The sequence below is a fragment of the Phyllobates terribilis genome, unplaced genomic scaffold (assembly GCF_046119375.1).
Source record: "Phyllobates terribilis strain yellow unplaced genomic scaffold, ASM4611937v1 Scaffold_483__1_contigs__length_1377234, whole genome shotgun sequence".
Lineage (NCBI taxonomy): Eukaryota > Metazoa > Chordata > Amphibia > Anura > Dendrobatidae > Phyllobates > Phyllobates terribilis.
Genome location: NW_027363243.1, coordinates 2,107 through 74,195, shown reverse-complemented (window position 1 = coordinate 74,195; position 72,089 = coordinate 2,107).

The window sequence follows — 72,089 nt, the reverse complement described above, 5'->3', positions numbered from 1 at the left end:
GGAAGAAACTGAACATCTCAGCAGTAATAACATGCTGATTGTGATGTCATGAAGATGACTTGAATTTCCACCAATCAGAGATCAGCATGTTTCAGGTCACCCAGATAGAACAGTCCATGAAACATGAGTCACGGCCACTGTGAGGTCATAATGCTGATTAGAATTTCCACCAGTCAGAAAACAGAACCACCCAGAAGAACCACCCAGGAGGTATGAGTCATCGCCACTGTGAGGTCATAATGCTGACCAATTACAGAGCAGCCACACGCACATTTTCCGCCAATCAGAGAACAGCCACATCCAGATTTTCCACCAATCAGAGATCAGCAGTGGGTATAAATAGCCGCTGCCGCCTGCCCGGCTTAGCCTTGCACTGGTTGGGTCTCTCTTTTTTTCTCTCTCTTGGTATCTCCGGGTATCTCTCCCTCCCCTCTCTCTTTTCTCTCTCTCTCTCTTTGACCCAACGGCCCTCTTAAGGGCTACCCCAAATGTGTAAAAGATAGAACCAATATTTGTGTTGTTTGTCCGTTTTATGAGCCTGTGATTAACCCCTTCCCACTCTTTGCCATATATATATATATTATATACGTAGTATGTGCAGGTGGGCCTTAAAGGTAATTTCCAGGACAAACATATTGATGGCCTATCCCCTGGTTAGCTCATTAATATCAGATTTGTGGGGGTCCGGCACGTGAGACCTCCACTACTCAGTTCAAACTATTTACATCTGAGCGTTGCAAACAACTGATGGGTAGAGCTAGTGCTGCGTGTCGGAGCCCACCGATCTGATATTGAAAACCCATCCCCAGGATGGCAGCTCAGTAGATACCATACCAAGATGGGGGACATCAGTGGCGTACCGCCAATGGCGGCAGGCCACGTGACTGCTATGGGGCCCCTGGGCGCCCCATAGCAGTCCAGGGGCGGACATACCGCTGCCGGTGCAGCTGCGCCGGGGGGGCCGCCAGTGCAGCTGCTCCCTGCCAGCGGCGGGCAGGGAGCGATCCCTGCAGCTCCGCTGCTGACAGGAGGAGAATGGCAGCGGCGCTGAAGGGATTCCTCCTCTGCTTCCTCCCTGACCTAGGAGCGCGCAGCTTGATGATGTCATCATACTGCGTGCGCCTGGGTTAGGTAGGAAGCTGCCGGCAACCAAGAGAATGCTGCAGGGGAGCGAGCTGAGGTAAGTTGTTGTTTTTTGGGGTTTTTTTTACCGCTGGGGAGGGGAGGTGGGGAGAGCAATTCTGGGATGGTGGGGCTGAGGAGAGAAATAATGGGTCTGGGGAGAGAAATTATGGGATGGTGGGGCTGGGGAGAGCAATAATGGGTCTGGGGAGAGAAATTATGGGATGGTGGGGCTGGGCAGAGCAATAATGGGGCTTATGGGGTTGGGGAGAGGAATGATGGGGCTGGGGAGAGGAATGATGGGGCTGCGAAGAGCAATAATGGGGCTCATGGGGCTGGGCAGAGCAATGATGGGGTTAAGGAGAGCAAGGATGGGGCTGGGGAGAGCAATGATGGGGCTTATGGGGCTTGGGAGAGCAATGATGGGGCTGGGGAGAGCAATGATAGGGATGGTGGGGCTGGGGAGAGAAATGATGGGGCTGGAGAGAGCAATGATGGGATTGGTGGGGCTGGGGAGAGCAAATATGGTGATGGGGGCTGGGGAGAGCAATGGTGGGGATGGGGGGGCTGGGGAGAGCAATGATGGGGATGGTGGAGATGGGGAGAGCAGTGAACAATGATGGGGATAGTGGGGCTGGGGAGAGCAATGATGGGGATAGTGGGGCTGGGGCGAGCAATGATAGGGATGTGGGGAAGGAGAGAGCAATGATGGGTTGCTGGGAGAGAGCAATGATGGGAGTGCTGGGAGAGAGCAATGATGGGGGTGCTGTGACAGCAATGATGGTGCTGTGAGAGAGCAATGACGGGGTTTGCTGTGAGAGAGCAATGACGGGGTGCTCAGTAAGAGCAATGACGGGGTGCTGGGACAGAGCAATGACGGGGGTGCTAGGAGAGAGCAATGACGGGGGTGCTGGGACAGAGCAATGATGGGGGTGCTGGGAGAGAGTAATGATGGAGGTGCTGGGAGAGATCAATGACGGGGGTGCTGGGAGAGAGCAATGACGGGGGTGCTGGGAGAGAGCAATGACGGGGTGCTGGGAGAGAGCAATGATGGGGGTGCTGGGAGAGAGCAATGATCGGGGTGCTGGGACACAGCAATGATCGGGGTGCTGGGACAGAGCAATGATGGAGGTGCTGGGACAGAGCAATGATGAGGGTGCTGGGAGAGAGCAATGATGAGGGTGCTGGGAGAGAGCAATGATGAGGGTGCTGGGAGAGAGCAATGACGGGGGTGCTGGGAGAGAGCAATGATCGGGGTGCTGGGAGAGAGCAATGATCGGGGTGCTGGGAGAGAGCAATGATGAGGGTGCTGGGAGAGAGCAATGATGAGGGTGCTGGGAGAGAGCAATAATCGGGGTGCTGGGAGAGAGCAATGATCGGGGTGCTGGTAGCGAGCAATGATGAGGGTGCTGGGAGAGAGCAATGATGAGGGTGCTGGGAGAGAGCAATGATGGGGTGCTGGGAGAGAGCAATGATGGGGGTGCTGGGAGAGAGCAATGACAGGGGGGCTGGGACAGACCAATGATAGAGATGCTGGGACAGAGCAATGATGGAGGTGGTGGGAGAGAGCAATTATGGGGGTTTCACTTTGCTTGTACTGTGAAGCCTTGTATGTTTTCCGTGTGCACATAGCCTTACAGTTAATTGGGGAGAGTCACAGAGACTGAATAATTTATATTATTGGCCGGTGCAGATTATAGTTAATGGGGGGCACAGTGCTGCTTATCACTTTATATTTTGATTACTAAGTGGATAATAGTATATTAATGGGGGGGTACATATCTGTAGTCAGTAGCGCAGTGTGGGGGAGATGCATGTACAATATATGTGACCTTGTTATTTTCTAGGCTGGAGATCATCGTGACAAGACGAGTCGTGGCTGGGAGATGTCGACATGAAGGTCTGACCAGATGGAGAAGAAGAAGCAGAAACCGACTCTGATCAGATGACACGTCTGCGGTAAGTGCCTGGATGTAAATATTATTCTGTATCTGCAGTGTGTGACTTGGAGTGATAATGTTATCTGTAAAATCCCTTAGGCCACATTCTCACATTTGTGTGAAATGTCCGTGTGCTGCCAGATTTTTTTATCGGATGGTTCACGGACTCGTAGAGTTTTATAGATCCATTCACACATCCATGAAAATCACGGATCTGAGAATGAGATCTAAGAGGGTCAGAGAATGTCCTGTTCTGATCCAATATTGAGGATTAGAATAGGACATGCTCAATGCGTCAGTAAAACAGGGCAGCACACCGACACTGCACACAGATGCAGGAATGTAGCCTTATTATGTATAGCACAGTCCCTTAGTATATAGTGTACTCACTTATTATGTATAGCGCCATCCTTAGTTATATAGTTTCCTCTTTTATTATGTATAACACTCTCCCTTATTATGTACCATTCTTTCTAGCTCTAGGAGGTCACAGTTGGGGGATCATACTATGTTGGGGTCAGCATACTTTGCCCTGGGAGTTGAGGTGGGGTACAGTAGGGTCATTATACTGCGCATGTGGAGGAATTCACCATGGGGGTATCACACTGTGTTTGGGGGCACTTTTGTTGGCATCACACTTTATGGGGCAATGAAAGAGGAATCTAGGACTTCAGCAGGAGGAAAATTACTAGGATGAAAAGTTGTGAGATCTGATCTTCTGTGACCCCGACAATTATTTACATTTTTTTGTGGGGGGTAGGGGGCCCATTTAGAGCTTCTGCTATGGGGCCCCATGATTCCTATGTACGCCCCTGGGGGACATTATACCAGAATGGGGACATTATATCAGAACTAGGTCATTATGCCAGAATGTGAGACACTGTAACAGAATGGAGTGCATTGCACCAGGATGGGGGACATTAAACCAGGGCGAGGGAGATTAAACCAGTATGATGGTCATTAAACCAGGATGGGGGGCATTATACCAGGATAGGGACATTATACCAGAATGCGGACACTATACTAGTATGGGGAAATTTTACCAAGATGAAGGACACTATATCAGATTGGGGACAATACATCAGAATGGGGACAATATACCAGGAAGGGGGACATTAAATCAGAATGGGGACATTATATCAGAATGGGGAAATTATACCAGAATTGGGGACATTATACCAGAATAAGGGACACTATACCAGAATGGGGTACACCATACCCGGATGGGTGACACTATATCAGAATGGGGACATTATATCACAATGATGATGTTATACCAGGATGGGGGACATTATATCACAATGATGATATTATACCAGTATGGGGTATATTATAGCATCATGGGGGACATTATGCCAGAACTGGAGATACTATACCAGGATGTGGGGCATTATACCAGGTTTGGGGACATTATAGCAGAATTGGGAGCATTACACCAGCATGGGGGATATTACACCAGCTTAGAGACATTATACCAAAATGGGGACATTATATCACAATGGGGACACTATACCAGGATGGGGACATTAAACCAGAATGAAGGAAATGATGCCAGAATGGGGACATTACCAGACAGGGGCATAGGTGGGGGAAAATGTTATAGCATAAGGCCCAGCATGTGGGAGATTATTACAAGAAGGAGCCAGGATGGGGGACATTACTACATAGGGAGAGAACACATATACTGTATCTTTATAGGATCCAGAACGCTACAAGGGCCCATACATCTGACCAAAATGCAGGTGGGGGCCTATCAGACTCTAGTTACTCCACTAGGTGGGACCAGATCATTTCCAGGACTCCTTGTTCTTTACATTGAAGATAATTCTTAATGACATTGGCTGTACGTTTGGGGTTGTTGTTCTGCTGAAGAAACATTTGGATCCAATCAGACACCTCCCTGATGATATTGCATGATGGATAAGTATCTGCCTCTATATCTCAGCATTGAGGGAACCAATAATTCTAACCCAATTCCCACTTCCATTTGCTGAAATGCAGCCCCAAACTTACAGGACCCTCCACCGTGCTTATGCATCACTATTGCCCACAGACACTCATTATTGTACTGCTCTCCAGCCCTTCAGTGAACAAAATCTCTTCTGTAATAACAACATTTTTCATATTTGGACTCAACCGTCCAGAGCACATCCTGCCAATTTTCTACACCCTGGTTCCTCTGTTTTAATGCATAGTTGAGTCACTTGGCCTTGTTTTGATGTGGAAGATATGGCTTTTTCACCACAATTCTGCTATGAAGACCACTTCTGGCCAGTCTTCTCTGAACAGTAGATGAGTGAAGCTGAGTCCCACTGGTTGCTGCCAGTTCTGAGCTGATGGCACTGCTGGACATCTTCCACTTTTGAAGGAAAGTAACCATAATGTGTCATACATCTGCTGCACTAAGTTTCCTTGGCCGACCACTGCATCTACTGACCTCAACGTTGCACAATTTCTTGGGCTTCTTCATAAGTGCTTGAATGACACATCTTGAACCCTCAATCTGCTTTGAAATTTGTGCCTTAGAGACCTTGCTGATGTAGTAAAACTCCCTTGTGTATTCTTGCTCAGTCTTGCCATGGTGTATGACCAGACACCTGACTGTATTATTACAAAATCCCTGACTTTGCGCAGGTGTACCTGGAATAATTGATGCTGTTTTAAAGTGAAAAGTTGGTCACACCAAATATTAATTGGATCTAGATTTTTCGTTTGTTCATTCACTTTGTATTTTGTTAATTGATTAAATAAATCATTAACATTTCTATTTTTGAAGCGTTCTTACTTTACAGCATTTTTTCTACACCTTTCTAAAAATTATTTTTATGTAATAGTGTCTTTTATTTGCTCATTAATAATCTGATATATCTTTTGGTATTTTGCGTATAGTTGTTTTTTTGCTGTTGGGGTAAATTGTAGGATATTGATTTCAGAGTGGTTTCCTGATCCTTTGATTGTAGGAATGAGTGGTATATATGTGCTAATAAATTAGGACAAAACAGGAAATTTAGGAAAAAACTGAACATCTCAGCAGTAATAACATGCTGATTATGATGTCATGAAGATGACTTGAATTTCCACCAATCAGAGATCAGCATGTTTCAGGTCACCCAGATAGAACAGTCCATGAAACATGAGTCACGGCCACTGTGAGGTCATAATGCTGATTAGAATTTCCACCAGTCAGAAAACAGAACCGCCCAGAAGAACCACCCAGGAGGTATGAGTCATCGCCACTGTGAGGTCATAATGCTGACCAATCACAGAGCAGCCACACCCAGACTTTCCACCAATCAGAGAGCAGCCACACCCAGATTTTCCACCAATCAGAGATCAGCAGTGGGTATAAATAGCCGCTACCACCTGCCCGGCTTAGCCTTGCACTGGTTGGGTCTGTCTTTTTTTCTCTCTCTTGGTATCTCCCGATATCTCTCCCTTCCCTCTCTCTTCTCTCTCTCTCTCTCTCTCTTTGACCCAACGGCCCTCTTAAGGGCTACCCCAAATGTGTAAATGATACAACCAATATTTGTGTTGTTTGTCCGTTTTATGAGCCTGTGATTAACCCCTTCCCACTCTTTGCCATATATATATATATTATATATGTAGTATGTGCAGGTGGGCCTTAAACGGAATTTCCAGGACAAACATATTGATGGCCTATCCCCTGGTTAGCTCATTAATATCAGATTTGTGGGGGTCCGGCACGTGGCACCTCAACTACTCAGTTGTTTGAAACTCTGGCAGAGGTCAGATGTAAACATTGTTGTGGAGTTGAACATCACAGCTCTGGTCACTGTGTAGTGGCTGCTACCTGGTGCTGCAGATCAGCTCCTATTACATGAATATTAGCTGACTTGCAGGACCCACAGTACAGTGAATGGAGCAGTGATGTTCAGATCTTCAAACTATTTACATCTGAGCGTTGCAAACAAGTGATGGGTAGAGCCAGTGCCGGGTGTCGGAGCCCACCGATCTGATATTGATAACCCATCCCCAGGATGGCAGCTCAGTAGATACCATACCAGGATGGGGGACATTATGCCAGAATGGGTACATTATACCAGAATGGGGACATTGTATCAGAATTAGGTCATTATGCCAGAATGTGAGACACTGTAACAGAATGGAGTGCATTGTACCAGGATGGGGGACAGTAAACCAGGGCGAGGGACATTAAACCAGTATGATGGTCATTAAACCAGAATGGGGGGCATTATACCAGGATGGGGACATTATACCAGAATGGGGACACTATTCTAGTATGGGGACATTTTACCAAGATGAAGGACACTATATCAGAATGGGGACAATATATCGGAAGGGGGACAACATACCAGGAAGGGGGACATTAAATCAGAATGGGGACATTATATCAGAATGGGGAAATTATACCAGAATTGGGGACATTATACCAGAATAAGGGACACTATACCAGAATGGGGTACACCATACCCGGATGGGTGACACTATATCAGAATGGGGACATTATATTACAGTGATGATGTTATACCAGGATGGGGGACATTATATCACAACGATGATATTATACCAGTATGGGGTATATTATAGCATCATGGGGGACATAATGCCAGAACTGGAGATACTATACCAGGATGTGGGGCATTATACCAGGTTTCGGGACATTATAGCAGAATTGGGAGCATTACACCAGCATGGGGGATATTATACCAGCTTAGAGACATTATACCAAAATGGGGACATTATATCACAATGGGGACACTATACCAGGATGGGGACATTAAACCAGAATGAAGGAAATGATGCCAGAATGGGGACATTACCAGACAGGGGCATAGGTGGGGGAAAATGTTATAGCATAAGGCCCAGCATGTGGGAGATTATTACAAGAAGGAGCCAGGATGGGGGACATTACTACATAGGGAGAGAACACATATACTGTATCTCTATAGGATCCAGAACGCTACAAGGGCCCATACATCTGACCAAAATGCAGGTGGGGGCCTATCAGACTCTAGTTACTCCACTGGGTGGGACCAGATCATTTCCAGGACTCCTTGTTCTTTACATTGAAGATAATTCTTAATGACATTGGCTGTACGTTTGGGGTTGTTGTTCTGCTGAAGAAACATTTGGATCCAATCAGACACCTCCCTGATGATATTGCATGATGGATAAGTATCTGCCTCTATATCTCAGCATTGAGGGAACCAATAATTCTAACCCAATTCCCACTTCCATTTGCTGAAATGCAGCCCCAAACTTACAGGACCCTCCACCGTGCTTATGCATCACTATTGCCCACAGACACTCATTATTGTACTGCTCTCCAGCCCTTCAGTGAACAAAATCTCTTCTGTAATAACAACATTTTTCATATTTGGACTCAACCGTCCAGAGCACATCCTGACAATTTTCTACACCCTGGTTCCTCTGTTTTAATGCATAGTTGAGTCACTTGGCCTTGTTTTGATGTGGAAGATATGGCTTTTTCACCACAATTCTGCTATGAAGAGAACTTCTGGCCAGTCTTCTCTGAACAGTAGATGAGTGAAGCTGAGTCCCACTGGTTGCTGCCAGTTCTGAACTGATGGCACTGCTGGACATCTTCCACTTTTGAAGGAAAGTAACCATAATGTGTCATACATCTGCTGCACTAAGTTTCCTTGGCCGACCACTGCATCTACTGACCTCAACGTTGCACAATTTCTTGTGCTTCTTCATAAGTGCTTGAATGACACATCTTGAACCCTCAATCTGCTTTGAAATTTGTGCCTTAGAGACCTTGCTGATGTAGTATAACTCCCTTGTGTATTCTTGCTCAGTCTTGCCATGGTGTATGACCAGACACCTGACTGTATTATTACAAAATCCCTGACTTTGCGCAGGTGTACCTGGAATAATTGATGCTGTTTTAAAGTGAAAAGTTGGTCACACCAAATATTAATTGGATCTAGATTTTTCGTTTGTTCATTCACTTTGTATTTTGTTAATTGATTAAATAAATCATTAACATTTCTATTTTTGAAGCGTTCTTACTTTACAGCATTTTTTCTACACCTTTCTAAAAATTATTTTTATGTAATAGTGTCTTTTATTTGCTCATTAATAATCTGATATATCTTTTGGTATTTTGCGTATAGTTGTTTTTTTGCTGTTGGGGTAAATTGTAGGATATTGATTTCAGAGTGGTTTCCTGATCCTTTGATTGTAGGAATGAGTGGTATATATGTGCTAATAAATTAGGACAAAACATAGGAAATTTAGGAAAAAACTGAACATCTCAGCAGTAATAACATGCTGATTGTGATGTCATGAAGATGACTTGAATTTCCACCAATCAGAGATTAGCATGTTTCAGGTCACCCAGATAGAATAGTCCATGAAACATGAGTCACGGCCACTGTGAGGTCATAATGCTGATTAGAATTTCCACCAGTCAGAAAACAGAACCGCCCAGAAGAACCACCCAGGAGGTATGAGTCATCGCCACTGTGAGGTCATAATGCTGACCAATCACAGAGCAGCCACACCCAGATTTTCCACCAATCAGAGAGCAGCCACACCCAGATTTTCCATCAATCATAGATCAACAGTGGGTATAAATAGCTGCTGCCGCCTGCCCGGCTTAGCCTTGCACTGGTTGGGTCTCTCTTTTTTTCTCTCTCTTGGTATCTCCCGGTATCTCTCCCTCCCCTCTCTCTTCTCTCTCTCTCTCTCTTTGACCCAACGGCCCTCTTAAGGGCTACCCCAAATGTGTAAAAGATAGAACCAATATTTGTGTTGTTTGACCGTTTTATGAGCCTGTGATTAACCCCTTCCCACTCTTTGCCATATATATATATTATATACGTAGTATGTGCAGTTGGGCCTTAAACGGAATTTCCAGGACAAACATATTGTTGGCCTATCCCCTGGTTAGCTCATTAATATCAGATTTGTGGGGGTCCGGCACGTGGCACCTCAACTACTCAGTTGTTTGAAACTCTGGCAGGGGTCAGATGTAAACATTGTTGTGGAGCTGAACATCACAGCTCTGGTCACTGTGTAGTGGCTGCTACCTGGTGCTGCAGATCAGCTCCTATTACATGAATATTAGCTGACTTGCAGGACCCACAGTACAGTGAATGGAGCAGTGATGTTCAGATCTTCAAACTATTTACATCTGAGCGTTGCAAACAAGTGATGGGTAGAGCCAGGGCCGCATGTCGGAGCACACCGATCTGATATTGATAACCCATCCCCAGGATGGCAGCTCAGTAGATACCATACCAGGATGGGGGACATTATGCCAGAATGGGTACATTATACCAGAATGGGGACACTATTCTAGTATGGGGACATTTTACCAAGATGAAGGACTCTATATCAGAATACGGACAATATATCGGAAGGGGGACAACATACCAGGAAGGGGGACATTAAATCAGAATGGGGACATTATATCAGAATGGGGAAATTATACCAGAATTGGGGACATTATACCAGAATAAGGGACACTATACCAGAATGGGGTACACCATACCCGGATGGGTGACACTATATCAGAATGGGGACATTATATCACAATGATGATGTTATACCAGGATGGGGGACATTATATCACAACGATGATATTATACCAGAATGGGGTATATTATAGCAACATAGGGGACATAATGCCAGAACTGGAGATACTATACCAGGATGTGGGGCATTATACCAGTTTTGGGGACATTATAGCAGAATTGGGAGCATTACACCAGCATGGGGATATTATACCAGGTTAGAGACATTATACCAAAATGGGGACATTATATCAAAATGGGGACACTATACCAGGATGGGGACATTAAACCAGAATGAAGGAAATGATGCCAGAATGGGGACATTACCAGACAGGGGCACAGGTGGGGGAAAATGTTATAGCATAAGGCCCAGCATGTGGGAGATTATTACAAGAAGGAGCCAGGATGGGGGACATTGCTACATAGGGAAAGAACACATATACTGTATCTTTATAGGATCCAGAACGCTACAAGGGCCCATACATCTGACCAACATGCAGGTGGGGGCCTATCAGACTCTATTTACTCCACTGGGTGGGACCATATCATTTCCAGGACTCCTTGTTCTTTAAATTGAAGATAATTCTTAATGACATTTTCTTTACGTTTGGGTTTGTTGTTCTGCTGAAGAAAACATTTGGATCCAATCAGACACCTCCCTGATGATATTGCATGATGGATAAGTATCTGCCTCTATATCTCAGCATTGAGGGAACCAATAATTCTAACCCAATTGCCACTTCCATTTGCTGAAATGCAGCCCCAAACTTACAGGACCCTCCACCGTGCTTATGGATCACTATTGCCCACAGACTCTCATTATTGTAGTGCTCTCCAGCCCTTCAGTGAACAAAATCTCTTCTGTAATAACAACATTTTTCATATTTGGACTCAACCGTCCAGAGCACATCCTGCCAATTTTCTACACCCTGGTTCCTCTGTTTTAATGCATAGTTGAGTCACTTGTCCTTGTTTTGATGTGGAAGATATGGCTTTTTCACCACAATTCTGCTATGAAGAGAACTTCTGGCCAGTCTTCTCTGAACAGTAGATGAGTGAAGCTGAGTCCCACTGGTTGCTGCCAGTTCTGAGCTGATGGCACTGCTGGACATCTTCCGCTTTTGAAGGAAAGTAACCATAATGTGTCATACATCTGCTGCACTAAGTTTCCTTGGCTGACCACTACATCTACTGACCTCAACGTTGCACAATTTCTTGTGCTTCTTCATAAGTGCTTGAATGACACATCTTGAACCCTCAATCCGCTTTGAAATTTGTGCCTTAGTGACCTTGCTGATGTAGTATAACTTCCTTGTGTATTCTTGCTCAGTCTTGCCATGGTGTATGACCAGACACCTGACTGTATTATTACAAAATCCATGACTTTGCGCAGGTGTACCTGGAATAATTGATGCTGTTTTAAAGTGAAAAGTTGGTCACACCAAATATTAATTGGATCTAGATTTTTCGTTTGTTCATTCACTTTGTATTTTGTTAATTGATTAAATAAATCATTAACATTTCTATTTTTGAAGCGTTCTTACTTTACAGCATTTTTTCTACACCTTTCTAAAAATTATTTTTATGTGATAGTGTCTTTTATTTGCTCATTAATAATCTGATATATCTTTTGGTATTTTGTGTATAGTTGTTTTTTTGCTGTTGGGGTAAATTGTAGGATATTGATTTCAGAGTGGTTTCCTGATCCTTTTATTGTAGGAATGAGTGGTATATATGTGCTAATAAATTAGGACAAAACATAGGAAATTTAGGAAAAAACTGAACATCTCAGCAGTAATAACATGCTGATTGTGATGTCATGAAGATGACTTGAATTTCCACCAATCAGAGATCAGCATGTTTCAGGTCACCCAGATAGAACAGTCCATGAAACATGAGTCACGGCCACTTTGAGGTCATAATGCTGATTAGAATTTCCACCAGTCAGAAAACAGAACCGCCCAGAAGAACCACCCAGGAGGTATGAGTCATCGCCACTGAGAGGTCATAATGCTGACCAATCACAGAGCAGCCACACCCAGATTTTCCACCAATCAGAGAGCAGCCACACCCAGATTTTCCATCAATCATAGATCAACAGTGGGTATAAATAGCTGCTGCCGCCTGCCCGGCTTAGCCTTGCACTGGTTGGGTCTCTCTTTTTTTCTCTCTCTTGGTATCTCCCGGTATCTCTCCCTCCCCTCTCTCTTCTCTCTCTCTCTCTCTTTGACCCAACGGCCCTCTTAAGGGCTACCCCAAATGTGTAAAAGATAGAACCAATATTTGTGTTGTTTGTCCGTTTTATGAGCCTGTGATTAACCCCTTCCCACTCTTTGCCATATATATATATTATATACGTAGTATGTGCAGTTGGGCCTTAAACGGAATTGCCAGGACAAACATATTGTTGGCCTATCCCCTGGTTAGCTCATTAATATCAGATTTGTGGGGGTCCGGCACGTGGCACCTCAACTACTCAGTTGTTTGAAACTCTGGCAGAGTTCAGATGTAAACATTGTTGTGGAGCTGAACATCACAGCTCTGGTCACTGTGTAGTGGCTGCTACCTGGTGCTGCAGATCAGCTCCTATTACATGAATATTAGCTGACTTGCAGGACCCACAGTACAGTGAATGGAGCAGTGATGTTCAGATCTTCAAACTATTTACATCTGAGCGTTGCAAACAAGTGATGGGTAGAGCCAGGGCCGCGTGTCGGAGCACACCGATCTGATATTGATAACCCATCCCCAGGATGGCAGCTCAGTAGATACCATACCAGGATGGGGGACATTATGCCAGAATGGGTACATTATACCAGAATGGGGACATTGTATCAGAATTAGGTCATTATGCCAGAATGTGAGACACTGTAACAGAATGGAGTGCATTGTACCAGGATGGGGGACATTAAACCAGGGCGAGGGACATTAAACCAGTATGATGGTCATTAAACCAGGATGGGGGGGCATTATACCAGGATGGGGACATTATACCAGAATGGGGACACTATTCTAGTATGGGGACATTTTACCAAGATGAAGGACACTATATCAGAATACGGACAATATATCGGAAGGGGGACAACATACCAGGAAGGGGGACATTAAATCAGAATGGGGACATTATATCAGAATGGGGAAATTATACCAGAATTGGGGACATTATACCAGAATAAGGGACACTATACCAGAATGGGGTACACCATACCCGGATGGGTGACACTATATCAGAATGGGGACATTATATCACAATGATGATGTTATACCAGGATGGGGGACATTATATCACAACGATGATATTATACCAGTATGGGGTATATTATAGCAACATAGGGGACATAATGCCAGAACTGGAGATACTATACCAGGATGTGGGGCATTATACCAGTTTTGGGAACATAATAGCAGAATTGGGAGCATTACACCAGCATGGGGATATTATACCAGGTTAGAGACATTATACCAAAATGGGGACATTATATCAAAATGGGGACACTATACCAGGATGGGGACATTAAACCAGAATGAAGGAAATGATGCCAGAATGGGGACATTACCAGACAGGGGCACAGGTGGGGGAAAATGTTATAGCATAAGGCCCAGCATGTGGGAGATTATTACAAGAAGGAGCCAGGATGGGGGACATTGCTATATAGGGAAAGAACACATATACTGTATCTTTATAGGATCCAGAACGCTACAAGGGCCCATACATCTGACCAACATGCAGGTGGGGGCCTATCAGACTCTAGTTACTCCACTGGGTGGGACCATATCATTTCCAGGACTCCTTGTTCTTTAAATTGAAGATAATTCTTAATGACATTTTCTGTACGTTTGGGGTTGTTGTTCTGCTGAAGAAAACATTTGGATCCAATCAGACACCTCCTTGATGATATTGCATGATGGATAAGTATCTGCCTCTATATCTCAGCATTGAGGGAACCAATAATTCTAACCCAATTGCCACTTCCATTTGCTGAAATGCAGCCCCAAACTTACAGGACCCTCCACCGTGCTTATGGATCACTATTGCCCACAGACACTCATTATTGTACTGCTCTCCAGCCCTTCAGTGAACAAAATCTCTTCTGTAATAACAACATTTTTCATATTTGGACTCAACCGTCCAGAGCACATCCTGCCAATTTTCTACACCCTGGTTCCTCTGTTTTAATGCATAGTTGAGTCACTTGTCCTTGTTTTGATGTGGAAGATATGGCTTTTTCACCACAATTCTGCTATGAAGAGAACTTCTGGCCAGTCTTCTCTGAACAGTAGATGAGTGAAGCTGAGTCCCACTGGTTGCTGCCAGTTCTGAGCTGATGGCACTGCTGGACATCTTCCGCTTTTGAAGGAAAGTAACCATAATGTGTCATACATCTGCTGCACTAAGTTTCCTTGGCCGACCACTGCATCTACTGACCTCAACATTGCACAATTTCTTGTGCTTCTTCATAAGTGCTTGAATGACACATCTTGAACCCTCAATCTGCTTTGAAATTTGTGCCTTAGAGACCTTGCTGATGTAGTATAACTTCCTTGTGTATTCTTGCTCAGTCTTGCCATGGTGTATGACCAGACACCTGACTGTATTATTACAAAATCCCTGACTTTGCGCAGGTGTACCTGTAATAATTGATGCTGTTTTAAAGTGAAAAGTTGGTCACACCAAATATTAATTGGATCTAGATTTTTCGTTTGTTCATTCACTTGTATTTTGTTAATTGATTAAATAAATCATTAACATTTCTATTTTTGAAGCGTTCTTACTTTACAGCATTTTTTCTACACCTTTCTAAAAATTATTTTTATGTGATAGTGTCTTTTATTTGCTCATTAATAATCTGATATATCTTTTGGTATTTTGTGTATAGTTGTTTTTTTGCTGTTGGGTTAAATTGTAGGATATTGATTCCAGAGTGGGTTCCTGAACCTTTGATTGTAGGAATGAGTGGTATATATGTGCTAATAAATTAGGACAAAACATAGGAAATTTAGGAAAAAACTGAACATCTCAGCAGTAATAACATGCTGATTGTGATGTCATGAAGATGACTTGAATTTCCACCAATCAGAGATCAGCATGTTTCAGGTCACCCAGATAGAACAGTCCATGAAACATGAGTCACGGCCACTGTGAGGTCATAATGCTGATTAGAATTTCCACCAGTCAGAAAACAGAACCGCCCAGAAGAACGACCCAGGAGGTATGAGTCATCGCCACTGTGAGGTCATAATGCTGACCAATCACAGAGCAGCCACACCCAGATTTTCCACCAATCAGAGAGCAGCCACACCCAGATTTTCCACCAATCAGAGATCAGCAGTGGGTATAAATAGCCGCTACCACCTGCCCGGTTTATCCTTGCACTGGTTGGGTCTCTCTTTTTTTCTCTCTCTTGGTATCTCCCGGTATCTCTCCCTCCCCTCTCTCTTCTCTCTCTCTCTTTGACCCAACGGCCCTCTTAAGGGCTACCCCAAATGTGTAAAAGATAGAACCAATATTTGTGTTGTTTGTCCGTTTTATGAGCCTGTGATTAACTCCTTCCCACTCTTTGCCATATATATATATTATATACGTAGTATGTGCAGTTGGGCCTTAAACGGAATTTCCAGGACAAACATATTGATGGCCTATCCCCTGGTTAGCTCATTAATATCAGATTTGTGGGGGTCCGGCACGTGGCACCTCAACTACTCAGTTGTTTGAAACTCTGGCAGAGGTCAGATGTAAACATTGTTGTGGAGCTGAACATCACAGCTCTGGTCACTGTGTAGTGGCTGCCACCTGGTGCTGCAGATCAGCTCCTATTACATGAATATTAGCTGACTTGCAGGACCCACAGTACAGTGAATGGAGCAGTGATGTTCAGATCTTCAAACTATTTACATCTGAGCGTTGCAAACAAGTGATGGGTAGAGCCAGTGCCGCGTGTCGGAGCCCACCGATCTGATATTGATAACCCATCCCCAGGATGGCAGCTCAGTAGATACCATACCAGGATGGGGGACATTATGCCAGAATGGGTACATTATACCAGAATGGGGACATTGTATCAGAATTAGGTCATTATGCCAGAATGTGAGACACTGTAACAGAATGGAGTGCATTGTACCAGGATGGGGGACATTAAACCAGGGCGAGGGACATTAAACCAGTATGATGGTCATTAAACCAGGATGTGGGGCATTATACCAGGATGGGGACATTATACCAGAATGGGGACACTATTCTAGTATGGGGACATTTTACCAAGATGAAGGACACTATATCAGAATGGGGACAATATATCGGAAGGGGGACAACATACCAGGAAGGGGGACATTAAATCAGAATGGGGACATTATATCAGAATGGGGAAATTATACCAGAATTGGGGACATTATACCAGAATAAGGGACACTATACCAGAATGGGGTACACCATTCCCGAATGGGTGACACTATATCAGAATGGGGACATTATATCACAATAATGATGTTATACAAGGATGGGGGACATTATATCACAACGATGATATTATACCAGTATGGGGTATATTATAGCAACATGGGGGACATAATGCCAGAACTGGAGATACTATACCAGGATGTGGGGCATTATACCAGCTTTGGGGACATTATAGCAGAATTGGGAGCATTACACCAGCATGGGGATATTATACCAGGTTAGAGACATTATACCAAAATGGGGACATTATATCAGAATGGGGACACTATACCAGGATGGGAACATTAAACCAGAATGAAGGAAATGATGCCAGAATGGGGACATTACCAGACAGGGGCACAGGTGGGGGAAAATGTTATAGCATAAGGCCCAGCATGTGGGAGATTATTACAAGAAGGAGCCAGGATGGGGGACATTGCTACATAGGGAGAGAACACATATACTGTATCTTTATAGGATCCAGAACGCTACAAGGGCCCATACATCTGACCAACATGCAGGTGGGGGCCTATCAGACTCTAGTTACTCCACTGTGTGGGACCATATCATTTCCAGGACTCCTTGTTCTTTACATTGAAGATAATTCTTAATGACATTGGCTGTACGTTTGGGGTTATTGTTCTGCTGAAGAAAACATTTGGATCCAATCAGACACCTCCCTGATGATATTGCATGATAGATAAGTATCTGCCTCTATATCTCAGCATTGAGGGAACCAATAATTCTAACCCAATTCCCACTTCCATTTGCTGAAATGCAGCCCCAAACTTACAGGACCCTCCACCGTGCTTATGGATCACTATTGCCCACAGACACTCATTATTGTACTGCTCTTCAGCCATTTAGTGAACAAAATCTCTTCTATAATAACAACATTTTTCATATTTTGACTCAACCGTCCAGAGCACATCCTGCCAATTTTTTACACCCTGGTTCCTCTGTTTTAATGCATAGTTGAGTCACTTGGCCTTGTTTTGATGTGGAACATATGGATTTTTCACCACAATTCTGCTATGAAGAGAACTTCTGGCCAGTCTTCTCTGAACAGTAGATGAGTGAAGCTGAGTCCCACTGGTTGCTGCCAGTTCTGAGCTGATGGCACTGCTGGACATCTTCCGCTTTTGAAGGAAATTAACCATAATGTGTCATACATCTGCTGCACTAAGTTTCCTTGGCCGACCACTGCATCTACTGACCTCAACGTTGCACAATTTCTTGTGCTTCTTCATAAGTGCTTGAATGACACATCTTGAACCCTCAATCTGCTTTGAAATTTGTGCCTTAGAGACCTTGCTGATGTAGTATAACTTCCTTGTGTATTCTTGCTCAGTCTTGCCATGGTGTATGACGAGACACCTGACTGTATTATTACAAAATCCCTGACTTTGCGCAGGTGTACCTGGAATAATTGATGCTGTTTTAAAGTGAAAAGTTGGTCACACCAAATATTAATTGGATCTAGATTTTTCGTTTGTTCATTCACTTTGTATTTTGTTAATTGATTAAATAAATCATTAACATTTCTATTTTTGAAGCGCTCTTACTTTACAGCATTTTTTCTACACCTTTCTAAAAATTATTTTTATGTTATTGTGTCTTTTATTTGCTCATTAATAATCTGATATATCTTTTGGTATTTTGTGTATAGTTGTTTTTTTGCTGTTGGGGTAAATTGTAGGATATTGATTTCAGAGTGGTTTCCTGATCCTTTGATTGTAGGAATGAGTGGTATATATGTGATAATAAATTAGGACAAAACATAGGAAATTTAGGAAAAAACTGAACATCTCAGCAGTAATAACATGCTGATTGTGATGTCATGAAGATGACTTGAATTTCCACCAATCAGAGATCAGCATGTTTCAGGTCACCCAGATAGAACAGTCCATGAAACATGAGTCACGGCCACTGTGAGGTCATAATGCTGATTAGAATTTCCACCAGTCAGAAAACAGAACCGCCCAGAAGAACCACCCAGGAGGTATGAGTCATCGCTACTGTGAGGTCATAATGCTGACCAATCACAGAGCAGCTACACCCAGATTTTCCACCAATCAGAGAGCAGCCACACACAGATTTTCCACCAATCAGAGATCAGCAGTGGGTATAAATAGCCGCTACCACCTGCCCGGCTTAGCCTTGCACTGGTTGGGTCTCTCTTTTTTTCTCTCTCTTGGTATCTCCCGGTATCTCTTCCTCCCCTCTCTCTTCTCTCTCTCTTTGACCCAACGGCCCTCTTAAGGGCTACCCCAAATGTGTAAAAGATAGAACCAATATTTGTACTGTTTGTCCGTTTTATGAGCCTGTGATTAACCCCTTCCCACTCTTTGCCATATATATATATTATATACGTAGTATGTGCAGGTGGGCCTTAAACGGAATTTCCAGGACAAACATATTGATGGCCTATCCCCTGGTTAGCTCATTAATAACAGATTTGTGGGGGTCCGGCACGTGGCACCTCAACTACTCAGTTGTTTGAAACTCTGGCAGAGGTCAGATGTAAACATTGTTGTGGAGCTGAACATCACAGCTCTGGTCACTGTGTAGTGGCTGCCACCTGGTGCTGCAGATCAGCTCCTATTACATGAATATTAGCTGACTTGCAGGACCCACAGTACAGTGAATGGAGCAGTGATGTTCAGATCTTCAAACTATTTACATCTGAGCGTTGCAAACAAGTGATGGGTAGAGCCAGTGCCGCGTGTCGGAGCCCACTGATCTGATATTGATAACCCATCCCCAGGATGGCAGCTCAGTAGATACCATACCAGAATGGGGGACATTATGCCAGAATGGGTACATTATACCAGAATGGGGACATTGTATCAGAATTAGGTCATTATGCCAGAATGTGAGACACTGTAACAGAATGGAGTGCATTGTACCAGGATGGGGGACATTAAACCAGGGCGAGGGACATTAAACCAGTATGATGGTCATTAAACCAGGATGGGTGGCATTATACCAGGATGGGGACATTATACCAGAATGGGGACACTATTCTAGTATGGGGACATTTTACCAAGATGAAGGACACTATATCAGAATGGGGACAATATATCGGAAGGGGGACAACATACCAGGAAGGGGGACATTAAATCAGAATGGGGACCTTATAGCAGAATGGGGAAATTATACCAGAATTGGGGACATTATACGAGAATAAGGGACACTATACCAGAATGGGGTACACCATACCCGGATGGGTGACACTATATCAGAATGGGGACATTTTATCACAATGATGATGTTATACCAGGATGGGGGACATTATATCACAATGATGATATTATACCAGTATGGGGTATATTATAGCAACATGGGGGACATAATGCCAGAACTGGAGATACTATACCAGGATGTGGGGCATTATACCAGCTTTGGGGACATTATAGCAGAATTGGGAGCATTACACCAGCATGGGGATATTATACCAGGTTAGAGACATTATCAGATTTGTGGGGGTCCGGCACGTGGCACCTCAACTACTCAGTTGTTTGAAACTCTGGCAGAGGTCAGATGTAAACATTCTTGTGGAGCTGAACATCACAGCTCTGGTCAAAATGGGGACATTATATCAGAATGGGGACACTATAGCAGGATGGGGACATTAAACCAGAATGAAGGAAATGATGCCAGAATGGGGACATTACCAGACTGAGGCACAGGTGGGGTAAAATGTTATAGCATAAGGCCCAGCATGTGGGAGATTATTACAAGAAGGAGCCAGGATGGGGGACATTGCTACATAGGGAGAGAACACATATACTGTATCTTTATAGGATCCAGAACGTTACAAGTGTCCATACATTTGACCAACATGCAGGTGGGGGCCTATCAGACTCTAGTTACTCCACTTGATGGGACCATATCATTTCCAGGACTCCTTGTTCTTTACATTGAAGATAATTCTTAATGACATTGGCTGTACGTTTGGGGTTGTTGTTCTGCTGAAGAAAACATTTGGATCCAATCAGACACCTCCCTGATGATATTGCATGATGGATAAGTATCTGCCTCTATATCTCAGCATTGAGGGAACCAATAATTCTAACCGAATTCCCACTTCCATTTGCTGAAATGCAGCCCCAAACTTACAGGACCCTCCACCGTGCTTATGGATCACTATTGCCCACAGACACTCATTATTGTACTGCTCTTCAGCCCTTTAGTGAACAAAATCTCTTCTGTAATAACAACATTTTTCATATTTGGACTCAACCGTCCAGAGCACATCCTGCCAATTTTCTACACCCTGGTTCCTCTGTTTTAATGCATAGTTGAGTCACTTGGCCTTGTTTTGATGTGGAACATATGGCTTTTTCACCACAATTCTGCTATGAAGAGAACTTCTGGCCAGTCTTCTCTGAACAGTAGATGAGTGAAGCTGAGTCCCACTGGTTGCTGCCAGTTCTGAGCTGATGGCACTGCTGGACATCTTCCGCTTTTGAAGGAAAGTAACCATAATGTGTCATACATCTGCTGCACTAAGTTTCCTTGGCCGACCACTGCATCTACTGACCTCAACGTTGCACAATTTCTTGTGCTTCTTCATAAGTGCTTGAATGACACATCTTGAACCCTCAATCTGCTGTGAAATTTGTGCCTTAGAGACCTTGCTGATGTAGTATAACTTCCTTGTGTATTCTTACTCAGTCTTGCCATGGTGTATGACCAGACACCTGACTGTATTATTACAAAATCCCTGACTTTGCGCAGGTGTACCTGGAATAATTGATGCTGTTTTAAAGTGAAAAGTTGGTCACACCAAATATTAATTGGATCTAGATTTTTCGTTTGTTCATTCACTTTGTATTTTGTTAATTGATTAAATAAATCATTAACATTTCTATTTTTGAAGCGTTCTTACTTTACAGCATTTTTTCTACGCCTTTCTAAAAATTATTTTTATATGATTGTGCCTTTTATTTGGTCATTAATAATCTGATATATCTTTTGGTATTTTGTGTATAGTTGTTTTTTTGCTGTTGGGGTAAATTGTAGGATATTGATTTCAGAGTGGTTTCCTGATCCTTTGATTGTAGGAATGAGTGGTATATATGTGGTAATAAATTAGGACAAAACATAGGAAATTTAGGAAAAAACTGAACATCTCAGCAGTAATAACATGCTGATTGTGATGTCATGAAGATGACTTGAATTTCCACCAATCAGAGATCAGCATGTTTCAGGTCACCCAGATAGAACAGTCCATGAAACATGAGTCACGGCCACTGTGAGGTCATAATGCTGATTAGAATTTCCACCAGTCAGAAAACAGAACCGCCCAGAAGAACCACCCAGGAGGTATGAGTCATCGCCACTGTGAGGTCATAATGCTGACCAATCACAGAGCAGCCACACCCAGATTTTCCACCAATCAGAGAGCAGCCACACCCAGATTTTCCACCAATCAGAGATCAGCAGTGGGTATAAATAGCCGCTACCACCTGCCCGGCTTAGCCTTGCACTGGTTGGGTCTCTCTTTTTTTCTCTCTCTTGGTATCTCCCGGTATCTCTCCCTCCCCTCTCTCTTCTCTCTCTCTCTCTCTCTTTGACCCAACGGCCCTCTTAAGGGCTACCCCATATGTGTAAAAGATAGAACCAATATTTGTGTTGTTTGTCCGTTTTATGAGCCTGTGATTAACCCCTTCCCACTCTTTGCCATATATATATATTATATACGTAGTATGTGCAGGTGGGCCTTAAACGCAATTTCCAGGACAAACATATTGATGGTCTATCCCCTGGTTAGCTCATTAATATCAGATTTGTGGGGGTCCGGCATGTGGCACCTCAACTACTCAGTTGTTTGAAACTCTGGCAGAGGTCAGATGTAAACATTGTTGTGGAGCTGAACATCACAGCTCTGGTCACTGTGTAGTGGTTGCCACCTGGTGCTGCAGATCAGCTCCTATTACATGAATATTAGCTGACTTGCAGGACCCACAGTACAGTGAATGGATCAGTGATGTTCAGATCTTCAAACTATTTACATCTGAGCGTTGCAAACAAGTGATGGGTAGAGCCAGTGCCGTGTGTCGGAGCCCACCGATCTGATATTGATAACGCATCCCCAGGATGGCAGCTCAGTAGATACCATACCAGGATGGGGGACATTATGCCAGAATGGGTACATTATACCAGAATGGGGACATTGTATCAGAATTAGGTCATTATGCCAGAATGTGAGACAGTGTAACAGAATGGAGTGCATTGTACCAGGATGGGGGACATTAAACCAGGGCGAGGGACATTAAACCAGTATGATGGTCATTAAACCAGGATGGGGGGCATTATACCAGGATGGGGACATTATACGAGAATGGGGACACTATTCTAGTATGGTGACATTTTACCAAGATGAAAGACACTATATCAGAATGGGGACAATATATCGGAAGGGGGACAACATACCAGGAAGGGGGACATTAAATCAGAATGGGGACCTTATATCAGAATGGGGAAATTATACCAGAATTGGGGACATTATACCAGAATAAGGGACACTATACCAGAATGGGGTACACCATACCCGGATGGGTGACACTATATCAGAATGGGGACATTTTATCACAATGATGATGTTATACCAGGATGGGGGACATTATATCACAATGATGATATTATACCAGTATGGGGTATATTATAGCAACATGGGGGACATAATGCCAGAACTGGAGATACTATACCAGGATGTGGGGCATTATACCAGCTTTGGGGACATTATAGCAGAATTGGGAGCATTACACCAGCATGGGGATATTATACCAGGTTAGAGACATTATCAGATTTGTGGGGTTCTGGCACGTGGCACCTCAACTACTCAGTTGTTTGAAACTCTGGCAGAGGTCAGATGTAAACATTCTTGTGGAGCTGAACATCACAGCTCTGGTCAAAATGGGGACATTATATCAGAATGGGGACAGCATACCAGGATGGGGACATTATACGAGAATGGGGACACTATTCTAGTATGGTGACATTTTACCAAGATGAAAGACACTATATCAGAATGGGGACAATATATCGGAAGGGGGACAACATACCAGGAAGGGGGACATTAAATCAGAATGGGGACCTTATATCAGAATGGGGAAATTATACCAGAATTGGGGACATTATACCAGAATAAGGGACACTATACCAGAATGGGGTACACCATACCCGGATGGGTGACACTATATCAGAATGGGGACATTTTATCACAATGATGATGTTATACCAGGATGGGGGACATTATATCACAATGATGATATTATACCAGTATGGGGTATATTATAGCAACATGGGGGACATAATGCCAGAACTGGAGATACTATACCAGGATGTGGGGCATTATACCAGCTTTGGGGACATTATAGCAGAATTGGGAGCATTACACCAGCATGGGGATATTATACCAGGTTAGAGACATTATCAGATTTGTGGGGGTCCGGCACGTGGCACCTCAACTACTCAGTTGTTTGAAACTCTGGCAGAGGTCAGATGTAAACATTCTTGTGGAGCTGAACATCACAGCTCTGGTCAAAATGGGGACATTATATCAGAATGGGGACAGTATACCAGGATGGGGACATTAAACCAGAATGAAGGAAATGATGCCAGAATGGGGACATTACCAGACAGGGGCACAGGTGGGGGAAAATGTTATAGCATAAGGCCCAGCATGTGGGAGATTATTACAAGAAGGAGCCAGGATGGGGGACATTGCTACATAGGGAGAGAACACATATACTGTATCTTTATAGGATCCAGAACGCTACAAGGGCCCATACATCTGACCAACATGCAGGTGGGGGCCTATCAGACTCTAGTTACTCCACTGTGTGGGACCAGATCATTTCCAGGACTCCTTGTTCTTTACATTGAAGATAATTCTTAATGACATTGGCTGTACGTTTGGGGTTGTTGTTCTGCTGAAGAAAACATTTGGATCCAATCAGACACCTCCCTGATGATATTGCATGATGGATAAGTATCTGCCTCTATATCTCAGCATTGAGGGAACCAATAATTCTAACCCAATTCCCACTTCCATTTGCTGAAATGCAGCCCCAAACTTACAGGACCCTCCACCGTGCTTATGGATCACTATTGCCCACAGACACTCATTATTGTACTGCTCTCCAGCCCTTTAGTGAACAAAATCTCTTCTGTAATAACAACATTTTTCATATTTTGACTCAACCGTCCAGAGCACATCCTGCCAATTTTCTACACCCTGGTTCCTCTGTTTTAATGCATAGTTGAGTCACTTGGCCTTGTTTTGATGTGGAACATATGGCTTTTTCACCACAATTCTGCTATGAAGAGAACTTCTGGCCAGTCTTCTCTGAACAGTAGATGAGTGAAGCTGAGTCCCAGTGGTTGCTGCCAGTTCTGAGCTGATGGCACTGCTGGACATCTTCCGCTTTTGAAGGAAAGTAACCATAATGTGTCATACATCTGCTGCACTAAGTCTCCTTGGCCGACCACTGCATCTACTGACCTCAACGTTGCACAATTTCTTGTGCTTCTTCTTAAGTGTTTGTGACGCGCCCCTGGGCCTGTGTCGCGCTGCGTTGCGCACGCGGGAGCTTACCCGGAGCCGGATCTGTTGAGGGTTGTAGTCTCGTGGCGGTGACCCGGTCCGTGCCCAGGGAGTCAAACTGAGCGGCGATGTTTCAGCGGTAGATGTTGGACGACTACGCCACCCGTTGAGTACAGCTAAGGAGCTGCTGCTGCAGGGCAGACCGCTGAGGCCGGTGGTAGGATTGTGCAGCGTGATAGTATAACCCCCAACGGGAGGGGTATGGCCTCAGGGCAGCCGACGTGGATGATGGGGGTAGCAGGAACCACTCGGAGACGGTACGGTGTAGTTCAGGGTCTTTACTGTTGACAAAGATAGACCCTCCCGGAGTACTGGCTAGCGATTGGGGCCTGGTCAGTCCTTGAGCAGATGGGATCTCCCCTGGCCAGGCGGAGTTGTAGGCCTCCCAAACTAACTGTACTCTTCTGGCTACCTTGCTAGAGGCGGGTATAAGTAGCCCACGTCCCTGAGTGTACCGTGTGGTGCTCACCCGTATGGCCGGTGACTCGGGGCCTTCTAGTAGCTTCCGCTCCACGACGGCGGTGCTGGTCCCATGCGTGTGACCGTGCCTTCGGGTTTCTTGGCCAGAGGACCTGGAATCCCCTGCCTGACGGATTCTGCTGCTGGGTAGGAGTTAGTCCCCACAGCCTCGGACTCCGGGTTCGGTAAGAAATCTTCTCAGTCAGGGCGAGCTCTGCAGCTGCCAGCCCCTGACTCCTTGTAACACTGCTCCCACAGAGCTCCTGATGTTCTGTTCCTATATTTGCTTCTTTTCTCTGTCTCTACTTCTTCTCTACTCACTAACCCTGCCTCAGCCCTAGGTTTATGTAGGGGAAGTTCTTCCCCTCCCAGGACTGGGCAGGAGGTGTGGCATGCATAGGATTCCTGACCAAGAGACCTCCCACCTGCTCTCAGACATAACATTGCTGTTACTGTGGAAACCAGATCCCTTGGGTGCCACATTCCCCCCTAGTGAAATTTAGTACTCCGGGACTAAACATATTTTAGAAAAACATAACAAGATATAACAATAACAATACAATAAAGAAACACATAAAGGTGGTCACGGCATGTCCGTAACCGGGTGCAGTCTTTGAAGAAAGCAAGGTGTCCATTTCACCAAAACAGGGAGACGTAACCAGGTAGGGGTCTGTCCTGCCCCGAGTCCTTAACAGTCTTTAGTCCGTCCTGGGTTACGCTCCAACTATGTACACAGGATTCCCGGTAAATCCACCAAAGACTCCTATAAACAACTAGAAACACATAATTATACACAAGCAACAAGAAAAACAGGTAACCACAAATAAAACAATTTATACACTTCAAATCCTCCAACGTGCGGGTAACTGGCCTCTAGTGGCCCTAGTGGACCTACGGAGCTGACTGTCTGGCCCTGAACTACAGGGTGTAGGAGCTGTTAAGGGTAAACTGGGCAGCGGTCTACGGGCCCTTTGGCTCACTAGGGATATGGCAGGCTCACTGCAAGCAGAGGGTTGATCCGCCTGGTCTGCTGGTGTGGGGTCTTCTGCCTCCTGGACCGGCTGTTCTTCCAGCTCTACCTGTTGCTCCGTAGGTGCTTGGGATGCTGGTTGGAGGAAGGTGAGTACGGGTACCACAACTGCACCATTGACTTGAGTCCAAGACCGAGGGAAGTCTCCGAGCACAGTACTAACCATATCTTCCCTTTCCTCTACGGGTCGATGGTCTTCTTGTTCCTCTTCAGGGTTCCGTAGCTGTTCAGGACACTTCTTCAGGTGATCCCGGGATACAATGGCTGTGGTCTCCCCTCCGTCTTTACTGATGGTACAGACCTTCGGGTTCTCGTGGCTTGAGGGCAGTACGGTGTACGGGTCCTTCTCCCACTGGTCGTCCAACTTGAGGAGCCGTCTTTTCCTCTTCAAGACCTGCTCTCCGGGCACCAGGGGAACAGCGGGAGCATACTGGTTGTAAGTTTTCTCTTGTCTCTCCCTAGCCTGACAGAGACTTCGCTCCACGCTCTCCTGTACTTTCCGGTACTGCTGCTGCCTCTCTGTGTCCCAGTCTGCTTCTGGTGAAGTGTCCTCGGGTGTCAGGACTCCCATTTCCAGGTCAACAGGTAACTTACCAGGTCTCGCCCTCATTAGGTAAGCCGGGGTACAGTTGGTGGAACCTACCGGGATGTGGTTGTATAGGTCCACCAGATCGGGCAGCTTCTCAGGCCACAGACTGCGTTCTTCCAGGGGCAACGTTTTCAGAAGATCCATTACCACCTGGTTCATTTTCTCACAAAGTCCATTAGTTTGCGGATGATAGGGTGTCGTCCTTATCTTCCGGCAGCCATACAGATTGCAGAATTCCTGGAAGACCTCCGCTTCAAAGGCAGGTCCCTGGTCCGTCAGCACTTGGTCCGGGTACCCGTGTGGACGGCAGAAGTGCTGCTGGAAGGCTCTAGCTGCTGTTTGAGCCGTTAAGTCCTTGACGGGGACGACAACCAAGAACCGGGAGTAATGATCCACGATGGTTAACGCGTAGACGTAGCCACTTCTGCTTGGGGTCAGTTTTACATGATCCAAGGCTACCAGTTCCAACGGCTGCCGGGTGACGATGGACTGCAGGGGAGTCTTCTGGCTGGCACGGTCCTTCCTCCTCAGGTTGCACGGGCCACAGTCTCTGCACCACCTCTCGATGGTTCCCCTCATGCCTACCCAATGGAACCGCCCGCGCAGCAGGAACTCCAGCTTCTTCCATCCGAAATGCCCAGCTCTATCGTGGTATGCCTCCATCACCATGGCTGCGTCTCGTCGTGGCACCACTACTTGCCAGATTAGTTCATGCGTCCGGGAGTTAACCATCCTGCGGCACAACTTCCCCTTGTAAAGGAACAGTCTACTCTTTTCTGCCCACAGTTGCTTGGCTTCCTCCGGAGCGTCTGGGTCAAGGCGAGCCTCTGGCTGAGTCAGCATCTCCTTCACCAGCCGGACAGCAGGGTCACTGTCTTGCGTTTCCGCCCAGTTGTAGTGAGGTAAGGGGTTAAGCGTAGCGCCTTGCTTACTCCTTACCCAATGGGAATACTGGATAGTCCCATGACGGTGAAACGCGGGGAGTTCGACTTCTTCCAGTCCCTCTGGATCTTCTCCTACGTCCGGTAGGTTTGGCATCCTGGACAGGGCGTCCGCGTTGGTATTGGAGCGTCCTGCCCGGTATTTGATGGTGAACTCGTAGTTGGACAGGCGGGCCATCCATCTCTGCTCTAGGGCACCGAGTCTTGCCGTGTCCAGGTGTGTCAACGGGTTGTTATCCGTGTACACGACGAACCGGGAAGAAGCGAGGTAGTGCTTAAAGAGTTCGGTGACTGCCCACACCACTGCCAGGAACTCTAGCTTAAATGAGCTGTAATTCTCAGGGTTTCTTTCGGTGGGTCGCAGTTTTCGGCTGGCGTAAGCGATTACTCGCTCTTTCCCCTGCTGGATCTGGGACAGCACGGCTCCTAGCCCGATGTTACTTGCGTCGGTGTAGAGGATAAAGGGCTGGCTGTAATCCGGGTACGCCAGGATTTCATCCCCCGTGAGGGCCATCTTCAGCTGGCGGAAGGACTCTTCTTCCAACTTCTCCCATCTGAAGGGCGGCTTCTGGTTCTTGGCCTTCCGGGACTGGCCTATCAGGAGGTCCTGCATAGGAGCTGCCTTTTTGGTGAAACCGGGGATGAACCTGCGGTAGTAGCCTACCAACCCGAGGAACTGCCGCACTTCCTTTACACTGGAGGGACTTGGCCATTCCTTAATTGCGGTGATCTTATCAGGGTCGGGAGCCACTCCGTCAGCGCTCACCACGTGTCCCAGGTACTGCACCTTTGGTTTCAGGAGGTGACACTTGGAGGGTTTCACCTTTAGGCCGTAGCTTGCCAGAGCTTCGAACACTTCCGCCAGGTGTTTCAGGTGGTCCTCATAAGTCTTAGAATATACGATGACATCGTCCAGGTACAACAGGACCGTCTCGAAGTTTCTGTGGCCCAGACAGCACTCCATTAATCGTTGGAAGGTTCCTGGTGCGTTGCAGAGTCCGAACGGCATGCAAGTAAACTCGCTAAGTCCCATCGGGGTGGTGAATGCGGTCTTCTCCCGGTCCGCCTCTGCTACAGGAACCTGCCAGTACCCACTAGTGAGATCCAAGGTAGAGAAGAAGTTAGCAGATCTTAAAGCAGCCAAAGACTCCTCTATCCTTGGTAAGGGGTACGCATCCTTGTGTGTGATACGGTTGATTTTCCGGTAATCTACACACATCCTCATGGTGTTGTCTTTCTTTTTGACTAAGACTAGTGGAGCTGCCCAGGGGCTACAGCTATCCCTGATCACCCCAGCCTCCTTCATGTCTCTAAGCATCCCCTTGGCGTGTTGGTAGTGTGCAGGGGGTACGGGTCGATACCTCTCTTTTATGGGAGGATGGTCTCCCGTGGGGATGTGGTGTTCTACCCCCTTGACTCGCCCGAAGTCTAACGGGTGTTTACTAAACACTCTCTCGTACTCTTGAACCACCCGATAGACTCCCTGTTTCTGGTGTGAGGGAGTGGAGTCAGTACCCAAATGTAGTTGCTGACACCAGTCCTCCATTGTTTTCTTAGAGCCGTTACCTTCCTCCGGGTGAGATGGAGGCAAGGGTTCCACAGATTGTATAGCATTTTGGTTAATGGTATATAATTTGGCTAGCGTGGCATACCGGGGCAGGTACACTTCCCTCTTCCCGATATTGATTATGCGAACGGGCACCCTCCCATGGCGTACATTAACCACCCCCCGTTCTGTCAAGATGGTGGGCCTACTGTCTGAGTAAACTGGTTCTACCATTGCCTGGTAATCTCTACCTCTCAGACCAATAGCTGCCCGGCACCAAATCATCATTTCACTTTTTGGGGGCATGGCAATAGGGAAAGGGTCACACATTCTCACGCTACCAATCTCACCGCCGGAGAGTTCCACCTGTTGCCGTCGCATCAGTGCCCGGATCTCTTTTTGGAGCACTCGCTGCTCGCCGGAGCTGGCGTTCTTGGCAACCTGCTGTAAAAGGAAAATCACCTCTGCAAGACAATTTTCAATTACATTAGTTCCTAGAGTTATCTTTGGGTGACTCTCGTGTTTGTCAATGTCTACAATGATCAGTCCCTGTGCTGCCAGTTCAACTCTACCAATTTTAATGATCACCTCTTTAAATCCGATCTGTGGCACGGGCTGACCATTGCTGGCGATGATACTCAAGTCGTCGTCAGGGTAGCGGGTAATATCCGAGTCATTCCAGTACTGCTTGAAGAGCACGTACGGGATGGTGGTGACCTGTGACCCGGTGTCCAGTAGGGCACTCATAGGAATGCCATCCAGTACCACAGGCAAGACTGGACGTCCTCCCACATATTTGTCGCGCCAGTTCGATGGGCCTGATGATCTTTTTCCTAGGGGTTGGCCCTCTACCCTAGGTTGTGCCAGTTTAAAGGACAGTACCTTGCCATATGTCCGGGTTGATTACAGCGGCGGCAGATGGGTCTTCCGTCCTCGTTGTATCGGTCGCTGGGTCTTCCTCTGGCCGGTGGGGTCCTCCTTGGTCGACGCCACGGGATGTCCTCCGGTCCGGATGCCAGCTGGATCTTCCCTGGAGTAGAAACCTGTAAAGACTGCACAGTTCGGGTTAGCGCAGCAACGCTTTTAGCTAGCTCTTGGACCTGATGGTGCAGGTCTGGAGCCAGGTCATTGCTCAAAGCCTGCGCATCAGCTCCCACAGGCCCTGCCGACAAGGGCGCCGCCTCCTGGTGGTAAGTAGTAGTGGGGCGTCTGTGGGTCACATCACCACCTGGTGCCGGTTCTCGGAGCACCCGGATGGCTCTGTCCTTGAACTGTGCAAATCCCAGATGAGGGTCCTGTAAGGCCATTGCCCGCAACTGGGTTCGGTGGGCATTGCAATATAAACCCTCTATAAATTGTTCAGTCAACAGCCTGTCCTCGTCTCCCACGCCGTCAGGGTCGGTCTGCTTAATGGCTCTCAGGGCCTCTTGTAGGTTCAGGGCATAGTCCCTTATACTCTCATGTGCCCGCTGTTTGCACCCGTAGAATCTAAGCTTGATCTCGGCTGAGGTGCGGGTATCAAAGGTGTCCCTCAGCCGGGTTAGTATCCCTGCGACAGTCCTCCCCCCAGGTGGCCAGGACTTTACCTCCCTTCGGGCTGCCCCAGTTAATTGGGCCACCAGGATGCTCACTTTTTGCTCTTCTGTGAGGGGGTACACCTGGAAGAGGCTATCCAGCTTTTCTCTAAAGTCATGCAGGGTATGTGACTCCCCTGAGTACTGGGGTAGCCAGGCCGCTCCCGGGATATAGGGCATGGTGAAAGGCATGACTGCAGCAGCGATGGCGCTGGCGGGGGTTGAGGCAGTGAAGCTCTCCTCCGTATCCGACATCCTCCTCCCCCCTAGTGGACCGTGGCCTACCTTGCGATGATCCTCTTCCGTAGGCCGCGGCTCCGCAGTAGATCGTCAGGGTTGAGGACCTTCCGTCGCGCTCCTGTGACGTCGGCGTCTGCTGGGCTCCTTCCAGGACCTTACGCGACGTCCGGACGTGAGGCGGGGCTTCAGTTCTCGCGCGCTTTCGGAGTCCACGCCCCTCTTCTTCCCGCGCGACGTCTTCAAGATGGCGTCCAACGGCGGGAAAACTCCACGGAAGGCGGGAAGAAGGCTGAAAATGGCGCCGGATGGCGGGAATCTTCACCGATGGCGGGAAGAAGGCTGAAGATGGCGCCGGATGGCGGGAATCTTCACCACAGGTAAGTTTGAACAGTCTCTTTCAGGCACGCAGTACCCGGTGGTTGCGGGCACGAGATCCTGCCGACTACGCCAAAAGTTGACGCGCCCCTGGGCCTGTGTCGCGCTGCGTTGCGCACGCGGGAGCTTACCCGGAGCCGGATCTGTTGAGGGTTGTAGTCTCGTGGCGGTGACCCGGTCCGTGCCCAGGGAGTCAAACTGAGCGGCGATGTATCAGCGGTAGATGTTGGACGACTACGCCACCCGTTGAGTACAGCTAAGGAGCTGCTGCTGCAGGGCAGACCGCTGAGGCCGGTGGTAGGATTGTGCAGCGTGATAGTATAACCCCCAACGGGAGGGGTATGGCCTCAGGGCAGCCGACGTGGATGATGGGGGTAGCAGGAACCACTCGGAGACGGTACGGTGTAGTTCAGGGTCTTTACTGGTGACAAAGATAGACCCTCCCGGAGTACTGGCTAGCGATTGGGGCCTGGTCAGTCCTTGAGCAGGTGGGATCTCCCCTGGCCAGGCGGAGTTGTAGGCCTCCCAAACTAACTGTACTCTTCTGGCTACCTTGCTAGAGGCGGGTATAAGTAGCCCACGTCCCTGAGTGTACCGTGTGGTGCTCACCCGTATGGCCGGTGACTCGGGGCCTTCTAGTAGCTTCCGCTCCACGACGGCGGTGCTTGTCCCATGCGTGTGACCGTGCCTTCGGGTTTCTTGGCCAGAGGACCTGGAATCCCCTGCCTGACGGATTCTGCTGCTGGGTAGGAGTTAGTCCCCACAGCCTCGGACTCCGGGTTCGGTAAGAAATCTTCTCAGTCAGGGCGAGCTCTGCAGCTGCCAGCCCCTGACTCCTTGTAACACTGCTCCCACAGAGCTCCTGATGTTCTGTTCCTATATTTGCTTCTTTTCTCTGTCTCTACTTCTTCTCTACTCACTAACCCTGCCTCAGCCCTAGGTTTATGTAGGGGAAGTTCTTCCCCTCCCAGGACTGGGCAGGAGGTGTGGCATGCATAGGATCCCTGACCAAGAGACCTCCCACCTGCTCTCAGACATAACATTGCTGTTACTGTGGAAACCAGATCCCTGGGGTGCCACATTTGAATGACACATCTTGAACCCTCAATCTGCTTTGAAATTTGTGCCTTAGAGACCTTGCTGATGTAGTATAACTTCCTTGTGTATTCTTGCTCAGTCTTGCCATGGTGTATGACCAGACACCTGACTGTATTATTACAAAATCCCTGACTTTGCGCAGGTGTACCTGGAATAATTGATGTTGTTTTAAAGTGAAAAGTTGGTCACACCAAATATTAATTTGATCTAGATTTTTCGTTTGTTCATTCACTTTGTATTTTGTTAATTGATTAAATAAATCATTAACATTTCTATTTTTGAAGCGTTCTTACTTTGCAGCATTTTTTCTACACCTTTCTAAAAATTATTTTTATGTGATTGTGTCTTTTATTTGCTCATTAATAATCTGATATATCTTTTAGTATTTTGTGTATAGTTGTTTTTTTGCTATTGGGGTAAATTGTAGGATATTAATTTCAGAGTGGTTTCCTGATCCTTTGATTGTAGGAATGAGTGGTATATATGTGGTAATAAATTAGGACAAAACATAGTAAATTTAGGAAAAAACTGAACATCTCAGCAGTAATAACATGCTGATTGTGATGTCATGAAGATGACTTGAATTTCCACCAATCAGAGATCAGCATGTTTCAGGTCACCCAGATAGAACAGTCCATGAAACATGAGTCACGGCCACTGTGAGGTCATAATGCTGATTAGAATTTCCACCAGTCAGAAAACAGAACCGCCCAGAAGAACCACCCAGGAGGTATGAGTCTTCGCCACTGTGAGGTCATAATGCTGACCAATCACAGAGCAGCCACACCCAGATTTTCCACCAATCAGAGAGCAGCCACACCCAGATTTTCCACCAATCAGAGATCAGCAGTGGGTAAAAATAGCCGCTACCACCTGCCCGGCTTAGCCTTGCACTGGTTGGGTCTCTCTTTTTTTCTCTCTCTTGGTATCTCCCGGTATCTCTCCCTCCCCTCTCTCTTCTCTCTCTCTCTCTTTGACCCAACGGCCCTCTTAAGGGCTACCCCATATGTGTAAAAGATAGAACCAATATTTGTGTTGTTTGTCCGTTTTATGAGCCTGTGATTAACCCCTTCCCACTCTTTGCCATATATATATATTATATACGTAGTATGTGCAGGTCGGCCTTAAACGGAATTTCCAGGACAAACATATTGATGGCCTATCCCCTGGTTAGCTCATTAATATCAGATTTGTGGGGGTCCGGCACGTGGCACCTCAACTACTCAGTTGTTTGAAACTCTGGCAGAGGTCAGATGTAAACATTGTTGTGGAGCTGAACATCACAGCTCTGGTCAAAATGGGGACATTATATCAGAATGGGGACACTATACCAGGATGGGGACATTAAACCAGAATGAAGGAAATGATGCAAGAATGGGGACATTACCAGACAGGTGCACAGGTGGGGGAAAATGTTATAGCATAAGGCCCAGCATGTGGGAGATTATTACAAGAAGGAGCCAGGATGGGGAACATTACTACATAGGGAGAGAACACATATATCTTTATAGGATCCAGAACGCTACAAGGGCCCATACATCTGACCAACATGCAGGTGGGGGCCTATCAGACTCTAGTTACTCCACTGGGTGGGACCATATCATTTCTAGGACTCCTTGTTCTTTACATTGAAGATAATTCTTAATGACATTGGCTGTACGTTTGGGGTTGTTGTTCTGCTGAAGAAAACATTTGGATCCAATCAGACACCTCCCTGATGATATTGCATGATGGGTAAGTATCTGCCTCTATATCTCAGCATTGAGGGAACCAATAATTCTAACCCAATTCCCAGTTCCATTTGATGAAATGCAGCCCCAAACTTACAGGACCCTCCACCGTGCTTATGGATCACTATTGCCCACAGACACTCATTATTGTACTGCTCTCCAGCCCTTTAGTGAACAAAATCTCTTCTGTAATAACAACATTTTTCATATTTTGACTCAACCGTCCAGAGCACATCCTGCCAATTTTCTACACCCTGGTTCCTCTGTTTTAATGCATAGTTGAGTCACTTGGCCTTGTTTTGATGTGGAACATATGGCTTTTTCACCACAATTCTGCTATGAAGAGAACTTCTGGCCAGTCTTCTCTGAACAGTAGATGAGTGAAGCTGAGTCCCACTGGTTGCTGCCAGTTCTGAGCTGATGGCACTGCTGGACATCTTCCGCTTTTGAAGGAAAGTAACCATAATGTGTCATACATCTGCTGCACTAAGTTTCCTTGGCCGACCACTGCATCTACTGACCTCAACATTGCACAATTTCTTGTGCTTCTTCATAAGTGCTTGAATAACACAACTTGAACCCTCAATCTGCTTTGAAATTTGTGCCTTAGAGACCTTGCTGATGTAGTATAACTTCCTTGTGTATTCTTGCTCAGTCTTGCCATGGTGTATGACCAGACACCTGACTGTATTATTACAAAATCCCTGACTTTGCGCAGGTGTACCTGGAATAATTGATGCTGTTTTAAAGTGAAAAGTTGGTCACACCAAATATTAATTGGATCTAGATTTTTCGTTTGTTCATTCACTTTGTATTTTGTTAATTGATTAAATAAATCATTAACATTTCTATTTTTGAAGCGTTCTTACTTTACAGCATTTTTTCTACACCTTTCTAAAAATTATTTTTATGTGATTGTGTCTTTTATTTGCTCATTAATAATCTGATATATCTTTTAGTATTTTGTGTATAGTTGTTTTTTTGCTGTTGGGGTAAATTGTAGGATATTGATTTCAGAGTGGTTATCTGATCCTTTGATTGTAGGAATGAGTGGTATATATGTGGTAATAAATTAGGACAAAACATAGGAAATTTAGGAAAAAACTGAACATCTCAGCAGTAATAACATGCTGATTGTGATGTCATGAAGATGACTTGAATTTCCACCAATCAGAGATCAGCATGTTTCAGGTCACCCAGATAGAACAGTCCATGAAACATGAGTCACGGCCACTGTGAGGTCATAATGCTGATTAGAATTTCCACCAGTCAGAAAACAGAACCGCCCAGAAGAACCACCCAGGAGGTATGAGTCATCGCCACTGTGAGGTCATAATGCTGACCAATCACAGAGCAGCCACACCCAGATTTTCCACCAATCAGAGAGCAGCCACACCCAGATATTCCACCAATCAGAGATCAGCAGTGGGTATAAATAGCCGCTACCACCTGCCCGGCTTAGCCTTGCACTGGTTGGGTCTCTCTTTTTTTTCTCTCTCTTGGTATCTCCCGGTATCTCTCCCTCCCCTCTCTCTTCTCTCTCTCTCTCTTTGACCCAACGGCCCTCTTAAGGGCTACCCCATATGTGTAAAAGATAGAACCAATATTTGTGTTGTTTGTCCGTTTTATGAGCCTGTGATTAACCCCTTCCCACTCTTTGCCATATATATATATTATATACGTAGTATGTGCAGGTCGGCCTTAAACGGAATTTCCAGGACAAACATATTGATGGTCTATCCCCTGGTTAGCTCAATAATATCAGATTTGTGGGGGTCGGGCACGTGGTACCTCAACTACTCAGTTGTTTGAAACTCTGGCAGAGGTCAGATGTAAACATTGTTGTGGAGGTGAACATCACAGCTCTGGTCACTGTGTAGTGGCTGCTACCTGGTGCTGTAGATCAGCTCCTATTACATGAATATTAGCTGACTTGCAGGACCCACAGTACAGTGAATGGAGCAGTGATGTTCAGATCTTCAAACTATTTACATCTGAGCGTTGCAAACAAGTGATGGGTAGAGCCAGTGCCGCGTGTCGGAGAAAACCGATCTGATATTGATAACCCATCCCCCGGATGGCAGCTCAGTAGATACCATACGAGGATGGGGGACATTATGCCAGAATGGGTACATTATACCAGAATGGGGACATTGTATCAGAATTAGGTCATTATGCCAGAATGTGAGACACTGTAACAGAATGGAGTGCATTGTACCAGGATGGGGGACATTAAACCAGGGCGAGGGACATTAAACCAGTATGATGGTCATTAAACCAGGATGGGGGGCATTATACCAGGATGGGGACATTATACCAGAATGGGGACACTATTCTAGTATGGGGACATTTTACCAAGATGAAGGACACTATATCAGAATGGGGACAATATATCGGAAGGGGGACAACATACCAGGAAGGGGGACATTAAATCAGAATGGGGACATTATATCAGAATGGGGAAATTATACCAGAATTGGGAACATTATACCAGAATAAGGGACACTATACCAGAATGGGGTACACCATACCCGGATGGGTGACACTATATCAGAATGGGGACATTATATCACAATGATGATGTTACACCAGGATGGGGGACATTATATCACAACGATGATATTATACCAGTATGGGGTATATTATAGCAACATGGGGGACATAATGCCAGAACTGGAGATACTATACCAGGATGTGGAGCATTATACGAGCTTTGGGGACATTATAGCAGAATTGGGAGCATTACACCAGCATGGGGATATTATACCAGGTTAGAGACATTATACCAAAATGGGGACATTATATCAGAATGGGGACACTATACCAGGATGGGGACATTAAACCAGAATGAAGGAAATGATGCCAGAATGGGGACATTACCAGACAGGGGCACAGGTGGGGGAAAATGTTATAGCATAAGGCCGAGCATGTGGGAGATTATTACAAGAAGGAGCCAGGATGGGGGACATTGCTACATAGGGAGAGAACACATATACTGTATCTTTATAGGATCCAGAACGCTACAAGGGCCCATACATCTGACCAACATGCAGGTTGGGGCCTATCAGACTCTAGTTACTCCACTGGGTGGGACCAGATCATTTCCAGGACTCCTTGTTCTTTACATTGAAGATAATTCTTAATGACATTGGCTGTACGTTTGGGGTTGTTGTTGTGCTGAAGAAAACATTTGGATCCAATCAGACACCTCCCTGATGATATTGCATGATGGATAAGTATCTGCCTCTATATCTCAGCATTGAGGGAACCAATAATTCTAACCCAATTCCCACTTCCATTTGCTGAAATGCAGCCCCAAACTTACAGGACCCTCCACCGTGCTTATGCATCACTATTGCCCACAGACACTCATTATTGTACTGCTCTCCAGCCCTTTAGTGAACAAAATCTCTTCTGTAATAACAACATTTTTCATATTTTGACTCAACCGTCCAGAGCACATCCTGCCAATTTTCTACACCCTGGTTCCTCTGTTTTAATGCATAGTTGAGTCACTTGGCCTTGTTTTGATGTGGAAGATATGGCTTTTTCACCACAATTCTGCTGTGAAGAGAACTTCTGGCCAGTCTTCTCTGAGCAGTAGATGAGTGAAGCTGAGTCCCACTGGTTGCTGCCAGTTCTGAGCTGATGGCACTGCTGGACATCTTCCGCTTTTGAAGGAAAGTAACCATAATGTGTCATACATCTGCTGCACTAAGTTTCCTTGGCCGACCACTGCATCTACTGACCTCAACGTTGCACATTTTCTTGTGCTTCTTCATAAGTGCTTGAATGACACATCTTGAACCCTCAATCTGCTTTGAAATTTGTGCCTTAGAGACCTTGCTGATGTAGTATAACTTCCTTGTGTATTCTTGCTCAGTCTTGCCATGGTGTATGACGAGACACCTGACTGTATTATTACAAAATCCCTGACTTTGCGCAGGTGTACCTGGAATAATTGATGCTGCTTTAAAGTGAAAAGTTGGTCACACCAAATATTAATTGGATCTAGATTTTTCGTTTGTTCATTCACTTTGTATTTTGTTAATTGATTAAATAAATCATTAACATTTCTATTTTTGAAGCGTTCTTACTTTACAGCATTTTTTCTACACCTTTCTAAAAATTATTTTTATGTGCTAGTGTCTTTTATTTGCTCATTAATAATCTGATATATCTTTTAGTATTTTGTGTATAGTTGTTTTTTTGCTGTTGGGGTAAATTGTAGGATATTGATTTCAGAGTGGTTTCCTGATCCTTTGATTGTAGGAATGAGTGGTATATATGTGGTAATAAATTAGGACAAAACAGTAAATTTAGGAAAAAACTGAACATCTCAGCAGTAATAACATGCTGATTGTGATGTCATGAAGATGACTTGAATTTCCACCAATCAGAGATCAGCATGTTTCAGGTCACCCAGATAGAACAGTCCATGAAACATGAGTCACGGCCACTGTGAGGTCATAATGCTGATTAGAATTTCCACCAGTCAGAAAACAGAACCGCCCAGAAGAACCACCCAGGAGGTATGAGTCATCGCCACTGTGAGGTCATAATGCTGACCAATCACAGAGCAGCCACACCCAGATTTTCCACCAATCAGAGAGCAGCCACACCCAGATTTTCCACCAATCAGAGATCAGCAGTGGGTATAAATAGCCGCTACCACCTGCCCGGCTTAGCCTTGCACTGGTTGGGTCTCTCTTTTTTTCTCTCTCTTGGAATCTCCCGGTATCTCTCCCTCCCCTCTCTCTATTCTCTCTCTCTCTCTTTGACCCAACGGCCCTCTTAAGGGCGACCCCAAATGTGTAAAAGATAGAACTAACATTTGTGTTGTTTGTCCGTTTTATGAGCCTGTGATTAACCCCTTCCCACTCTTTGCCATATATATATATTATATAAGTAGTATGTGTAGGTGGTCCTTAAACGGAATTTGCAGGACAAACATATTGATGGCCTATCCCCAGGTTAGCTAATTAATATCAGATTTGTGGGGGTCCGGCATGTGGCACCTCAACTACTCAGTTGTTTGAAACTCTGGCAGAGGTCAGATGTAAACAATGTTGTGGAGCTGAACATCACAGCTCTGGTCACTGTGTAGTGGCTGCTACCTGGTGCTGCAGATCAGCTCCTATTACATGAATATTAGCTGACTTGCAGGACCCACAGTACAGTGAATGGAGCAGTGAAGTTCAGATCTTCAAACTATTTACATCTGAGCGTTGCAAACAAGTGATGGGTAGAGCCAGTGCCGTGTGTCGGAGCCCACCGATCTGATATTGATAACCCATCCCCAGGATGGCAGCTCAGTAGATACCATACCAGGATGGGGGACATTATGCCAGAATGGGTACATTATACCAGAATGGGGACATTGTATCAGAATTAGGTCATTATGTCAGAATGTGAGACACTGTAACAGAATGGAGTGCATTGTACCAGGATGGGGGACATTAAACCAGGGCGAGGGACATTAAACCAGTATGATGGTCATTAAACCAGGATGGGGGGCATTATACCAGGATGGGGACATTATACCAGAATGGGGACACTATTCTAGTATGGGGACAATTTACCAAGATGAAGGACACTATATCACAATGGGGACAATATATCGGAAGGGGGACAACATACCAGGAAGGGGGACATTAAATCAGAATGGGTCATTATATCAGAATGGGGAAATTATACCAGAATTGGGGACATTATACCAGAATGGGGTACACCATACCCGGATGGGTGACACTATGTCAGAATGGGGACATTATATCACAATGATGATGTTATACCAGGATGGGGGACATTATATCACAACGATGATATTATACCAGTATGGGGTATATTATAGCAACATGGGGGACATAATGCCAGAACTGGAGATACTATACCAGGATGTGGGGCATTATACCAGCTTTGGGGACATTATAGCAGAATTGGGAGCATTACACCAGCATGGGGATATTATACCAGGTTAGAGACATTATACCAAAATGGGGACATTATATCAGAATGGGGACACTATACCAGGATGGGGACATTAAACCAGAATGAAGGAAATGATGCCAGAATGGGGACATTACCAGACAGGGGCACAGGTGGGGGAAAATGTTATAGCATAAGGCCCAGCATGTGGGAGATTATTACAAGAAGGAGCCAGGATGGGGGACATTGCTACATAGGGTGGGAACACATATACTGTATCTTTATAGGATCCAGAACGCTACAAGGGCCCATACATCTGACCAACATGCAGGTGGGGGCCTATCAGACTCTAGTTACTCCACTGGGTGGGACCAGATCATTTCCAGGACTCCTTGTTCTTTACATTGAAGATAATTTTTAATGACATTGGCTGTACGTTTGGGGTTGTTGTTCTGCTGAAGAAAACATTTGGATCCAATCAGACACCTCCTTGATGATATTGCATGATGGATAAGTATCTGCCTCTATAACTCTGCATTGAGGGAACCAATAATTCTAACCCAATTCCCACTTCCATTTGCTGAAATGCAGCCCCAAACTTACAGGACCCTCCACCGTGCTTATGGATCACTATTGCCCACAGACACTCATTATTGTACTGCTCTCCAGCCCTTTAGTGAACAAAATCTCTTCTGTAATAACAACATTTTTCATATTTGGACTCAACCGTCCAGAGCACATCCTGCCAATTTTCTACACCCTGGTTCCTCTGTTTTAATGCATAGTTGAGTCACTTGGCCTTGTTTTGATGTGGAACATATGGCTTTTTCACCACAATTCTGCTATGAAGAGAACTTCTGGCCAGTCTTCTCTGAACAGTAGATGAGTGAAGCTGAGTCCCACTGGTCGCTGCCAGGTCTCAGCTGATGGCACTGCTGGACATCTTCCGCTTTTGAAGGAAAGTAACCATAATGTGTCATACATCTGCTGCACTAAGTTTCCTTGGCCGACCACTGCATCTACTGACCTCAACGTTGCACAATTTCTTGTGCTTCTTCATAAGTGCTTGAATGACACATCTTGAACCCTCAATCTGCTTTGAAATTTGTGCCTTAGAGACCTTGCTGATGTAGTATAACTTCCTTGTGTATTCTTGCTCAGTCTTGCCATGGTGTATGACCAGACACCTGACTGTATTATTACAAAATCCCTGACTTTGCGCAGGTGTACCTAGAAGAATTGATGCTGTTTTAAAGTGAAAAGTTGGTCACACCAAATATTAATTGGATCTAGATTTTTCGTTTGTTCATTCACTTTGTATTTTGTTAATTGATTAAATAAATCATTAACATTTCTATTTTTGAAGCGTTCTTACTTTACAGCATTTTTTCTACACCTTTCTAAAAATTATTTTTATGTGATAGTGTCTTTTATTTGCTCATTAATAATCTGATATATCTTTTGGTATTTTGTGTGTAGTTGTTTTTTTGCTGTTGGGGTAAATTGTAGGATATTGATTTCAGAGTGGTTTCCTGATCCTTTGATTGTAGGAATGAGTGGTATATATGTGCTAATAAATTAGGACAAAACATAGGAAATTTAGGAAAAAACTAAACATCTCAGCAGTAATAACATGCTGATTGTGATGTCATGAAGATGACTTGAATTTCCACCAATCAGAGATCAGCATGTTTCAGGTCACCCAGATAGAACAGTCCATGAAACATGAGTCACGACCACTGTGAGGTCATAATGCTGATTAGAATTTCCACCAGTCAGAAAACAGAACCGCCCAGAAGAACCACCCAGGAGGTATGAGTCATCGCCACTGTGAGGTCATAATGCTGACCAATCACAGAGCAGCCACACCCAGATTTTCCACCAATCAGAGAGCAGCCACACTCAGATTTTCCACCAATCAGAGATCAGCAGTGGGTATAAATAGCCGCTACCACCTGCCCGGCTTAGCCTTGCACCGGTTGGGTCTCTCTTTTTTTCTCTCTCTTGGTATCTCCCGGTATCTCTCCCTCCCCTCTCTCTTCTCTCTCTCTTTGACCCAACGGCCCTCTTAAGGGCTACCCCAAATGTGTAAAGATAGAACCATTATTTGTGTTGTTTGTCCGTTTTATGAGCCTGTGATTAACCCCCTCCCACTCTTTGCCATATATATATATTATATACGTAGTATGTGCAGGTGGGCCTTAAACGGAATTTCCAGGACAAACATATTGATGGCCTATCCCCTGGTTAGCTCATTAATATCAGATTTGTGGGGGTCCGGCACGTGGCACCTCAACTACTCAGTTGTTTGAAACTCTGGCAGAGGTCAGATGTAAACATTGTTGTGGAGCTGAACATCACAGCTTTGGTCACTGTGTAGTGGCTGCTACCTGGTGCTGCAGATCAGCTCCTATTACATGAATATTAGCTGACTTGCAGGACCCACAGTACAGTGAATGGAGCAGTGATGTTCAGATCTTCAAACTATTTACATCTGAGCGTCGCAAACAAGTGATGGGTAGAGCCAGTGCCGCGTGTCGGAGCCCACCGATCTGATATTGATAACCCATCCCCAGGATGGCAGCTCAGTAGATACCATACCAGGATGGGGGACATTATGCCAGAATGGGTACATTATACCAGAATGGGGACATTGTATCAGAATTAGGTCATTATGCCAGAATATGAGACACTGTAACAGAATGGAGTGCATTGTACCAGGATGGGGGACATTAAACCAGGGCGAGGGACATTAAACCAGTATGATGGTCATTAAACCAGGATGGGGGGCATTATACCAGGATGGGGACATTATACCAGAATGGGGACACTATTCTAGTATGGGGACATTTTACCAAGATGAAGGACACTATATCACAATGGGGACAATATATCGGAAGGGGGACAACATACCAGGAAGGGGGACATTAAATGAGAATGGGGACATTATATCAGAATGGGGAAATTATACCAGAATTGGGGACATTATAGCAGAATAAGGGACACTATACCAGAATGGGGTACACCATACCCAGATGGGTGACACTATATCAGAATGGGGACATTATATCACAATGATGATGTTATACCAGGATGGGGGACATTATATCACAACGATGATATCATACCAGTATGGGGTATATTATAGCAACATGGGGGACATTATGCCAGAACTGGAGATACTATACCAGGATGTGGGGCATTATACCAGCTTTGGGGACATTATAGCAGAATTGGGAGCATTACACCAGCATGGGGATATTATACCAGGTTAGAGACATTATACCAAAATGGGGACATTATATCAGAATGGGGACACTATACCAGGATGGGGACATTAAACCAGAATGAAGGAAATGATGCCAGAATGGGGACATTACTAGACAGGGGCACAGGTGGGGAAAAATGTTATAGCATAAGGCCCAGCATGTGGGAGATTATTACAAGAAGGAGCCAGGATGGGGGACATTACTACATAGGAAGAGAACACATATATCTTTATAGGATCCAGAACGCTACAAGGGCCCATACATCTGACTAACATGCAGGTGGGGGCTTATCAGACTCTAGTTACTCCACTGGGTGGGACCAGATCATTTCCAGGACTCCTTGTTCTTTACATTGAAGATAATTCTTAATGACATTGGCTGTACGTTTGGGGTTGTTGTTCTGCTGAAGAAAACATTTGGATCCAATCAGACACCTCCCTGATGATATTGCATGATGGATAAGTATCTGTCTCTATATCTCAGCATTGACGGAACCAATAATTCTAACCCAATTCCCACTTCCATTTGCTGAAATGCAGCCCCAAACTTACAGGACCCTCCACCGTGCTTATGGATCACTATTGCCCACAGACACTCATTATTGTACTGCTCTCCAGCCCTTTAGTGAACAAAATCTCTTCTGTAATAACAACATTTTTCATATTTTGACTCAACCCTCCAGAGCACATCCTGCCAATTTTCTACACCCTGGTTCCTCTGTTTTAATGCATAGTTGAGTCACTTGGCCTTGTTTTGATGTGGAACATATGGCTTTTTCACCACAATTCTGCTATGAAGAGAACTTCTGGCCAGTCTTCTCTGAACAGTAGATGAGTGAAGCTGAGTCCCACTGGTTGCTGCCAGTTCTGAGCTGATGGCACTGCTGGACATCTTCCGCTTTTGAAGGAAAGTAACCATAATGTGTCATACATCTGTAGCACCCTGAGGATTCGGCTGCTACAGGGGTATTGCACCTCAAGCCAGAGGTGTGATATTCCACTCCCGGGTAAGGATGGAGTGTGGAACTGAGCTCAGTAGGCTGCATACACTACACACATCCCATTTCCGGGGGACAGACCAATGGTACTCCCACTAGAGAAATGTGCAGGTACGACAGTGTCTGTCCCTGGCTGGAGTGGGAGGGGGGTGGAACATCCCAGTAGTGTAGGGGCAGATAGGGGGAGCAGTCTGGGTAATGCTAGGAGCTCATTGGGTGCTGGTCACCTGAGCTCACACATAGAGGGAGTATATAAGGTGGGAACCATCTTAGATCAGGGTCAGTCTTTTGTAGAGAAGTCTTTTGTAGAGGTTTGGTCAGTCAGTCTGTCAGAGTTGAGTCAGAGGAAGAGAGCAGAGGAGAAGAGCAGCTCCAAGGCCCAGAGAGAGAGAGGAGAAAGAAGGACCCAGAGGGGGAGAAGAGAGAACTCCAAGAACCCAAGATTAGATCAGAGGGTGAAGAGTTGGCACAAGGGTACCGGATCCCAAGCTGGTGGAGGGCACTAATCCTCAGCCAGAGACCGGAGGTCGTGGGCAGGATCTGCCACGACCACCCACTAAATCCACCCGGAAGGCAGACCAGGATTAGGGTCAGGGAACCCAGAGACAAGGGTTTACCAACAAGAGGCCCGAGGGAGCCGGACTTAGGTGGATCCCTGGTGGGGAAGGCCAGAGAGAAGGACAAGTCAGAAAGGGAGCTCAGGATCACGCTCCAGAATTACTTGGGAGTTGGCCGAGTCCAGGACCTGGTGGACGCAGCACGGCTCGGGCGGTCACTCAAGGCCGGAGTGACCAGCATAACAGCAGTAAGTAAAGACCCTGAACTGCACAGCCCGACTCTGAGTCTCATTACCATCCTCCCTGCACCTCCACAACCACCATCCTCTACACCTGACCCCCTGAGGCTATACCCCTCCCGTTGGGGGTTATACTACCTGAGCTGCACACACATCACCAGCCTCAGCGGACCCTGCTGCAGCGGCGGCCGTATTGACCGCAATTCAACGGGTGGCGTAGTCGACATAAAAGAACATCTAGTAACATCTATAAGGACTGCCACACACTGAGCTTGACACCCTGGGCACGGATCGGGTCACCGCCACTCGGAGACTACAACCCCCATCTGATCCGGCTCCGGGTATCCCCCAAACAACACTGGCCCAGGGGGCGCGTCACATCTGCTGCACTAAGTTTCCTTGGCCGACCACTGCATCTACTGACCTCAACGTTGCACAATTTCTTGTGCTTCTTCATAAGTGCTTGAATGACACATCTTGAACCCTCAATCTGCTTTGAAATTTGTGCCTTAGAGACCTTGCTGATGTAGTATAACTTCCTTGTGTATTCTTGCTCAGTTTTGCCATGGTGTATGACCAGACACCTGACTGTATTATTACAAAATCCCTGACTTTGCGCAGGTGTACCTAGATGAATTGACGCTGTTTTAAAGTGAAAAGTTGGTCACACCAAATATTGATTGGATCTAGATTTTTCGTTTGTTCATTCACTTTGTATTTTGTTAATTGATTAAATAAATCATTAACATTTCTATTTTTGAAGCGTTCTTACTTTACAGCATTTTTTCTACACTTTTCTAAAAATTATTTTTATGTGATAGTGTCTTTTATTTGCTCATTAATAATCTGATATATCTTTTGGTATTTTGTTTATAGTTGTTTTTTTGCTGTTGGGGTAAATTGTAGGATATTGATTTCAGAGTGGTTTCCTGATCCTTTGATTGTAGGAATGAGTGGTATATATGTGCTAATAAATTAGGACAAAACATAGGAAATTTAGGAAAAAACTGAACATCTCAGCAGTAATAACATGCTGATTGTGATGTCATGAAGATGACTTGAATTTCCACCAATCAGAGATCAGCATGTTTCAGGTCACCCAGATAGAACAGTCCATGAAACATGAGTCACGGCCACTGTGAGGTCATAATGCTGATTAGAATTTCCACCAGTCAGAAAACAGAACCGCCCAGAAGAACCACCCAGGAGGTATGAGTCATCGCCACTGTGAGGTCATAATGCTGACCAATCACAGAGCAGCCACACCCAGATTTTCCACCAATCAGAGAGCAGCCACACCCAGATTTTCCACCAATCAGAGATCAGCAGTGGGTATAAATAGCCGCTACCACCTGCCCGGCTTAGCCTTGCACTGGTTGGGTCTCTCTTTTTTTCTCTCTCTTGGTATCTCCCGGTATCTCTCCCTCCCCTCTCTCTTCTCTCTCTCTCTCTTTGACCCAACGGCCCTCTTAAGGGCTACCCCATATGTGTAAAAGATAGAACCAATATTTGTGTTGTTTGTCCGTTTTATGAGCCTGTGATTAACCCCTTCCTACTCTTTGCCATATATATATATTATATACATAGTATGTGCAGGTAGGCCTTAAACGGAATTTCCAGGACAAACATATTGATGGCCTATTCCCTGGTGAGCTCATTAATATCAGATTTGTGGGGGTCCGGCATGTGGCACCTCAACTATTCAGTTGTTTGAAACTCTGGCAGAGGTCAGATGTAAACATTGTTGTGGAGCTGAACATCACAGCTCTGGTCACTGTGTAGTGGCTGCTACCTGGTGCTGCAGATCAGCTCCTATTACATGAATATTAGCTGACTTGCAGGACCCACAGTACAGTGAATGGAGCAGTGATGTTCAGATCTTCAAACTATTTACATCTGAGCGTTGCAAACAAGTGATGGGTAGAGCCAGTGCCGCGTGTCGGAGCCCACCGATCTGATATTGATAACCCATCCCCAGGATGGCAGCTCAGTAGATACCATACCAGGATGGGGGACATTATCCCAGAATGGGTACATTATACCAGAATGGGGACATTGTATCAGAATTAGGTCATTATGCCAGAATGTGAGACACTGTAACAGAATGGAGTGCATTGTACCAGGATGGGGGACATTAAACCAGGGCGAGGGACATTAAACCAGTATGATGGTCATTAAACCAGGATGGGGGGCATTATACCAGGATGGGGACATTATACCAGAATGGGGACACTATAAAAGTATGGGGACATTTCACCAAGATGAAGGACACTATATCAGAATGGGGACATTATATCACAATGATGATGTTATACCAGTATGGGGGATATTATAGCAGCATGAAGGACAAGATGAAGGACACTATATCAGAATGGGGACAATATATCGGAAGGGGGACAACATACCAGGAAGGGGGACATTAAATCAGAATGGGGACATTATTTCAGAATGGGGAAATTATACCAGAATTGGGGACATTATACCATAATAAGGGACACTATACCAGAATGGGGTACACCATACCCGGATGGGTGACACTACATCAGAATGGGGACATTATATCACAATGATGATGTTATACCAGGATGGGGGACATTATATCACAACGATGATATTATACCAGTATGGGGTATATTATAGCAACATGGGGGACATAATTCCAGAACTGGAGATACTATACCAGGATGTGGGGCATTATACCAGCTTTGGGGACATTATAGCAGAATTGGGAGCATTACACCAGCATGGGGGATATTATATCAGGTTATTGACATTATACCAAAATGGGGACATTATATCAGAATGGGGACACTATACCAGGATGGGGACATTAAACCAGAATGAAGGAAATGATGCCAGAATGGGGACATTACCAGACAGGGGCACAGGTGGGGGAAAATGTTATAGCATAAGGCCCAGCATGTGGGAGATTATTACAAGAAGGAGCCAGGATGGGGGACATTGCTACATAGGGAGAGAACACATATATCTTTATAGGATCCACAACGCTACAAGGGCCCATACATCTGACCAACATGCAGGTGGGGGCCTATCAGACTCTAGTTACTCCACTGGGTGGGACCAGATCATTTCCAGGACTCCTTGTTCTTTTCATTGAAGATAATTCTTAATGACATTGGCTGTACGTTTGGGGTTGTTGTTCTGCTGAAGAAAACATTTGGATCCAATCAGAGACCTCCCTGATGATATTGCATGATGGATAAGTATCTGCCTCTATATCTCAGCACTGAGGGAACCAATAATTCTGACCCAATTTCCACCTCCATTTGCTGAAATGCAGCCCCAAACTTACATGACCCTCCACTGTGCTTATGCATCACTATTGCCCACAGACACTCATTATTGTACTGCTCTCCAGCCCTTCAGTGAACAAAATCTCTTCTGTAATAACAACATTTTTCATATTTTAACTCAACCGTCCAGAGCACATCCTGCCAATTTTCTACACCCTGGTTCCTCTGTTTTAATGCATAGTTGAGTCACTTGGCCTTGTTTTGATGTGGAAGATATGGCTTTTTTGCCACAATTCTGCTATGAAGACCACTTCTGGCTAGTCTTCTCTGAACAGTAGATGAGTGAAGCTGAGTCCCACTGGTTGCTGCCAGTTCTGAGCTGATGGCACTGCTGGACATCTTCCGCTTTTGAAGGAAAGTAACCATAATGTGTCATACATCTGCTGCACTAAGTTTCCTTGGCCGACCACTGCATCTACCGACCTCAACGTTGCACATTTTCTTGTGCTTCTTCATAAGTGCTTGAATGACACATCTTGAACCCTCAACCTTCTTTGAAATTTGTGCCTTAGAGACCTTCCTGATGTAGTATAACTTCCTTGTGTATTCTTGCTCAGTCTTGCCATGGTGTATGACCAGACACCTGACTGTATTATTACAAAATCCCTGACTTTGCGCAGGTGTACCTGGAATAATTGATGCTGTTTTAAAGTGAAAAGTTGGTCACACCAAATATTAATTGGATCTAGATTTTTCGTTTGTTCATTCACTTTGTATTTTGTTAATTGATTAAATAAATCATTAACATTTCTATTTTTGAAGCGTTCTTACTTTACAGCATTTTTTCTACACCTTTCTAAAAATTATTTTTATGTGAGTGTCTTTTATTTGCTCATTAATAATTTGATATATCTTTTGGTATTTTGTGTATAGTTGTTTTTTTGCTGTTGGGGTAAATTGTAGGATATTGATTTCAGAGTGGTTTCCTGATCCTTTGATTGTAGGAATGAGTGGTATATATGTGCTAATAAATTAGTACAAAACGTAGGAAATTTAGGAAAAAACTGAACATCTCAGCAGTAGTGTTGAGCGAACATGCTCGACACTGCTCGGTACTCGCCCGAGCATCACGCTACTCGGGATGTTCGGCGAGCACCGAGCATTTCCGGGTTACTTGGGCGGGAGCTCGGGTCTCCGCCCTGCATGTTTGGCGCTCTTTACAGAGCCAATGAACATGCAGGGATTGCCAGCCAGTCACTGTAATGCTGCAGCCATGTTGGTTGTGGGCATTACAGTGATTGGCTGGCCGCACAGCGTCACCTCGAGTATTTAAAACCGGGCGCCGCCATCTTGGACACAGTCGCTCCAGATTAGACAGTGTAGGGACAGCGCTGCTGATTTAGGGAGAGATATAAACTGCGAAATAGTTAGTGTAGGGTCTGTAAAGGCTGCCAGAACAAACAAACAGTCCTTTTCAGGACTAATATCCATCCCAGATACCAGGCAGGCAGGCTGTATAGGAGACACAGTGGTTATACCAGCAAACGCTGCATTACAGTCCTGTGTGCTCCTGTTGCCGAAATTGCTGGACTTAGCACCAGGTGTCGGGGGCCAGGAAAAATCCTTTTTTCATCTAAATCCTCCTTTTTTTTTCCTCCTTCACACTGTACAAATACCCGTCTTATTAACCTTTTGGTGTGTCGTCCCCCCCAAAAAAAAAGCGTGTCTCTGATTTTTCAGACACAAATATAACAGTTGAAAATAGTCTGGTGTAGGCTAGAGAAACAGAAGTGTTGTTTTGCACTTCCACGGTTCAAACCTCTGTATTATCCATTTTGGGCCATTTGTATCTAAAAAAAAAAACAGTTTGAGTGTGTCGCTCACTGTTCAGCTGCAAATCTATATATTTAAAAAAGTCTGGTATAACCCAGTAAACAATAACTGTGGTTTTGCCATCCCACGGTAAAAAATCTCTATTCTTCAGGTTTTGGTATATTTTCCGTAAAGAAAAACAGTAGTGTCTCCTGACTGTTGTGACACAAAAATATATCTGTTGAAAATAGTCTTGTGTAGGCCCGACATCCCAGTGTGGTTTCGCAGTTCCACGGGTCAAATCGCTGTACTATCCAGTTTTGGGCCTTTGGTATCTAAAAAAAAAGCAGTTTGAGTGTGTCGCTCACTGTTCAGCCGCAAATATATCTATTTAAAAAAGTGTGGTATACCCCAGTAAACAATAACTGTGGTTTTGCCATCCCACAGTAAAAAATCTCTATTATTCAGCTTTTGGTAGTTTTTTCCGTAAAGAAAAACAGTAGTGTCTCCTGACTGTTGTGACACAAAAATATATCTGTTGAAAATAGTCTTGTGTAGGCCCGACATCCCAGTGTGGTTTCGCAGTTCCACGGGTCAAATCGCTGTACCATTCAGTTTTGGGCCTTTGGTATCTAAAAAAAAGCAGTTTGAGTGTGTTGCTCACTGTTCAGCAGCAAATATCTCTATTTAAAAAGTGTGGTATACCCCAGTAAACAATAACTGTGGTTTTGCCATCCCACAGTAAAAAATCTCTATTATTCAGCTTTTGGTAGTTTTTTCCGTAAAGAAAAACAGTAGTGTCTCCTGACTGTTGTGACACAAAAATATATCTGTTGAAAATAGTCTTGTGTAGGCCCGACATCCCAGTGTGGTTTCGCAGTTCCACGGGTCAAATCGCTGTACTATCCAGTTTTGGGCCTTTGGTATCTAAAAAAAAAGCAGTTTGAGTGTGTCACTCACTGTTCAGCCACAAATATCTCTATTTAAAAAAGTGTGGTATACCCCAGTAAACAATAACTGTGGTTTTCCTCTTCCACGGTTCTAATCTACTCTTTATTACCCTTTTTCCATTGATAGTGCAAGTGTAAGCTATTTTACTTCATTTACAATGGGCAAGGCGTGTGGCAAGGGACGTGGAAGTGGACGTTCTGGTGATGGTTCGTGCAGAGGACGGGGACGTGGCCAAGGTGAAAATGTGCCACAACCAACAGCCACATCTTCTCGCTCCCACTTCTTGACCGAATTACTAGGGAAGCACAGAACAACACCAGTATTGAGAACTGATCAGTGTGAACAGGTTATTAATTGGATAGCAGATAATACTTACAGTTACCTGGGCACCACCACCTCCGGTCTGTCTTCCACACGGTCAACTCTTAGTAGCCGTGAGTCTTGACTGCATACTCCTCCTCACCCTGATGCTCCTTCCTCCCACCATGCCGAGTGTCGTCAGACAGCAAGTGATCCCACACTTGGACACTCTGAAGAGCTGTTCACTGGTCCATTTCCATATTTGGGCCCCTCGCCTGATACGCTTGAAGTGGTGGAAGAGGAGATCCCATGTTGCGATGCCCAAATATTTGAACAGCCACGGCCACAGGAAGTCGACGTTGGCAATCTGTCACAAGAGGTGGACGATGACGAGACACAATTGACAGGAAGTGAGGAGGAGGATCGTGGTGCGCAAGTGGAAGAGGAGGAGGTGGTGGATGATCTAGTAACTGACCCAATGTGGAAGGAGGACATGCAGAGTGAGGCCAGCAGCACACAGGGGGAGGGAGGCAGAGTACCCCAACAGGCAGGAAGAAGCAGTGTGGTGGCCGCAGACAGAAGGCAGGCAACCATTCCCCGTAACACCAACACGAGGGACGTTGCCAGTACAAGGGGTAGGTCTTCCAGAGTCTGGAATTTTTTTAAAGACTCTGCTGATAACCCCAAAAAGGCCATATGTTCCACCTGCCATGCCAGCATCAGCAGGGGTGACAAAACTACCAGCCTGACCACCACCAACATGATCAGGCACATGGCAGCAAAGCGCCCGACTTTGTGGAGCGAAACCCAGGGTCCACGACCAGTGTCAGCGGGTGTCACCACTGCTTCTTCCACTGTTGTGCGTGCAATAGAACCCCCTGTTGTGTGTGCAAGGCAATCCCCTGTCCATACTGCATGTAAAGATGCCCCCTCCTCTCAGTCTTCACTTGTTATGGCAGTTTCTCAAGAAACAGCATCAACGTCCACGTCCACGTCCCACCGCAGCGTTCAATTGTCCATATCCCAGACCTTTGAACGAAAGCGGAAATTCGCAGCTAACGCCCCACAGGCCACAGTCCTGAATTCGCACATTTCACGACTGCTTGCGTTGGAAATGCTGCCTTTTAGGCTGGTGGAGACGGAATCCTTCCGCAATCTTATGGCGGTGGCCGTCCCTCGGTACTCGGTCCCCAGCCGACGCTATTTTGCCCGGTGTGCCATCCCCGCACTACACAAGCACGTGTCCCAAAGCATCTGCCGTGCCCTCAACAACGCAGTTACTGGGAGAGTCCACCTGACAACGGACACGCGGACAAGTGCTTGTGGCCAGGGACGGTACATCTCTCTGACGGCACACTGGGTAAACATAGTGGAAGCCGGGACCCAGTCAGACCTTGGGACGGAACACATCCTCCCCACACCGAGGATTGCGGGCCCTATGTCAGTCAGAGTTGCCCCCACAGTGTACAGCTCCTGCGCATCCTCCTCCTCCTCCTCCTCATGTTCAGCCTCCCTCTCAGATATCACCACATCAGTTACAAGCTGGAAGCATTGCAGTACTGCCTCCGCCAAGCGGCAACAGGCTGTGCTGAAACTCATAAGCTTAGGTGATAAACCTCACACTGCTTGTGAGTTGTGGACAGCTGTGAAAGAGCAGGCAGATCTGTGGCTGAGACCGCTGAACCTACATCCCGGCATGGTCGTGTGTGACAATGGCCGTAACCTGGTGGCGGCTCTGAGGCGAGGTGAGATCACACACGTACCATGCCTGGCTCATGTGCTTAACCTCGTGGTTCAGCGGTTTCTTAAATCGTACCCCGAGTTGCCAGATCTGCTCGTGAAAGTACGCCGCCTGTCAGCTCATTTTCTCAAGTCGGCTACAGCTTCCGCCGCCCTTGCTGTGTTGCAGCAGCGTTTGCAGCTTCCGGCACACCGACTGGTGTGTGATGTCCCCACACGTTGGAACTCTACCCTCCACATGTTGCAAAGGATTTGTGAGCAGAAGAGAGCAGTTGTGGAGTACAAGCTGCAACAAGGCCGTCGATATTCAGGTCAGACTCCACACATAAGACCTCAGGAGTGGACCTGGATGTTTGACATATATACCATCCTGACAAACTTTGAGGAGGCCACCAAGATGGTGAGTGGCGATAACGCCATCATTAGTGTCAGCATCCCACTTGTCTGTCTTTTGCAACGCTCTCTGCAGAGAATTAAAGAGGAGGCATTGCAGCCAGAGTATGATGAGATGGATCAAGAAGCCGTAGCGGGCGATTACACACAGCCCAGCCTCATCTCATCCCAACGTGCATTGGGGGACAATGAGGGAGAGTAGGAGGAGTAGGAGGAAGAACAGGAGCTGCTATCATGCGTTGTAGACGGTAGTACCTGTACAAGTGTCATACCGTCGGTTCAGCGTGGGTGGCCTGAGGACAGGGGGGAGGAGGAAGAGGAGGAGGAGGAGGAGAGCATGGTCAGTCGTCATCTTGGTGAGGACACGGAAATCTTGCCCCTTACCAGTCTGGCACTCATGGCTGACTTTATGTTACGCTGCCTTAACCGTGACCCTCGCGTTGTCAAAATGTTGGGTGACAGTCATTACTCGTTGGTGACACTTGTGGACCCCCGCTACAAGGAGAACTTTCAGTCTCTTATTCCTGTGGTGGAGAGGTCTACAAAAATGGGGCAGTACCAGAAGGCCCTTGCTGCAGAACTCTTAAAAAAATTCCCATCTGAACACGCTAGCGGCAGAGGTCACAGTTCGTAGCCCAACCAAGGCGTACAGGCGAGAGAGATGCAACTCCAATCCAGCAGAGGCAGGGGAACACTGTCAACGTTCTGGGACAGTTTTCTGACACCCGCCCAGCTTACAGGCCCTGAGGCGCGGGGTACTCTCACAAGGAGTGGAAAGTTTCAAAAGATGGTGAGGGAGTACCTTGCCGACCGTACCAGCGTCCTCCGTGATTCCTCTGTGCCTTTCAATTATTGGGTTTACAAGCTGGACACTTGGAATGAACTCGCTCTGTACGCCTTGGAGGTCCTGGCCTGCCCTGCCGCTAGCGTGTTATCGGAGCGTGTTTTTAGTGCCGCTGGGGGAATTATAACTGATAAGCGCACTCGCCTGTCAATTGACAATGCTGACAAGCTGACCCTTATCAAAATGAAGAAGGGCTGGATTGGGCCAGACTTCTCATCACCACCAAATGACAGCAGAGTAACATAAAGTCAAATCCACTGTGTTATTTCGGGAGGTGTATTCACATGCACCGCTTCACACCCACACATGGGTATACGCTTCCTCGTTTCGGCTGTTTTATCTTCTTCTCCTTATCCTCAGCCTCCACCACCACTATACCACCAGGGTGCCAGCATTGCAAGTTCCTCCGTCCTTATTTTTGGCAGCTTTTGCTTGCAAGGCATAAGCAAATACTATGGGACACCCACTCCCCAATAATGGGACTTATGTTTGTAATATGCTGTACTGCATGGCTCTTGTAAGGGGCATTGCAAGTTGCTCCGTCCTAATTTTTGGCAGCTTTTGCTTGGAAAGCATAAGCAAATACTATGGGAGACCCACTCCCCAATAATGAGACTTATGTTTGCAATATGCTGTACTGCATGTGACGCGCCCCCTGGGCCGTGTGTACACGTGTGTGGGATACCCGGTGCCGGGTCTCTGGGGTCTGTAGTCTCCGTGGCGGTGACCCGGTCCCGTGGCTCAGGCTGCTCAAACCAGTGGCAGTCTTTCTTAGGTTTTGAGGTTAATTGTCCGACTGCGCCACCCATGGATTGCGGTCAGGGAGTACCACCGCTGCGAGGCAGACCGCTGAGGCTGGTGTTGTGTGCGCAGCAGAGAATGGGATAACTCCCCACGGGAGGAGTATAGCCTCAGGGCAGTGAGTGTGGATGATGGGGGTGATGGTGCACGAGCGCAGCAGGAACGACTCAGAGTCTTTGCAGTGCAGTTCAGGGTCTTTACTGATGATTATAAGGTAGACCCTCCCGGGAGTACTGGCTAGCATAAGAGGCCTGGTCAGTCTGTGAGCAAGCAGGAGTTCCCCTGGCCAGGTGGAGTTGTAGGCCTCCCCGTCTGTCTGCACTCTTCCTGGCTACCTTGCTGTAAGCGGGTAGAAGTACCCCACGTCCCTGCGTGCACCGTGTAGTGCTCACCCGTATGGCTGGTGACTTGGGGCCTTCTGTTAGCCTCCGCTCCACGACGGCGGTGCTGGTCCCTTGCTTGTGACTGAGCCTCCGGGCTTCTATGGCCAGAGGACCTGAAATCCCCTGCCGGCTGGTTCCTGCTGCTGGATATATAAGTCCTCACAGCCTCGGACTCCTGTGTCCGGTTCCTATTGTCTTCTGCCAGGGCGAGCTCTGCTCAGCTTCCAGCCCCTGGTCTTTAGCTCCTAGCTCCTACAGAACTCCTTGCTGTTACTTTCCCTTGCTCTCACTCTGACTCTGACTGTTCTCTGACTCACTCAACCCCGCCCCAGATCCAGTTTATAAGGGCAGAATTCTCCCCTCCCAGGACTGGGGCAGGAGGATGTTGCATGTTTAAGGGATCCTGACCAGGAAACCTCCCACTTGCTCTCCGACGTAATGTCTCTATTACTGTGGTGACCAGACCCCTGGGGTGCCACACATGGCTCTTGTAAGGGGCATTGCAGCTCCTCATAATTTTTGGAAAGCCTTCCATTCACTGCTTAGGCCAACAGTGCACAGGAGACCCAGTTGCTATAAATGGAAAAAAAGGTTTAGTTAACGCCCTCTGACCTCCATGTCATTTCCAAGGGGCATTGGAGTGCCTCGAAATTTTTGGTAGGTATTGCACACACTGTATGCCCTATAACTGTGTAGCCGAACCGCTCCTTTTGTTACAGAAACATATCCTACAAGACATATCTGGTTGACTGGCCTGATATTGATGTGAATGGTCCCTGTTCCTCCTGCTCTTTCTCCTTTGCCACTACCTCATCCATCATTTATCACCTGAAGCTTTGTTTTAATGGGAGTCATAGAACTTGGATAGTAGCAGGAAAACATCCAGCAATCTTCGGAGGAGGTAGGATATGCGCCAAAACGCTGACCACCTCAGGTCTAGCCGCTACTACATACATGCGCTTGCATTACAACAAAACAAAGCAGATGCTAACTTCTATCATCCTCATCATGCTCCTCACCTTGGCACTCTCAACTCCCCTGATGGAGAAGCCAGGGCCCACCGGAGGAGTCTGATAGTCCGGTGGGCTCGGCCAATGCTGCCCTAAAGCAGGCCAGGCTAAGAAAAGTGTGGGAAAGGTTACCGGGACAAATAGGGGTGGCTGGGGACCGAGTATGGACACCCGGCCACCCCCTGGAGGCTGGGGAGCAAGCGGGGACACCCGGCCACCAGGCGGCTGGGGACTGAGTATGGATTCCAGGCCGCCAACACAGCCATGACGTGGTGGCCAGATTCCGCCTCCACATGCCTAAAAGGCCCAATTTCAAGTTCAAGCAAGCAAGCAGTATGGTATTGCAGCCTGGGGGTGGGTGGGTGGCAGGCTGCATACTTGCGCTTGTATTGCAAGGAATGGGGGAGGTACAATTGAACACTGCCCTGGGACTAGAACTTGCATGGGGATAGTTGCAAGTCTGCATCTTCTGATGCAGCAAGGATCACTTATGATGGGCACACTTCTAGACAGTGACCTGGGAGTCAGAGATGCTTCCAGGGGTCTTCCCCATGCTGTTCCCATGTCTTTTCAGCACTTTATGCATGTGTCACACAGCACAAGGCCAGATAAGGTTGTAAAATGTTTGTTTTTGGTCATTTATTTTAACTTATACACAAGTCTTTTCCCTGGAAAGGATGTTCCTTAACGTTTCACTTTCCTTTTTGAACGTTTTATTGTGAGCCCGTAAAAGTGGCTTAATACCTCTGACCACGTTGTTGACAGCAGTGACCTGGGGGACAGAAATGCTTCCTGGGGCGATCCCCATGCTATTCCCATGTCATTTGAGCACTGTCACTATCGTTTTGGGCACTTGTTAGGCTTTTAAAAGACTGCCGGGGGTGCCACCGCAAAAATGCTCGAGTCTCCCATAGACTAACATTGAGCTCGTTGCTCGGGTCGAGCACCCGAGTATCACGGCGAGCTCGGCCCGAGCTTCGAGCACCCGAGCATTTTAGTGCTCGCTCAACACTACTCAGCAGTAATAACATGCTGATTGTGATGTCATGAAGATGACTTGAATTTCCACCAATCAGAGATCAGCATGTTTCAGGTCACCCAGATAGAACAGTACATGAAACATGAGTCACGGCCACTGTGAGGTCATAATGCTGATTAGAATTTCCACCAGTCAGAAAACAGAACCGCCCAGAAGAACCACCAAGGAGGTATGAGTCATCGCCACTGTGAGGTCATAATGCTGACCAATCACAGAGCAGCCACACCCAGATTTTCCACCAATCAGAGAGCAGCCACACCCAGATTTTCCACCAATCAGAGATCAGCAGTGGGTATAAATAGCCGCTGCCGCCTGCCCGGCTTAGCCTTGCACTGGTTGGGTCTCTCTTTTTTTCTCTCTCTTGGTATCTCCCGGTATCTTTCCCTCCCCTCTCTCTTCTCTCTCTCTCTTTGACCCAACGGCCCTCTTAAGGGCTACCCCAAATGTGTAAAAGATAGAACCAATATTTGTGTTGTTTGTCCGTTTTATGAGCCTGTGATTAACCCCTTCCCACTCTTTGCCATATATATATATATATATATATATATATATATATATTATATACATAGTATGTGTAGGTGGGCCTTAAAGGGAATTTCCAGGACAAATATATTGATGGCCTATCCCCTGATTAGCTCATTAATATCAGATTTGTGGGGGGTCCGGCACGTGGGACCTCCACTACTCAGTTGTTTGAAACTCTGGCAGAGGTCAGATGTAAACATTGTTCAGGAGCTGAACATCACAGATCTGGTCACTGTGTAGTGGCTGCTACCTGGTGCTGCAGATCAGCTCCTATTACATGAATATTAGCTGACTTGCAGGACCCACAGTACAGTGAATGGAGCAGTGATGTTCAGATCTTCAAACTATTTACATCTGAGCGTTGCAAACAACTGATGGGCAGAGCCACTGCCGTGTGTCGGAGCCCACCGATCTGATATTGATAACCTATCCCCAGGATGGCAGCTCAGTAGATACCATATCAGGATGGGGGACATTATGCTAGAATGGGTACATTATACCAGAATTAGGTCATTATGCCAGAATGTGAGACACTGTAACAGAATGGAGTGTATTGTACCAGGATTGGGGACTTTAAACCAGGGCGAGGGACATTAAACCAGTATGATGGTCTTTAAACCAGGATGGGGGGCATTATACCAGAATGGGGACACTATACTAGTATGGGGACATTTTACCAAGATGAAGGACACTATATCAGAATGGGGACAATATATCAGAATGGGGACAATATACCAGGAAGGGGGACATTAAATCAGAATGGGGACATTATATCAGAATGGGGAAATTATACCAGAATTGGGGACATTATACCAGAATAAGGGACACTATACCAGAATGGGTTACACCATACCCGGATGGGTGACACTATATCAGAATGGGGACATAATATCACAATGATAATGTTATACCAGGATGGGGGACACTATATCACAATGATGATATTATATCAGTATGAGGGATATTATAGCAGCATGGGGGACATTATGCCACAACTGGAGATACTATACCAGGATGTGGGGCATTATACCAGCTTTGGGGACATTATAGCAGAATTGGGAGCATTACACCAGCATGGGGGATATTACACCAGGTTAGAGACATTATACCAAAATGGGGACATTATATCAGAATGGGGACACTATACCAGGATGGGGACATTAAACCAGAATGAAGGAAATGATGCCAGAATGGGGACATTACCAGACAGGGGCATAGGTGGGGGAAAATGTTATAGCATAAGGCCCAGCATGTGGGAGATTATTACAAGAAGGAGCCAGGATGGGGGACATTACTACATAGGGAGAGAACACATATATCTTTATAGGATCCAGAACGCTACAAGGGCCCATACATCTGACCAACATGCAGGTGGGGGCCTATCAGACTCTAGTTACTCCACTGGGTGGGACCAGATCATTTCCAGGACTCCTTGTTCTTTACATTGAAGATAATTCTTAATGACATTGGCTGTACGTTTGGGGTTGTTGTTCTGCTGAAGAAAATATTTGGATCCAATCAGACACCTCCCTGATGATATTGCATGATGGATAAGTATCTGCCTCTATATCTCATCATTGAGGGAATCAATAATTCTGACCCAATTTCCACCTCCATTTGCTGAAATGCAGCCCCAAACTTACAGGACCCTCCACCGTGCTTATGCATCACTATTGCCCAGACACTCATTATTGTACTGCTCTCCAGCCCTTCAGTGAACAAAATCTCGTCTGTAACAACAAAATTTTTCATATTTGGACTCAACCGTCCAGAGCACATCCTGCCAATTTTCTACACCCTGGTTCCTCTGTTTTAATGCATAGTTGAGTCACTTGGCCTTGTTTTGATGTGGAAGATATGGCTTTTTCGCCACAATTCTGCTATGAAGAGAACTTCTGGCCAGTCTTCTCTGAACAGTAGATGAGTGAAGCTGAGTCCCACTGGTTGCTGCCAGTTCTGAGCTGATGGCACTGCTGGACATCTTCCGCTTTTGAAGGAAAGTAAGCATAATGTGTCATACATCTGCTGCACTAAGTTTCCTTGGCCGACCACTGCATCTACTGACCTCAACGTTGCACAATTTCTTGTGCTTCTTCATAAGTGCTTGAATGACACATCTTGAACCCTTAATCTGCTTTGAAATTTGTGCCTTAGAGACCTTGCTGATGTAGTATAACTTCCTTGTGTATTCTTGCTCAGTCTTGCCATGGTGTATGACCAGACACCTGACTGTATTATTACAAAATCCCTGACTTTGCGCAGGTGTACCTGGAATAATTGATGCTGTTTTAAAGTGAAAAGTTGGTCACACCAAATATTGATTGGATCTAGATTTTTCGTTTGTTCATTCACTTGTATTTTGCTAATTGATTAAATAAATCATTAACATTTCTATTTTTGAAGCGTTCTTACTTTACAGCATTTTTTCTACACCTTTCTAAAAATTATTTTTATGTGATAGTGTCTTTTATTTGCTCATTAATAATCTGATATATCTTTTGGTATTTTGTGTATAGTTGTTTTTTTGCTGTTGGGGTAAATTGTAGGATATTGATTTCAGAGTGGTTTCCTGATCCTTTGATTGTAGGAATGAGTGGTATATATGTGCTAATAAATTAGGACAAAACATAGGAAATTTAGGAAAAAACTGAACATCTCAGCAGTAATAACATGCTGATTGTGATGTCATGAAGATGACTTGAATTTCCACCAATCAGAGATCAGCATGTTTCAGGTCACCCAGATAGAACAGTCCATGAAACATGAGTCACGGCCACTGTGAGGTCATAATGCTGATTAGAATTTCCACCAGTCAGAAAACAGAACCACCCAGGAGGTATGAGTCATCGCCACTGTGAGGTCATAATGCTGACCAATCACAGAGCAGCCACACCCAAATTTTCCACCAATCAGAGAGCAGCCACGCCCAGATTTTCCACCAATCAGAGATCAGCAGTGGGTATAAATAGCCGCTGCCGCCTGCCCGGCTTAGCCTTGCACTGGTTGGGTCTCTCTTTTTTTCTCTCTCTTGGTATCTCCCGGTATCTCTCCCTCCCCTCTCTCTTCTCTCTCTCTCTCTGACCCAACGGCCCTCTTAAGGGCTACTCCAAATGCGTAAAAGATAGAACCAATATTTGTGTTGTTTGTCCGTTTTATGAGCCTGTGATTAACCCCTTCCCACTCTTTGCCATATATATATATTATATACATAGTATGTGCAGGTGGGCCTTAAAGGGAATTTCCAGGACAAACATATTGATGGCCTATTCCCTGGTGAGCTCATTAATATCAGATTTGTGGGGGTCCGGCACGTGGCACCTCCACTACTCAGTTGTTTGAAACTCTGGCAGAGGTCAGATGTAAACATTGTTGAGGAGCTGAACATCACAGCTCTGGTCACTGTGTAGTGGCCGCTCCCTGGTGCTGCAGATCAGCTCCTATTACATGAATATTAGCTGACTTGCAGGACCCACAGTACAGTGAATGGAGCAGTGATGTTCAGATCTTCAAACTATTTACATCTGAGCGTCGCAAACAAGTGATGGGTAGAGCCAGTGCTGCGTGTCGGAGCCCACCGTTCTGATATTGATAACCCATCCCCAGGATGGCAGCTCAGTAGATACCATACCAGGATGGGGGACATTATGCCAGAATGGATACATTATACCAGAATGGGGACATTATATCAGAATTAGGTCATTATGCCAGAATGTGAGACACTGTATCAGAATGGAGTACATTGTACCAGGATGGGGGACTTTAAACCAGGGCGAGGGACATTAAACAGTATAATGGTCATTAAACCAGGATGGGGGGCATTATACCAGGATGGGGACATTATACCAGGCGGCTGCTGTAAGGGCAAACAGGGTAATGGGATGTATCAGAAGAGGTATAGCTGCAAAGGATGAGAACATTGTTCTTCCACTGTACAAAGCACTGGTCAGACCACACTTGGAATACTGTGCTCAGTTATGGGCACCAATATATAGAAAGGATATAAATGAGCTTGAAAAGGTACAAAGGAGGGCAACAAAATTAATAAGGGGAATGGAGGGACTGCAATACCCAGAGAGGTTGGCAAAACTAGAACTATTCAGCCTGGAAAAGAGAAGGTTGAGGGGGGACATAATAAATGTGTACAAATATGTTAGGGGACAGTATAGAGACCTTGCCCGGGATTTGTTCAAAAGGAGGGATATTACGGTAACAAGAGGGCATTCACTAAGACTGGAAGAGAAAAGGTTTCAGCACCAGCATAGGAAGGGGTTCTTTACGGTAAGAGCAGTGAGAATATGGAATTCACTGAGTGAGGAGACGGTAATGTCGGATTCACTAAACCAGTTCAAGCGGGGACTGGATGCTTTTCTAGATACCAGGCAGATTTCTGCATATACTTAAAAATAGAATAAAATAGTAGGTTGATACAGGGATTTATTCTGACTGCTGGTTTCAGAGTCGGGAGGGAATTTTTCCTCAGGTGAAGATTGGCCAAATCATTTGGGGTTTTTGCCCTCCTCTGGATCAACTTTAGCAATTACAGAACTAACAGGTCGAACTTGATGGACGCAAGTCTTTATTCGGCTTTACTAACTATGTAACTATGTAACTATGTACTAGTATGGGGACATTTTACCAAGATGAAGGACACTATATCAGAATGGGGACAATATATCAGAATGGGGACAATATACCAGGAAGGGGGACATTAAATCAGAATGGGGACATTATATCAGAATGGGGAAATTATACCAGAATTGGGGACATTATACTAGAATAAGGGACACTATACCAGAATGAGGTACACCATACCCGGATGGGTGACACTATATCAGAATGGGAACATTATATCACAATGATGATGTTATACCAGGATGGGGGACATTATATCACAATGATGATATTATACCAGTATAAGGGATATTATAGCAGCATGGGGGACATTATGCCAGAACTGGAGATACTATACCAGGATGTGGGGCATTATACCAGCTTTGGGGACATTATAGCAGATTTGGGAGCATTACACCATCATGGGGGATATTATACCAGGTTAGAGACATTATACCAAAAGGGGGACATGATATCAGAATGGGGACACTAAACCAGGATGGGGACATTAAACCAGAATGAAGGAAATGATGCCAGAATGGGGACATTACCAGACAGGGGCACAGGTGGGGGAAAATGTTATAGCATAAGGCCCAGCATGTGGGAGATTATTACAAGAAGGAGCCAGGATGGGGGACATTGCTACATAGGGAAAGAACACATATACTGTATCTTTATAGGATCCAGAACGCTACAAGGGCCCATACATCTGACCAACATGCAGGTGGGGGCCTATCAGACTCTAGTTACTCCACTTGGTGGGACCAGATCATTTCCAGGACTCCTTGTTCTTTACATTGAAGATAATTCTTAATGACATTGGCTGTACGTTTGGGATTGTTGTTCTGCTGAAGAAAACATTTGGATCCAATCAGACACCTCCATGATGATATTGCATGATGGATAAGTATCTGCCTCTATATCTCAGCATTGAGGGAACCAATAATTCTAACCCAATTCCCACTTCCATTTGCTGAAATGCAGCCCCAAACTTACAGGACCCTCCACCGTGCTTATGCATCACTATTGCCCACAGACACTCATTATTGTACTGCTCTCCAGCCCTTCAGTGAACAAAATCTCTTCTGTAATAACAACATTTTTCATATTTTGACTCAACCGTCCAGAGCACATCCTGCCAATTTTCTACACCCTGGTTCCACTGTTTTAATGCATAGTTGAGTCACTTGGCCTTGTTTTGATGTGGAAGATATGGCTTTTTCGCCACAATTCTGCTATGAAGACCACTTCTGGCCAGTCTTCTCTGAGCAGTAGATGAGTGAAGCTGAGTCCCACTGGTTGCTGCCAGTTCTGAGCTGATGGCACTGCTGGACATCTTCCGCTTTTGAAGGAAAGTAAGCATAATGTGTCATACATCTGCTGCACTAAGTTTCCTTGGCTGACCACTGCATCTACTGACCTCAACGTTGCACATTTTCTTGCTTCTTCATAAGTGCTTGAATGACACATCTTGAACCCTCAATCTGCTTTGAAATTTGTGCCTTAGAGACTTGCTGATGTAGTATAACTTCCTTGTGTATTCGTGCTCAGTCTTGCCATGGTGTATGACCAGACACCTGACTGTATAATTACAAAATCCCTGACTTTGCGCAGGTGTACCTGGAATAATTGATGCTGTTTTAAAGTGAAAAGTTGGTCACACCAAATATTAATTGGATCTAGATTTTTCGTTTGAACATTCACTTTGTATCACTTTGTATTTTGTTAATTGATTAAATAAATCATTAACATTTCTATTTTTGAAGCGTTCTTACTTTACAGCATTTTTTCTACACCTTTCTAAAAATTTGCTCATTAATAGTGTTGAGCGATACCTTCCGATATCAAGAAATATCGTATCGGATTGGATCGGACCGATACCCAAAAAGTATCGGATATCGCTGATTCCGATACCGGAAACCAATGCAAGTCAATGGGACACAAATATCGGAATGAAAATAAACCCTTTCTTTCCTTGCAGGTTAATTCTACATGAAGTAAAACAACTAAGAATAATGTTGAATGTATTACGCGAAAAGCCGGCAATTCAGCAGCGGCATACACCGGTACCCGACAATTTACAACAGAAAGAATAGAGCTTCACACATAGATTAGATAGATAGAAACATGTCAGTCAAATATATATGAAGTACTGTGACAGTGTTGCTTACTGTACTTGTCATTTAGTGTAAAGGATTTATTAAAAAAAATAATAGTGTTTTCATGCACTGTCTTTTTAAAAAAGCCGGCCGGCAATTCAGCAGCGGTACCCGACAATTTAGAATAGAAGGAATAGAGAATCACACATAGATTAGATAAATAGAAACATGTCAGTCACATATATATGAAGTACAGTGACAGTGTTGATTACTGTACTTGTCATTTAGTGTTAAAATAAAGGATTTATTTAAAAAAAAATTGGCGTGGGGTTCCCCGTAATTTTAGGCTCTAGCGGAGGTTAAGCAGACGGCTGGGGCAGATGTTTAAAGCCTGGGAAGGGGGTAATACCCACAGAGCTTCCCAGGCTACTAATATCAGCCCCCAGCTGAATACCTAGCCTTTACTAGCTATTAAAATGGGGGACCCCCCAAAAATATGACGTGGGGTCCCCCCTAATTTAATAGCTAGCAAAGGCTAGGCAGACAGCTGGGGGCTGATATTAATAGCCCAGGAAGGGTGCCATGAATATTGGCCCCCTCCCAGGCTAGAAACACCAGCCGTCAGCCACCCCAGAAATGGCGCATCCATAGGATGCGCCAATTCTGGCATTTAGCCTCGCTCTTCCCACTGCCCTCTAGCGGTAGCAGTGGGGTAATAGGGTTGGGGTTGATGTCAGCTTATAATGCCAGCTGACATCAAACCCAGGTTAGTAATGGAGAGGCGTCTATAAGACACCCCCATTACTAACCCCATAGTCAAAGTTAAAAAAAAACACAAACACCCAGAATAAAGTCCTTTAATTGAAATAAACACACAATTCTTTATTGTTCTAAATTAAACTCTACTTACCATCACGCCCATTCCAGCTGAAGCCAACGATCTCCTGCAATAAAAGAAAAATAATAAAGCAACATCATCCTTACCTTTCCATGGTTCCCACGACAGCTTCAGCTCTGCTACATCGAGATGACAGGCTGGACCGCAGCAGAACGCTGCCATCCAGCCTGTCATCCCGCGGACACTGAGAAGTGCAGGCTTGCTTGCGCTCCTCAGTGTCTCGCTGTGACGGCATAAAGATGAGCCGAGGTCATGTCCAATGAACTCGGCTCACCTCATGCACGTCACTGACAGCGTGGGAAAATTCTCCTGCACTCAGTACTTAGAATTCTCCCACGCTGTCAGTGACGTGCATGAGGTGAGCCGAGTTCATTGGACATGACCTCGGCTCATCTTTATGCCGTCACAGCGAGACACTGAGGAGCGCAAGCTAGCCTGCACTTCTCAGTGTCCGCGGGATGACAGGCTGGATGGCAGCGTTCTGCTGCGGTCCAGCCTGTCATCTCGATGTAGCAGAGCTGAAGCTGTCGTGGGAACCATGGAAAGGTAAGGATGAGGTTGCTTTATTATTTTTCTTTTATTGCAGGAGATCATTGGCTTCAGCTGGAATGGGCATAATGGTAAGTATGGTTTAATTTAGAACAATAAAGAATTGTGTGTTTATTTCAATTAAAGGACTTTTTTTTGGGTGTTGTGTTTTTTTTAAATACTTTACTAGAAATTCATGGTGGTCATGTCTAATATTGGCGTGACCCCATGAATTTCGGGCTTAGGGCCAGCTGATAATGCCAAGCTGGCCCTAACCCCTTTATTACCCAGTGAGCCACCGCACCAGGGCCCTGGATGAGTTGGGTACAGCGCCAGAAGATGGCACTTCTATGAACGCGCCATTTTCCGGGGTGGCTGCGGACTGCAATTTGCAGCGGGGGTGGCCCAGAAAGCTTGGGCCTCCCAGCGCTGCGGATTCCAGCCCCCAGCTGCCTAGTTGTACCTGGCTGGATACAAAAACAGGGCGAAGCCCCACGTCAATTTTTTTTTAATTATTTCATGAAATAATTAAAAAAAAAAGGGCTTCCCTATATTGTTGTGTCCGGCTAGGTACAAATAGGCAGCTGGTGGTTGGGGGCAGCCCGTTCCTGCCTGCTGTACCTGGCTGGACACAAATATAGTGCGAAGCCCCACGTCAATTTTTTTTTAATTATTTCATGAAATAATTAAAAAAAAGGGCTTCCCTATATTATTGTGTTCGGCCAGGTACAAATAGGCAGCTGGGAGTTGGGGGCAGCCCGTCCCTGGATGCTGTACCTGGCTGGCATACAAAAATATGGCAAAGCCCACGTCAGAATTTTTGGGAAAAACTAATTAAAAAATAAATATTAATTTAGGGACTGCATCTTTATTAACCCCTCAAGTGTCATTTAGTGTTAAAATAAAGGATTTATTAAAAATAAAATTGGCGTGGGATCCCCCATAATTTTAGTCTCTAGCGGAGGTTAAGCAGACGGCTGGGGCAGATGTTTGAAGCTTGGGAAGGGGGTAATACCCACGGAGCTTCCCAGGCTACTAATATCAGCCCTCAGCTGAATACCTAGCCTTTACTAGCTATTAAAATGGGAGACCCCCCAAAAAAATGATGTAGGGTCCCCCCTATTTTAATAGCTAGCAAAGGCTAGGCAGACAGCTGGGGGCTGATATTAATAACCCAGGAAGGGTGCCATGAATATTGGCCCCCTCCCAGGCTAGAAACACCAGCCGTCAGCCGCCCCAGAAATGGCACATCCATAGGATGCACCAATTCTGGCACTTGGCCTCGCTCTTCCACGCTGCCCTGGTGCGGTGGCAGGGGGTAATAGTGGTGGGGTTCATGTCAGCGCCAGCTGCCATGAAGCCCAGGTTAGTAATGATGGGCGTCTATAAGACACCCCCATTACTAACCTACAAAGTGTTAAAAATAAAAAACACACTACACCCAGAAAAAAATAATTTATTTGAAATAAAACACCATTTTATTTAATTCTTAGTTTACTAAAAAAAAAATAGTTACCTGTCCACGTTCCTGCGCTGATCTCCCATGCACAGCTGTCACATCTGGAGATGGTAAGCTCACGCTGCCGGGAACACGTCCGCTCCCGGCAGCGGGAGCCACTGACTGAGGTCACCGGAGTGCATTCAGTCAGCGCAGCTCCGGTGACCTCCTTTACGGCACTGCTGTACCGTGGGAATTTCTCATTGTACAGCGGGGCCGTAAAGCAGCTAACCGGAGCAGCGCTGCCTGAACTTCGGCGAACCCTCTTATGCAATGACGGGGCTGCTTTACGGCCCCGTCATTCTAGCGGCGGCGGTTCAGAGCGGTCACATTCTATGTGGCTGCTCTAAACTGGAGATCTTCGTGGGACACTCGTGGACTACTACGGAGGGGTAAGGATAAGGTTGTGGTTTATTATTTTAAATTTTATTACAGGAGATCGATGGCTTCGGGGAATTAGGTGTCTAGGTGAGTATAGGTGTAGTTTTTTATTTTTTACTTTATTTTAGGTGACGATCGGCGGGGACAGGTAATGTATAAACTAATTTATTTTAGGTAACCACTGGCCACCAATGAAATGTATTTAAAATTTATTGGGGACTAAAAACAAAAAAAAAATAAAACATGTATAGGGCCAAAATAACATATGGGGTAGTTTAAATAGCAGGATCAGGCTGATGGGAACTACTGCTCCCATCAAGCAGATCCTGCTGGCACAAGTGGACGGGGGACAGACATAGGCCGATGGGAGTAGTAGTGTCACATCGGCCTATGTTTGCCTGCACGCACACACCCACAGACATCGCACAGACACCGCGCACACCCGCACATATCGCACAGACACCCCGCACACACCCGGAGACATCGCACACACACCGCACACACACCACGCACACCCGCACACATCGCACAGACACCCCGCACACACCCGCAGACATCGCACAGACACCCACACACACCAATCATGACCGGTCTGGGAGGTGAGGCTGACCTGTGCGACCGTGGGAAAGTTCATGTGAGTTCATGCAATGCAGTGAAGCATGAACTCACATGAACCCTCTGAGGGCACCGCGGCTACTTCAAATGAACAGCTGATCAGCATCACCTGATACCTCAGCTGTTCATTTGAAATAACTGGCGGGAAAGCGCAGCACAGAACGGGAAAGCCGGCGGTGAAGTCTTTTCACTGCCGGCTTCCCCGCCCGGGTCCTTCGCTCCCCGCTCCTTGGTGCTGCGCTCCCCGCCCGGTCCTAACTTACGATCGGGATGGGAGGTGGCGAGGGGAGCGGAGGATCGGGGTGGGAGGCTGCGGGGAAGCGAGTGTGGGGCTGTGTGATTGTTTAAAAGCCGGCGGCTTTTTACCGCCCGCCGGCTTTTAAACAATCAGGAGAATTCTCTCACGCTAGGATGGCATTCTGATGACAGGCTGGATCGCAGCTGAGCGCTGCCATCCAGCTTGTCATCCTTCAGAGACACTGCAGAGCGCAGGCATTATGGGAACTTCCGATTCCGGTATTCGATATTCTAAAAGTATCGGAATTAAGTATCAGAATTCCGATACCGCGAATATCAGCCGATACCCGATATTTCAGTATCGGAATGCTCAACACTAGTCATTAATAATCTGATATATCTCTTGGTATTTTGTGTATAGTTGTTATTTTGCTGTTGGGGTAAATTGTAGGATATCGATTTCAGAGTGGTTTCCTGATCCTTTGATTGTAGGAATGAGTGGTATATATGTGCTAATAAATTAGGACAAAACGTAGGAAATTTAGGAAAAAGCTGAACATCTCAGCAGTAATAACATGCTGATTGTGATGTCATGAAGATGACTTGAATTTCCCCCAATCAGAGATCAGCATGTTTCAGGTCACCCAGATAGAACAGTCCATGAAACATGAGTCACGGCCACTGTGAGGTCATAATGCTGATTAGAATTTCCACCAGTCAGAAAACAGAACCGCCCAGAAGAACCACCCAGGAGGTATGAGTCATCGCCACTGTGAGGTCATAATGCTGACCAATCACAGAGCAGACACACCCAGATTTTCCACCAATCAGAGAGCAGCCACACTCAGATTTTCCACCAATCAGAGATCAGCAGTGGGTATAAATAGCCGCTACCACCTGCCCGGCTTAGCCTTGCACTGGTTGGGTTTCTCTTTTTTTCTCTCTCTTGGTATCTCCCGGTATCTCTCCCTCCCCTCTCTCTTCTCTCTCTCTCTCTCTCTCTCTTTGACCCAACGGCCCTCTTAAGGGCTACCCCAAAAGTGTAAAAGATAGAACCAATATTCGTGTTGTTTGTCCGTTTTATGAGCCTGTGATTAACCCCTTCCCACTCTTTGCCATATATATATATTATATACATAGTATGTGCAGGTGGGCCTTAAAGGGAATTTCCAGGACAAACATATTGATGGCCTATCCCCTGGTTAGCTCATTAATATCAGATTTGTGGGGTCCGGCACGTGGCACCTACACTAATCAGCTGTTTGCAGCTTCGGCAGAGGTCAGATGTAAACATTGTTGAGGAGCTGAACATCAGAGCTCTTATCACTGTGTAGTGGCCGCTCCCTGGTGCTGCAGATCAGCTCCTATTACATGAATATTAGCTGATCTGCAGGACCCGCAGTACAGTGAATGGAGCGGTGATGTTCAGATCTTCAAACTATTTACATCTGAGCGCTGCAATCAGCTGATGGGTAGAGCCGGTGCCGCGTGTCGGAGCCCCACCGATCTGATATTGATAACCCATCCCCAGGATAAATCATCATTATTATACTACTGGAAACTCCATTAATGGATTGTCTGGGATTAATAACATGAGCCCCTTCTTTAAGAAAAAACAGTCCCTAACTGGTCACAGGATAAATGTGGGATTTCAGGTCACCCATTTACTGCAATGCAGCTGGCAATGCCACCCAGCGGATCTAAGCAAGTCCCGGGGCCACAACAATATACAGCCAGTGCCCGAGTATAGGATGGAAGATTAAAAAAAAATCTTCAAAAATGTATTTAGTGTGAGGCATACATCAAAAATACAGGCAATGCTTTTCCTGACAACTCTGAGTTTTATAATGTGGAAAAAAACATTTAAAAAAACACTGTGTGAACATAACCCTAACTGCATTGTGACTGTATATACATATATAAGCTGCCCCTCCCCCACCATGTGAGCATTCCCAGCGTG